At 63.1% G+C, this 67,539-nt stretch overlaps 3 protein-coding genes and 1 long non-coding RNA gene across 8 annotated transcripts; 2 read left to right on the plus strand and 2 right to left on the minus strand.

Annotated features, from left to right (window-relative positions):
- The first annotated feature begins 8,737 nt into the window (after positions 1–8,737).
- Positions 8,738–16,538, plus strand: PLD4 (phospholipase D family member 4). Its single transcript, XM_058740476.1, has 10 exons — positions 8,738–8,896; positions 10,628–10,821; positions 11,196–11,379; positions 11,521–11,641; positions 12,046–12,173; positions 12,719–12,919; positions 13,549–13,688; positions 13,832–13,997; positions 14,086–14,182; positions 14,689–16,538. The coding sequence occupies exons 1-10, from the start codon at positions 8,870–8,872 to the stop codon at positions 14,889–14,891; spliced, it is 1,461 nt and encodes a 486-aa protein (XP_058596459.1). The 5' UTR covers positions 8,738–8,869; the 3' UTR covers positions 14,892–16,538.
- A 1,296-nt stretch (positions 16,539–17,834) lies between these two features.
- On the minus strand, positions 17,835–51,849 carry AHNAK2 (AHNAK nucleoprotein 2). 5 transcript variants are annotated; one of them, XM_058740480.1, is made up of 13 exons: positions 51,743–51,848; positions 38,984–39,042; positions 38,791–38,889; positions 38,071–38,181; positions 37,118–37,268; positions 36,660–36,844; positions 34,842–36,515; positions 33,714–33,842; positions 32,886–33,209; positions 30,282–31,331; positions 27,060–29,756; positions 23,910–27,017; positions 17,835–23,867 (listed from the first exon to the last, which is right to left on the minus strand). In XM_058740480.1, exons 1-13 carry the CDS (start codon positions 51,795–51,797, stop codon positions 18,360–18,362), a joined length of 15,150 nt encoding a protein of 5,049 aa, XP_058596463.1. In that variant the 5' UTR covers positions 51,798–51,848; the 3' UTR covers positions 17,835–18,359. The 5 variants fall into 5 exon arrangements, with proteins under 5 accessions (XP_058596463.1, XP_058596461.1, XP_058596464.1 ...); XM_058740478.1 differs by having other exon boundaries at positions 32,886–33,842; XM_058740481.1 differs by having other exon boundaries at positions 23,910–26,867; positions 27,414–27,563; positions 28,614–29,756; positions 32,886–36,515; positions 51,743–51,847.
- A 4,337-nt stretch (positions 51,850–56,186) lies between these two features.
- On the minus strand, positions 56,187–57,608 carry LOC131517841 (uncharacterized). Its single transcript, XR_009264864.1, has 2 exons — positions 56,753–57,608; positions 56,187–56,528 (listed from the first exon to the last, which is right to left on the minus strand). It is a non-coding gene; the product is annotated as an uncharacterized LOC131517841 (long non-coding RNA).
- A 143-nt stretch (positions 57,609–57,751) lies between these two features.
- On the plus strand, positions 57,752–64,868 carry CLBA1 (clathrin binding box of aftiphilin containing 1). The gene is made up of 5 exons (XM_058740487.1): positions 57,752–58,515; positions 60,067–60,212; positions 61,754–61,883; positions 62,960–63,073; positions 64,065–64,868. The coding sequence occupies exons 1-5, from the start codon at positions 58,066–58,068 to the stop codon at positions 64,227–64,229; spliced, it is 1,005 nt and encodes a 334-aa protein (XP_058596470.1). The 5' UTR covers positions 57,752–58,065; the 3' UTR covers positions 64,230–64,868.
- Positions 64,869–67,539: the final 2,671 nt, after the last annotated feature.

Below are 67,539 nucleotides of genomic sequence, written 5' to 3' on the forward strand. Positions count from 1 at the left end.
TCAGATATGTGTTGCTAAATTATCAAACATTTGAGGATTTTCCATTATTCTTTTGTAATTGATTTCTAGCCTATTTCCACTGTGGTCTGAATATATATTTTGAATTATTTCGATCATTGGAAAGGTATAGAGTATGCTTTTTCGTCCAGAATATGGACAGTTGTGATCAATGTTTCATGTGCCTTTGAAAAGAATATATATATCTCCATATATTTTCCGTCTTTTACCAGTTTGATCAGCTTTATTTTCAAATATATCCATTAATGTTTTGTCTACTTATTTCACCAGTTGCTCCAAGGGCTGTGTTATAGTCTGCCTTTGTGATTGTGGATTTATCTATTTCTCCTTTCAGTGCCATCAGTATTTCTTTATGTGTTTTGAAGCTATGTTATTAGTTGCGTACAATTTAGTTGCTATATTCCTGGTTGATGAGCCCTTTTATCATCATGAAGTCTTCTTTATCCCGAGTTATTTTCCTTGCCTTAATTAAAGTCTACTTGGTATGATATTCGTATATCTTGCTTTTCTCTGGTTGGTGTTATCATAACATCCTTTTCCATCCTTTTATTTAAACTTTTGTAGATTTTGTTTTACAAAACTCAGTCTGACAATATCTATTTTTTCGTTGGAGTGTTTTTAGTAGATTCCTGGCAATTACCAACGTACTTAACTTTATTTTTATTTTTTTTTTCAACGTTTTTTATTTATTTTTGGGACAGAGAGAGACAGAGCATGAACGGGGGAGGGGCAGAGAGAGAGGGAGACACAGAATCGGAAACAGGCTCCAGGCTCCGAGCCATCAGCCCAGAGCCTGACGCGGGGCTCGAACTCACGGACCACGAGATCGTGACCTGGCTGAAGTCGGACGCTTAACCGACTGCGCCACCCAGGCGCCCCATTAACTTTAAATCTGCTATATCTAGTATTCCATTTTTCTTCCCTTTCTGTGTTAGGATTAATCAAGTATTCTTTTCCTTCTCCTTCTCCTCCTCCTCCCTCTCCCTCCCTTCTCCTCCTCCTCTTCTTCTTCCTCATTTGCTTGTTTCCCCATTTGCTTGTTAGTAATACTTTCGTTATACTCTTAGTAGGTACCCAAACAATTATAAAACCCATCTTTCACTTATTATGGTCTAATGTGAATTGTTCTTTTTACTGCTTCCTGGCAATTACAAAATAATTCACAACTCTAAAATTCATTTATAAAATTTATCTTTCACTTATTAGGACCCAGTGTGAGTTTGCAGTTTTGCTACTTCCTAGACCACATACAGACCTTCCAGCTCTTTAAATCCGTCTTCCTCTCCCATCTTTGTACTGTTACGAGCAAGCATTTTAACTCTGCAAATATTATAAACCCTACAATGAATTGTCTTATTGATTTCTGCAGTCAACATGCCCTAAAGGCACTGACATATTTGCACTCTTCTTTTCAGCTGGCATTTCCATGTTTCCACCTGGGGTCATTTTCCAATAGACCGTCACTGAGATTTTTGGTTTTGGTATATAGGTTTGCCGTGACGAAATCTCTCTACTTCTCAAGTGGGGAGTGTTTGGAAATGTTTTTATTTTGCCTTTTCCTTTCACTTGGCACATTGATATAATATTCCAAGTTGGCAGTTACCTTTTTCCGGCACTTAAAATACACCGTTCCGTCGTCTTCTGGATTTCCTTACTTGAGTGGAGAGGTCAAACGCATTACTGCTGCCTTTCTAGGTGGTGTCTTCTTTTCTGGCTGTTTTAGGTTTTCTCTTTCGTTTTAGTTTTTCGGTCGTTTGCCTACAATTAGGAGCATCTCTGTGCTCCTCTGCGTTGAGGTGCGTGGCACTTCTTGAACTGGTCTTTCACCAGTTTGGGGAAAGCCTCAGCCATCCCTCTTCAGATATAATTCGGCCCCAATTTCCCAATTCCCCTTGCTCGGACTCAGTTTATACGTGCGTTAAACCTGTGTGCATGTCCTGTGTGTCTGTCATGCTCTTTCCCGCATTTTCTGTGCATTTTTCCTCCTTGTGTTCGTCTTTTATTGTGTCTGTGTCACAGCTTGCTAGGCCTCCTGCACTTCTGTCCTGGCTGTGAACCCATACGTTGCACTTTTTACTGTGGTTATTTCATTTTTAATTCTAGAATTTCTTTGATTTAAAAAGAATGTCTCCTTTCTCCAAGTGAAAACTTCCATCTTGCCATTTGTTGTTCTGAACATATTAAATTTTTTTTTTCAACGTTTTTTATTTATTTTTGGGACAGAGAGAGACAGAGCATGAACGGGGGAGGGGCAGAGAGAGAGGGAGACACAGAATCAGAAACAGTCTCCAGGCTCCGAGCCATCGGCCCAGAGCCTGACGCGGGGCTCGAACTCACGGACTGCGAGATCGTGACCTGGCTGAAGTCGGACGCTTAACCGACTGCGCCACCCAGGCGCCCCTGTTGTTCTGAACATATTAATCACAACTGGTGCCAAACTTGTTTGATCGCTCCAATACTTGACCCCTGCTTCTCCTCTTGGCTCGATGTGCTGATGTCTGGGTGACTCTTTTTTTTTTAAGTTTAAGTTTATTTATTTAAAAAAATTTTTTTTACTGTTTTTTAATTTATTTCTGAAGGAGAGAGAGACAGAGCATGAGAGGGGAAGGGGCAGAGAGAGAGAGGGAGACACAGAATCCGAAGCAGGCTCCAGGCTCTGAGCTGTCAGCACAGAGTCCGACGCGGGGCTTGAACCCACGAGCTGTGAGATCATGACCTGAGCCAAAGTCGGATGCCCAACAGACTGAGCCACCCAGGCGCCCCTTTAAGTTTATTTATTTTAAGTAATCTCCACACCCAATGTGGGGCTCATACTCATGACCCTGAGGTTAAGAGTCACACATTCCTCTGACTGAGCCAGCTGGGTGTCCCTTGATGTCTGGTGACCCTTTTTTGTTTGTTTCTGAGAGAGAGGGAGAGAGAGAGAGAGAGAGAGAATATGAGAATATGAGAATATGAGATCCCAAGCAGGCTTTAAGCTCAACACCGAGCCAGATATGGGGCTCGATCTCATGACCATGAGATTATGACCTGAGCTGAAATCAAGTCAGATACCTAACTGACTGAGCCAGAAACCCCCAGGGACTCTGAATTTAAAGTGACAGACATTGTGAACGGGGACGAAAAGAGATCCTGTGGATGAGGTTACACGTATCAGAGAGGATCACCCCCAGAGAGGGACGGATCCCTTCAGTCCACTCAGGGACTGAGCCGTAGACAAGGCTTCCTCTACCTCCTGTCTGCCCGTCCTTCCGGGGCTCTGCTCTCCTGGAGTCCCCAGGAGTCCCACCTGTGGGGCGCATGACGTCACCAGCGCCCTCCTCCTCTGAAGCTCGCCCTGAGCTCAACTCCGCGTCCCCGGAGCGGTAATGTTCCGGAACCCCCCTGTGCTCGCGTCCCGTGCAGCACACGAGTCAGCAGGTGCCTCAGGAGGAAAACCGGCCCGGAGGGTCTGCTCCTCTTTCTCTGGAGGATCTGGACCCTCAGTCCCGGAGGCCCCGGCATTGCTGGACTGCGGTGTTTCCCCCCTGGCTTGGCGAGTCCGCCCGACGCATTCTGCCTTCCTACCCGGCTTCTCCGCCCCTCACGCTTTCTGCTTCCCCTCCGACGACCAGAACATCTAGAACCGTGAGCTGAAAGTAAAATCGAAACCGGACGCAAAGCTGAGATTTTAAGAAAGAAAGGGAAACCCCGCCTACCAGGAGTCCAGGGCGAACTGGAAGCTGGACGGTCAGGGAGCGCCGCAGGGCCTCTGGGGGCAGCCGCGGGCCCAGAACCGCCCGTCGGGGCCGGGCACGCAGGCTCGGCAGACCAGGGCTCGTGCCCAGGAAGAGCAGCGGTGACGTCAAGACCCCCGCTCCGAGCTGAGGGCCCCCAAGTCTGCACGCGCAGCGGAAGGGTCAGGAAATCTCTCCCGGGGCCCAGCGAGAGGCCAGGGAGGCGCATCGGCTCCGGGCTCGGGGCGGGAGGAAGAAAAGGCTGCGGCAAGAAACGGAAGCCCGAGAGAACGCCGAGCGGCCCGGTGCACAGAGCTGGACACGCGACTCGGCTGGCGGGCGGGGGGTGGCGGCTGGAAACCGGCCGGATGCCACCGCGGAGGCGGAGACGCGCGGCGCTCACGGAACGCGAGCGCCACAACGCGAGGGCGCGGACAGTGGGCGACGGCTGAGAACATTCCAGAAATGACCGCGGCACGCATCCTCCGGTTTCGGAGCCCCGAGCCCCACGGCGGACGGATGCGAACCACCCTCACCGGGCCGCGCCGGGCCGCAGGGCGGGAGGCCAAAGACGCAGGGACGGCCCTCGAGGCGGCGCGGAGGTGAGGGGAGCCGACGCGCCGTGGGGGGCGGCGTGCAGGCACAGCAAAACGGAACCGCGTCTCCCTCCCGGGAGCCTGCCCCCCCCGCCCCCGACGCGGGTCTCCGGGCCTCCAGAACAGAGGCGATCGATGCTGCCGCCGTGGCAGCCGCCCGGCGCCCAGCAAACCGGTAAACGCGTTCGTTCCGCACACGCGGTGTCTGCGGAGGGGTGAGGAGGGACGCCCGCACTAGCGGCACCCTCGGACCATTCCAGAAGACCACAGACAAGGAGGGCTTTTGCCACGTGTGTTCGTTTTTGAGAGACAGAGCACGGGCGGGGGAGGGGCAGAGGGAGGGGGAGCCACGGAGTCCGAAGCAGGCGCCGGGCTCCGAGCCGTCGAGCACCGAGCCCGACGCGGGGCCCGAACCCACGAACCGTGAGATCGCGACCTGAGCCGAAGTCGGACGCCCAATCGACTGAGCCCCCCAGGCGCCCCCGCTCTGTTACTCGTAGGACGCAGATCTGAAATACAGGAACACGCACCAGCCTAAGGTAGAAGGATCTTTTTAAAAAGCCAGGCCAATATTAATCAGCACAGAGCTGGCATAGCTAAATTAAAATCGGACAACATAGATTTTCAGATGGAATCCGTCATTCGGGAAAGTGCGAGCAGTGCGTGGTGACAGGTGGCCCAGTGAAGTACAGCCTTCGCTGGGGGAAGCAACAGTCCACGTGGGAATCTCCGTGGCCCCGCGCCACAGACCGGTAAGAAATGATGTGTAATATTTGAACAGTGCGTCCGCGAGCCCCGCAAGACGGATATAGACCCCAGGCCCTCCCCAGCGGAGGCCGCACGAGGTTAAGGACCCAGTGCCGCCCGGGCCTTGTTTTCTGGCCCCAGCGCTAGGAGGCTGGGAATCAGCGACAGAAGGAGCTTCACATGACACTTGGGAATCTGAAACCAAATTTCCTTTTTTTTTTTTTTTTTTTAAGATTTTATTTTTAAATAATCTCTACACCCAGTGTGGGGCTTTAACTCACAACCCAGGGATCAAGAGTTGCATGCCGTGCCGACTGACCCAGCCAGGTGCCCCTAAACCAGATTTCCAGATCATTCATGAGTGACAGAAAAATAAAATACTCAGAGGTAAATATTGGTGGTGCCACATAGGGGATGGTGGGACGCAGCAAAAGCAGAATTCTGCAGAAAACGGATCCCTTGGGGGCGCCTGGGTGGCTCAGTCGGTTGAGCGTCTGACTTCAGCTCACGGGTCGTGTGTTCGAGCCCCACATCGGGCTCTGTGCCGACGGCTTGGAGCCCGGAGCCTGCTTCAGATTCTGTGTCTCCCTGTCTCTCGGCCCCACCCCTGCTCATGCTCTGTCTCTCTCTGTCTCTCAATAATAAATAAACGTTAAAAAAATTAAAAAAAAAAAGAAAACAGATCCGTTAAACAGTTGTAGCAGCAAAGAGACATGGGGATTAAGGAGTCAAACATCCAGCTTAAGGCAGAAAAATAACCACAGAAATATATAATATATGACAGGAGGCAGAAGGATGGATACAATAAAGGGTGGAATCATAATAGAAACAAAAAATATAAAAGTGGATTTCTTGAAAAAATATTAATAAAATAGCCAGAATTCTGACAAGATCTCCCAAGGGGGAGAAAAGATAGGAGGCATAAAGGCCAGTGTGTGGAAGGAAAAGGGGGCGTCACCGTGGGCGTGGGGGACGGATGCGGCGAGGAGGATGGAGTTATCCATACCCTTCGTCCATGCGACTCATAAGAGCGAACAAAGAGACACGTTCCTAGAAAAATATCATTTGCCAAATGTGACTCTCAGAGAAACAGAAAGCCTGAACGGTCCTGTAACCACTAAAGAAACTGAATTAATGGTTGACCACCTTCCCACAAAGATGTGAAAAATCAAGACAGGTTCCCAGGCTCCCCGCAAATGAAAAGGGGTATTTTAGCCTGTTTTCACAAACTTTGAAACGTAGGGCGAAGGGGAGAAGGGGGTGCATACCTAATCCATTCCAGGACTCTGATACAATTTAAATACGAAAACCAGGCGACGCAGGACGAGAAAGAAGTGTGACGAGTGACGGTCGTGAGCACGGATGGACGAGCTGAAGCCCGTTACTGCCGCATCCAGTCCGACCGCGCGTGATCGCGGTTCGTATGGGGCCCTCCCAGGAGACCGAGGGAAATTACACCCGAGAAACTCCCTGACCCGCTCCACTAACAGGTTCAGGGAGAGAAACCCGGGTGATGTCAGTAGGTGCGTGCGGAGCTCGAGGCAGTCCTGGCGAAGGGGCGGAACTTGCCCACCAGCCCGGCCGCACGGAGCGGTGACGTTAGGATTGCTCCTTGGACATCGTGGTGAAGATGTGACAAGCCAGAGCTAATAAATAATCATAGTGACGCTGGTGGGAACCAGCATTTTCCATGTAAGAGGAAAGAGATACAAGGACACACACGGCTGGGGAGAAAACCTGGCGATGGACGGGGAGCCTCTTTCCTGGGGGAGCCGCGCGCCCCCACGTCCCCTGCAGCGCTATTCACGACAGCACACCGCAGCAACACCCTGCGCGTCCACCGGCAGACAAATGCATAAAGGAGACGTGGTGTGGGGGGCGCCTGAGGGGCTCTGTCGGCCGAGTGCCCGGCCCCTGGTTTCAGCTCAGGTCATGATCCCGCGGATCATGAGATCGAGCCCCGCGTCGGGCTCTGTGCCGACAGCACGGAGCCTGCCTGGGATTCTCTCTCTTTCTCTGCCCCTTCCCTGCTGGTTCTCTCCCTCTCTCTCTCTCAAAATAAATAAATAAACTTAAAAAAAAGATGTGGTGTGCATTCACAGAGGCAACAGAATACGACTCAGCCATGAAAAAGAAGGAAATCCCACCACCGGTGACCTTGGCTGGGCCTTGCGGGCATCCCGTGACCCTAGGGGAGTCAGGGAAAGACAAACACCGGAGGGTCGATCCCTTGGGTGGGGTCTGAGAACACCGGGCTCACAAAAACAGAGAACAGCCCTGGTTGCTGGGGGGCGGGGGTGGGGGGAGCAGCCCCCGTGGGGGGCCATGGGCCACACTTACAGTCGCCAGGCAGATGGGTCCTGGGATGTGGCGGGCAGCACGGCGAGCACGGCCGCTAAGAGAGTGGGTGTCAGCTCTCGTCCCAGGGAAGCACTGACCGCGTGCGGTGGGGGGTGACCCGACCCGCTGGTCACTTTCCAGCATCTGGAAATATCAATCGTGTTCACCCCGGAAGCTAATACAATGTCATGTGTCAGTTATATTCTCAATAAGAGGGGGAGGGGACATGACAAAACTAAGAAACGAGAGAAGAAAGAAAGAGCCTTGTGATGCCACGGCCGAGCTGGAAAGCTCCTCCCAGAAAGGTCCGCGAAGCCGACGCAGAGGGAGGGGCACCGAGGTCTGCTTGGGTCAAGCCACTGAGGAGCTGGACGTGTGGCCCCAGAGTGTCAGCCCTGGGCTGCTTGCTGGGAGCAGGGCCGAGCGTTTTCCTAGCACAGATTTCGCGTCCCTAGCGGGGGACCCGCGGCTGCAGCCCCCGCAGCCATCCCTGCCCCCTCTGGCTCTCAGGGGGGAGAAAAGGGGAGGAGGAGGGGCGTGGGAGGATGGGTTTGGGATGGTGTCAGGAGGTGGGCTGGCAGGAGGCCCCGAGAGGCTATCGGTGCCCTCAGGACGGAGCCTGCAGAGAGCCCCCGCCCCTCCCCCTCGAGGACACAGCAGGCGAGCCAGGACACCCTCGCAAGGACACCCTACCTGCTGGCGCCTCGACCTTGCACTCCCAGCCCCCAGAGCTGTGAGGAGCAGCTGTGTGCTGTTTACCAGCCCCCGGGTCCTCACTGTCTTGTTATGGCAGCCTGAACAGACTAAGACAAACCAGAACTATGACCCGTTCTCATCAAGGAATCGCTGCTCTTGTGAGGGGCGGCACTCGTGTGGCGATCCTGTAGGGAATCTATTCGTTTCAGTCTTGATACATAAGTGGAAGTGCCCTGTGGGACTTCTGGGATGTCCCTCATGCCCCTAGGACGCGGAGGTGATGGCTGAACTCCAGCAGCCTTTGTGGAGCCACGAGGCTGTGGTCACCTCTAGGGAGTGGGAGCTGAGAGCTAGAGGGACCTGGCTCCCAGTGGCCGTGGAGCCCACCCTGTCTCCCGGCCACCAGCCCCTAAACCTGGTTAGTGGGAGAGAGAAGGGGACAATCAGGCCTCCTCGGGTCTCTGTGGCCGGCAGCAAGCCTGACCGATACCCAAGCCTGTGACTAGAGAGTGCCTCCCCCGGGAGGGGCAGATTTTCTCTGGAGGTGAAAGTTCGCAGCCCCCACCCCACCCCCGGCTGGCTCACCCAGCTCCAGATGTCTGCGGGAGGTGCAGAGGGAGGTACTCAGGACAAAGAGGAAGTGGCCAGAAGGGGAAGCAGCAGCTACAGAGAGGAGGCAGGTGGGCCGGGCTGGCGGCCGCCAGAACCCGCCCGCCCTCACAGAGCTGGGGGCCCGCAGTCTGCCGCTGGAGCAGGATGCACGCCAAGGCAGGAACCCCAGGGGTAAGTGCCAGCCGCGCCATGGCCGGGCGGGAGAGCCAGGCGGAGGGCCCTGGAAGCAGGCTGCCAGCAGCCCTGGGCCCGGGGGTCTCCAGGCCTCCCCGCGTCCCCCTCCGGCCTGTGCAGCCGGGAGAAGCAGGGCCTCGGGGCGTCCCGGCCGGCGGACGGCAGGCCCTCTCCCCTGCCTGCGCCAGGCAGCCTCGTCCCACGCTCTGCGCCCTGCAGGGCAGGAAGTCCACGCCTCCAGCCATGACCTCTGACACCTGGGCTGCCTGCCGCGGGGCTGGGGGTGCTTGGAGCTGTCCCGCAGGGTCTCCCCGCCCACTGTGCTAGCGCGTCACCCTCTGCCCAGCCCTGGTCGCCAGCCCTGCAGTGGCCCAGGGCCGCCCTGCGTGGCCGGCCTCCCAGTGTTGTTCCCAGTGGCCGAGAGGAGATGATATGCTCTGGGCATCAGTGGCCGGGGTGGGGGGTGGGGCGGTGCCTGCGACAGCTCCAAGTCCCGGATGGGGGCCCTAGGGCTCTGAGCTGCCCTCTGCCTGGGACACCTGGGGGACAGGCCCTTTTCCGTGTGGTGCATCCGGGGAGGGTGTGCAGGGATGTCCCTGGTGCCGCCTTGGCCCCGTCCCCAGCCCGGACTTCACACCGACTGCCTCTCCTGAGAGTGAAGGCCTGGTCGCGGACCCGGATCCCCCAGGTTGTGGGGGGGGGGGGGCGGTAGGGGCAGCCCCTGAGCTCAGCTCGGCCAGGTGGAGGGGGCACCTCGACGCCCCGACCTCCCCTCCGGGGGAATCTGGCAGGCCGTGCTGTCGGACCTCCCTGGCTCTGCCTGAGGCCTTGTTCTGGCTTCTGGGGGTCCCCGCCGCCCCCTCACGTTCCGGCTCAGGGCAGACACGCCTCGTGCGGCCCACCGCTCCCCACACTGAGGCAGGCCAGGGTACCCCGTGGGGGGCGGCCTTAGAGCGAACCCCAGGCTGGAGTCGGAGGCCGAGCCAGGTTCCTCTGGTCCCCCCCACAGAGCCCGTGCGGCCACGTAAAGGTCTGTAAGGGGGGCCCGGCTGAAAGCAGAAGTGACTCCGGGACTCGACACACATGTGGCTGAAAGAAGGAACCGAGATTCAGACACCGACACCCCCCGAGAGGGAAACTGAGAGGGGAAAACAGCCCGAGGGCCGGGTCCCGGGTGCAGACGGACACACGCACGCACACGCACACACACGCACACGCACACACGCCTGCTCTCCAGCCTCCGCACAGAGACCACCACCTGAAGGCCAGGCCGCCCAGGGGAGGGCAGCGGGGCGCCGCCTTGGGCGGGACGGGGAGGCCTCTGTGGGGGCCCCAGCTGCCCGGGCACCGCGGGGCCATTCCAGGCGGGGCTGGAGCTCCCGGTGACGCCACAGCCCATGGGACAGAGGCCAGTGCGGTGGAACTGGGGGCCCAGGGGAGGGGGCCCTGAAGCCCGGCCGAGCCCCGGGCCAGACCAGCAGGGGCTCTGTACCTGCTCGCCTCCCTGTCCCCGGGGGGCCTGGGGGACAGCATGGGGTCACAGAGTGCGCCCCAGGCCCCCCGACCCCCAGGCACAGTGGGCTTGGGCCCTGCTCAGTGCCAACCTCGCCAACCCCTTGCCTGTTGGGCCCCACCCCGCCGCAGGCCTGGTCCTCTCGGGGGCCCCGGAGGGGCCACGTCAGCCCACGCCATCTGGGGACCCCACAGTGATGCCCTTCTCCCCTTCAGGTTCCGGGAGCGCTGGCTGTGCTGTGGCTCGGTGCCATGACCCTGGCCTACCTCCTGTGGCAAGGGCACCTGTCCCCCACCTGGGGCCAGCTGCACCCTGAGGAAGGGCCCACCAGGCCCCGGGGCCACGGCTCCAGCCCGGCCCAGGAGCCCCTGCCAAGGGGGGCCTGGCAGCAGCAGAAGGACGCCTGCCGGTGAGTGGGCTTCTCAGCTCCCCACCCTGCCCCCCGCCCCCGCCCCCTGCCCCGGGGTGGCGCCCCTGCTCCCACCTGCCCGCGCTTCCTGCGCGTAGCCCAGCCCGCACACTCACCACCTCCGGTCCAGCCCTTCCCCGGGGCCATCTTGGGCCGCCTCCAAGGGCCTCCGCACCAGTAGGCGGCCCAGACTCAAAGCCCTGCTCAGGCCCACAGCCCTCCAGCGGCTCAGGTCTGCCCGGCCCAGTCTGGTGGCACCCCCTGCACGCACCCTCGGCCCGGGCGGGGCCCCACGTTGGCAGCGGCCCCTCCGGCTCGGCCGGCGGGGACGGAGGTAGACAGAGGGGACGCTGGTCCCTGTGCCCCTCCTGCAGGCTTGTCCTTGTGGAAAGCATCCCGCAGGACCTGCCCTCCGCGGCCGGCAGCCCGTCTGCCCAGCCCCTCGCCCAGGCCTGGTCGCAGCTGCTGGACGCCGCCCAGGAGAGCATCCATGTGGCCTCTTTCTACTGGTCCCTCACAGGGCCTGACATCGGGGTCAACGACTCGTCTTCCCGGCCGGTACGACCGGGGCCCGGCCCGCCCCCTCCGGGCACGTGTCTCTGGCTCTGAGCCGTGGGTGTGCAGGGCGGGCTCCTGGGGAAAGGTCTGGGTCCCTCCGGCTTGGCAGGGGTCACCCTCACGGCCGGCCTGGCCCCGCAGGGAGAGGCCCTTCTGAGCAAGCTGCAGCAGCGGCTGGCCAGGAACGTCTCCCTGGCCGTGGCCACCAGCAGCCCATCGCTGGCCAGGAAGTCCACTGACCTGCAGGTACTGGCAGCCCAAGGTAGGCGGCCGCCCGGCCTGGGCCTCCGAGCCCCGGCGTGAGTACGGCACCCCGGGACAAGGGGAGAGGCCGGGAAAGGCCGCCCCTGCTCCCCTCGGTCGCTAGGAGGGCGGGCGGCCAGGGCCGGGGGGTCATTTTCCGCAGGGCGGAGCGCGGGGTGGGGCTGGGGCTCGGGCGGGCAGCTCAGCCAGGGAGCAAGCGGCCGTGGGCGCAATCCGTGCAAACCTGGGCTCCGGACTTGGGCTGCCCGGAGGGATCCCGGGCCGGTCAACGCCTCCATTTCCCCACCTGTAAAGTGGGGGCGCTGATGGCATCGGCTGAGGACCGATGTGAGGGTCCACACGTCGACCCGACGTACAGGGCTGAGAGCCAGCCTCGCCACAGCGCCCCCAACTCTCGGCCAGGTGCCCAGGTGCGGTACGTGCCCCTGCGGAAGCTCACCGGCGGCGTCTTGCATTCCAAATTCTGGGTCGTGGACGCACGGCACATCTACTTGGGCAGTGCCAACATGGACTGGCGCTCCCTGACACAGGTGGGTCCGGAGCCCAGCGCGGGGAGACACCCGGAGCTTGTCCGCCGCCCACACTCCCGGGGGCTCGGCCTGACGTCCCCTGCAGCTCACCATCAAGCGGGGCCCTGCGGGGAGTCGCCAGAGCCGGGTCAGTAAGGCAGGGGCCCCGGCGGCCGCTGACACACTGAGCGACACCACGGCGCCCCGGGGGAGGCCGTGCCAGTCACTTACACGGACACCTGCGGACCACGTCGAAACCCAGTGCAAGGACGGGGGTGGCAAGGACAGCTGCGTCTGTGGCCGGACCGCGACACAAAGAACGATTTTGCGCATTTCCTGGTTTTTTTGCGAGACGCGTGTGTCGCTGTGATTACTAGAACCCAGTGCGCGAGAAGAGCCGGGAGCCCTGGGCACCCCCACCTCATCGCCTCCCCCGAGCACGCTGTCCGCCGTGGCTCCTGCGGGTGACGCTGCCTGGACCCGCTGCCAGTGGGGGGGGGGGGGCTACACGCGCGCATACGCGCACCCTGGGGCCGCCTCCCGCAGCCGCTGCCCTGTCCCTGCAGGTGAAGGAGCTCGGCGTCATCATCTACAACTGCAGCCACCTGGCCCGGGACCTGGAGAAGACCTTCCAGACCTACTGGGTGCTGGGGGCGCCGAAGGCCGTCCTCCCCAGAGCCTGGCCTCGGAACCTCTCGTCCCACATCAACCGCTTCCAGCCCCTCCGGGACAGCTTTGAGGGGGTGCCCACCACTGCCTACTTCTCGGTGAGAGGGGCTGAGGAGCCGGCCAGACCCCCAGGGAGGTCTGGGGCAGGTCCTCGGGGCACCGGTCTGGGAGGCCGGGGAGGGGAGGGACCCAGCTGCAGGGGAGGGTGCCAGTCATCACCGTCCATGGGAGACAGGCAGCCTGGGAGGTGGCAGGGCACCCTGGGGTCCTGGGAGCGGGGGGGCGGGGGGGTGGGCTCCAAGCACACTGCTGGGTGGGCTCGAGGGGCCTCGGCCTGGGACCAGGGAGGGTGGGGGAGGAGGAGACCCAGCATGGAGCCCTGGAAGGCCTGCACGGGTGGGGGGCGGGGCCCTGCCTGACAGACACAGCCTCCCGGGCGCAGGAGGCTGCTTTGTTCCAGGAAGTCGGGCCGAGCTGGGCCTGGGGGTGGGGGGGTGCGGGGAGAGGCCCGCCGGCTTCCAGGCTCTCCCGTGAAGACTGGGGGCCCGCCCCGAGTCTCCCCCCCCTCTCCAGGCAGCACCTCTCGGTTTCCTCCAGGTTCCCAAACGCTGGGGCGGGGCGGGGGGTGGGGCGCACGCTAGGGTCACAGGTCCAGAAAGCAAACGGCTCGGCTCGGCTGGGCTCGGGCCGGGCCGGCTGTGCCCTCAGGGACCCCCTCCCCGAACAGGCATCGCCTCCTCCGCTCTGCCCGCACGGCCGCACCGGGGACCTGGAGGCGCTGCTGGCGGTGATGGGGGGCGCCCGGGAGTTCATCTACGCCTCGGTGATGGAGTACTTCCCCACGACGCGCTTCAGCCGCCCTGCCAGGTGGGTCCGGGTGGGAGCCCGGCGGCCCTGCAGGGTGGAGGCCCCTCCGCTGCCGTTCCCCGTCCCGCGCGGGGGCCCCTGCCCGCCCGCGGCTGGCAGGCAGGGACCCCGCCGGCCCGAGACCCCGACCCTCCCTCCCCCAGGTACTGGCCGGTGCTGGACACCGCGCTGCGGACAGCGGCCTTCAACAGGGGCGTGCGCGTGCGTCTGCTGGTCAGCTGCTGGCTGCACACAGACCCCAGGATGTTCCCCGGCCTGCGGTCCCTGCAGGCTCTCAGCGACCCCGAGGCCGGCGTCTCCGTGGACGTGGTGGGCACCCACTCCCTGCGCGGGACGGGACGCGGGGGGCGGGGCGGCCCCGCCCCTTCCTGACCCGCCCCCTCTCCGTTCCCCAAAGAAAGTCTTCATTGTGCCCGTGAGGAACCACTCCAACATCCCGTTCAGCAGGGTGAACCACAGCAAGTTCATGGTCACAGAGAAGGCGGCCTACATAGGTGAGCAGCGAGGGCGGTGGGCGGTGGGCTCGGGCCTGGGCGTCCCCGGGCCCTCGAGCCTTTCCGGGTGCCAACTGTACGGGACGCGGGGGCCACATAAACCCACAGAAGGGGCCGTGGCCCTCGAGCGTGGCCGGGCCGGGGTGCCGAAGGCGACACTGCCCTTCTGTCCAGCGGGGGCCCCTCAGGGCCGAGGGCTAGGGTGCCCGGCGGGGCTCCGAGGACCAGGCGGCCAGCCCCGCTGCGACCCGGCCCCACGGGCAGGTGGCGAGTCCCGAGCACAGGGTTGTCAGAGCCCTGAGTCCGGACCCCCGTCCCAGGAGGCTGTGGGTGGAGCCTCACACACAGAGGGGCCCTTGCCCCGCCCCGAGCCGCACCTGAGGGGACGCCAGCGGCCGTGCACACCTGTCCCCGAAGCTGTGGCTGAGCCACACACCTGGGCCAGGCGGCAGAGTCCCTGTGCGAGCCCGGTCGTCAGGGACTCTTCCCCACCCCACCCCCCACAGGCACCTCCAACTGGTCGGAAGATTACTTCAGCAGCACCTCAGGGGCAGGCCTGGTGGTCAGCCAGAGGGCCTCCCGCGCTCGGCCGGGGGTGCCCACCGTGCAGGAGCAGTTACGGCACCTGTTCGAACGGGACTGGGATTCCCCCTACGCCGTGGGCCTGGACGGACAAGCCCAGGGTCAGGACTGCGCTTGGCAGGGTTGAGGTCCAGCCACACCTGATTCCCCGGCCCCATGGCTCCCGGTGGCCTGTCCCCACCCTCACAAGCCCCGCTCAGGCCCAGGACTTCCCAACTCCTGGCAGGTGCAAACTGTTTGCCAGCCCTCAGCTCTCTGAACCATCCCCTCCTAAACCTCACCTCCTGTAGAGAGCCCTCCAGGATGCTCCCCCCTGATCTGAGAGCCATAATCCCCACCCACAAGGGGGGGTTGCTTCAGAAGCCCCCTGCACCTCCCTGCCTCTCTGTGTGAGTCCCACATGGGCTGCATCCCCTCCCGCTGGCCCCAGGTCGGAGTTCAGCACCCCCGACCCCCTGAGGGTCCACACAGCTGCCGGGTGAAGCTGCTGTCTGCCTGTGTGCCATGAGAGCCGCTGACTCTCGCTGCTGTCCGGTCCCTGCCCACAGGAACCAGGGGACGGGGCAGGGGCAGGTGCCGGGACAAGGGGACCCAGGACTGTGAGGGCGGGTCTCGGAGAGGCGAGGTGGGCGCCTGGGCCTGTGGGGTGGTCCTGGTGCGTAGGGGGTCCAGGACTCCGGGCAGCGTCCAGAGAACCTGGTTTTGAGCAGGGGGCGGGGGCAGGGTGGGGACTCGGGTACACGCGTGCTGGAGCCCCCTGTCCTGGGAGCTGCCCTGCAGAGGCAGGGTCTGAATCCCGTCGGACACCTCCCTCAGCTCCCGGCCTCCTGCCGGACCAGAGGCCTGTCTCTGGCACCCCAGCCTCCGTCACCTCCTGGCTTCTGGCCAAGGCTTTGGAGCCCACCTGGCCCGTGGAGACCCTGTGGCCGCCCTAGGCTGGCGCTTGGGGCTGGCTCAGTGGTCCAAGGGACACTGGACGCCGAGGGACCTAAGGGAGTGGATACAAGATCCTCCTCTCCCCACATCTAGGGGCTCCTCCTCCCTGCCTCACCCGGTACCCTCTGCCCCGGAGAGAGCCAGACGGGCTGGGGTGGGGCACCTTACCCATCCGCATCCTCATCGGTGAAGAGGGTCCCCCAACCCAGCCCGCCTCCCCGCCCAGCCCTGCACGCGTCCGGAGGGGGTTCCTGGGGGCCACGTGGCCCTGCAAGGCGTCCAGGGCCTCCGGGAGCTGGTCTGCGTGTGGGCCGCACTTGACCCAGCCAAGCCCCAGCGGCTGCCCAGCCTCCCACCCCGGGCTCACGTGCCGCACGGCAGCTCCCCTCCGGAGCAGACGCCATCCGAGACCCGCTCTGCTCTCCACGGCTGCCGGTGTGGGTTTGCCCTCTGCTTCCTGTGTGTCTCAGAGCGCGTGGCCTGTCCCCAGGCTCTGTCCCCCAGGCCACGCTGGGATGACGGGTCCAGTGGCCCGGTGGCCATCAGCCAGTGGAAGTGGTGGCCACACCTCGGTGGCAGGCTTGAAAGCCTGCTCCAAAGCAGACCCCACGGGAGACCCAGCTTGACGAGCCTCAAGAGACGCCCCGGGGGGCCTTGATGCGGCTGCTTCCGGGGCGGGGGGGGGGGGGGGAGGTGGACACACCCTAAAATGGTCCCCACACCCCCGCCTCCCGGACCCACACCCGCGTGTGATCCCCTCCGCTTGGGGGTGCGGAACCCCTGCCTTCGCCTGTAGCCAATAGAGTGTGCGGCGGTGACCGTGCGACACAAGCTTGTGCCGGCGTCTTTCTGGGAGTCTGTTCCTTGCGGGCGTGAAGGAGCAAACCGCGAGGCCGAGCCCGGGGCGGCAGGGCGCTGACGGTGCCCCGGGCACACGGAGCTGCCCCACTGAACGGTGCGAGCCACGAGAGCCCAGCCCCCGCTCGCAGCCTGTGGGACCCTGAGCAGAGGACCCAGCTGAGCTGTGCTTGGACCCCTGACCCACAGGGAGGGACCGGGAGGTCTTAAATGCACATTGTCTTCGGCTGCCGGTCTGTGGGAGCACGGGGACGCAGCCTGGGTGGGTCCACGCAGCATCGAGGCCCCGTCGGGAGACTCTGCGGCCCCTCCCGCCTCCGGCGCCAGGGCCCCGGGGCCTCGGGTCTTGACCCCAGCTTCAGGGGAGGCGAGACCCCCCCCCACCTCCGCCGTGGAGTCAGGCAGACCCCCACGGCGGGGTCCCCAGGAGGGCCGCACTCACCGTGTCTGCAGGACGGAGAGGAGAGGGAGGCTGCCGGCGTCTGGACCGTGGGATGGCCTCACTGGACTTTTGGGACAAAGACCCCACCGACCTCCTTCTCCGTCCTCATTCATGAACTGCCCAGAGGCCTCGTGCCCACTTGCCAGAGGATTTCACATCCCCTGCCTTGGGTGGCTCACCCAGCCCGCCACAGGGAAAGGCCCGTGTGCGTGGGGGCGAGGGGGAGCGCTCCAGCCCTGCTCCTCCCTGCCAGGGCGGCACCGCGTGGGGGATTCCCAGCCCAGCTCTTCGCTGCTGCACCCTCCCCTCAGCCCGAGAGCAGCCCTTCCCCTCGGGGGGGCGAGGTGGCGGGTCTCCGGGAGCCAGCAGGGGCAAGGAGGGAGGGGAGAGCGGGCGGGTGCCCTGGGCCCAGGACGAGCGCTGCGGGCCGCGGCGGGGGGGGGGGGGGGGGTGGAGAGCTGACACGGGGGTGGGGGACCCTGGAGCCTCACTGCTGCCCCCCCACGTGTTCCCCGTGGCTGCTGGGAAGGAGGTGAAGGAAGGCCTCCCAGACGGCCTGTCACAGCCAACTGCCCTGCTCTGTCCCTGTCCTTCCCGCCGAGCAGTGGCAGCGTGGCCACACTGAGCTCCCGGCCTGCGCCTCCTTCCTTTCGGTCTCTCACAGCCGCTGACTCGAGAAGGATCTGATGGACACGCGGGTAAGCGAAGGTCTGCTCTAAGATTCCCCCCCCCCCGCCCCCCGAACTCTCTCCTACGGCAACTCGGCCCAGACTGGTTCTGGGCGTGCGTGGGGAGCGCGAGCGGAACACAAGACCTCGCAGCCAGTGCTGTGGGTGCATCCTGTCCTTTATTGCCCATCTGGGGACAGCCAGGGAACCTCCGCGGGGGGGGGGGGGGGCCTGGTGGCAGCGTGTGCGCGAAGGGGCTCGGGGACCGCGCGGGGCCGTGCAGGCACGGACGGGTGCCCCCTCGGCTGGCTCACCCGCCCGCAGCCACCTCCCTCTGCCCCGCGTGCGTGTGTCGCGTGTCGTCCCCAAGCTCGCCTGGGTGAGGCCGGGAGTGAGCTCGTGACAGGCAAGCAGGCAGGGGGCTTCCTGGAAGGCGCCAGACTCCACCTGAGACGGGGCGGGACCAGACAGGGGCTACAGGACAGCGAAACTACTACACCCTCCGCGGCCCCGCCACCCCGGGGGTCCCCACAGGGCTCCCGCCCTGGAGGGCCACGTCCGTCCGGGCACCGCCGCCCTGCGCCTCAGTCCCGTGGGCCGCGGGACGGGAGCCCCGTGCGCGGCGGGGCCTCTGCGTCGGGATTTCGTTTGGGCACCCGTCCTCCGGGGAGGGGTCTCCCCTGCCCGGCCCTCATTCGCTGCCGGGCCTGGGCGCCGGGGGCCGGCTGGCGGCTCCGTCCCCCTCCAGCAGGATCAGCTCAGTTCTCGCCGCGGAGGCCACCATCGCCCCGGAGCCCGCGGCCTCCGCCGACCCCCCCTCTTCCTGCTCCTCGGGGGAGAAGCTTTCTCGGGCGTCAAAGAAGGCGCCTGCCTCTTCCTGGAGGTGCTGCTCGGCCGGACCCGCCTCCGCCTCCGCGCTCTTGCTTTTCTTGGTGGGAGACGAGGAGAAGCCCAACCTGGGCAATCGAAACCAGCCCGCTCTCTCCTGCGGGTGCGGCGGCCGCGCCTCGGGCTGCGTCTGGACCGGAGCGGGTCTCGGGGCTTCGGCCTGGGGGTCAGCGCTGGCCTCGGCGACAGAGGAGGAAAACCCGATGCTGGGGAGCCAAAACCGGAACAGGCCGGAGGACCTTTTACCTTCTGCTTTTGCTCTGGGGGCCCCGTCCTCCTCTGCCAGGGCAGCCGCCGCCTCCCGGCCCTCTTCCGGCGGGAACTCGAGAATTTCCGCGGGCTCCTCGTCAGAACAGCTGTCTGCACGCCCATGGCCAGAGCGCAGGTCAGAAGAGCAGGCTGGCATTCCCGGCACGTCTCCATCGGGAGAGAGAATTTCAAAGGGCTCTCCGGTGTCAGGCTGTGGGTCTCCAGAAACAGGTCCTGCTCCTGGGGCTGGCTCCGGAAGGCGCCCTCTTGGCCCAGGGTCCGTAGTCGCCGCGTGTACCTGCGACCCAGCGGTGGGCTCAGGGACCCTCCCCTTTAGTAAGGAGAACCCATAGGAAGGCGTTTGGGCCTCTGACGTAGGGACCTCTGACTCCCACACGATCCGGGCAGGAAAAGCCTCGGGCTCCGAGAGCTCTGTGTACATGGCTGTCACCGTGCTTTGTACGGTGACCTGCCTGCTCTCGGCCTCCGCGCTCTGAATGTGCACCCTGACCTTACAGATGGGGGCGGCTTCTGAGGAGACGGCCTCGGGCGCCTTCAGGACGCCGGCGTCCCGGGCGCCGGGGCTTTGCCCGAGCAGGGCAGTGTCAGGATGGCTCTGTGGGGACGGCAGCTCTCTGACACGGGGCACGAAAACGTCAGCCTCCACACTGGGGGCTGGGAAGCTGAACCTCGGAACCTTTAACTTGGGGAACTGGACAGTGAGCACAGAGTCCTCCCAGACTTGACCCACGTTGACCACGGAAACCTGGGACGGCACGTCGGTACTGGAGGCCCTCAGTCTGAGGGGGCCTTCGGGCTGGGGAGGCGGCTCCTCAGCGCCCCTGGCCGGGCCCTGCGCTGCTGCTGTCCCAGCAAGGGGGCGATGGCCTGCTTCTCCTGGAGGCCCATGGGGCTCTGCAAGTGTCCCGCACACCCGGAGGGGCAGGGAGCCTGCGCCTGGCCGGACCCTGACCTCGGGAGCGGACATGCCGGCAGCGGGGGCCTGAAGGTCTAGATTCCTCTGCGGAACATCTGTGTGAGAAGCCTCGATGCCAGTGGCTCCCACGTCGGCACCGGCCTCCAGGGGCCGCGGACACTTAGTTGTCTCCTCCTCGGACTCAGGAACAGGGACACCCTGACTCCGGACTGTGGTCGGTGCCTGTCCCTCCCCTGGCGCACTGGTGGCAGGCGCGGGCCCCTGAGCCCCCAGCCCTGCAGACCCAGGCCTCTCCTTGGAGGGGCGCCTGAAGCCGGGCAGACGCAGCGCGGGCATTCTAAACCAGCTCTCCCTGGGGCCGGCCGGGGTGACTCCCGCTGGCGCCTCCCGCGCTGGGCTCCCCTCCGTGGGGGAGGCGGCATCTGGGGTTGTCCGGGACGGCTGCAGGGGGACCTCTGTTGAGGGGGCCATCACCTCCCCACAAAGCTGGCTTTGCGAGCTGTCCCCAAGACCGTGCTCTCTGCTGCTGTCTCCAGGGGACGGGCCACGGGTGGACAGGCTCGCCTCCGGCGGGGCCTCGGTGGGTCTGAGCGCATCTTCGACGAAGCCGGCACCGGGAGCGTGAGCCTGTGCGGGGGGGAGGGTCACGTCCGCTCCTTCTGGGGGCCCAGCTGCTGCACCTGCACCCCCGCCCCCGCCACTTCCGCCGGCCCCTCCTGTGGAAGCCGTCATTGTGGGAGGTGAGACCTTCAGTAGGGCGAGGGCGGGTGCTCTGACCACCCCCTTCTCTCCCTCCTGCCCAAGACTCACATCCTCACCTGCTGCTGCTGGTGGCAGGGAAACCCCCGGTGGCAGGGCGGGTCCAGGGGCTGCTTTGGACTCCGCCCCCTTTTTTGGGGACCAGCCGAAAGAGGGAAGCTTGGCTCTTGGTGCTCTCACAGGACCGCCCCTGCCCTCAGGCTCCGCGTCTCCGGCTGGGGCTTCCCCTCCAGCCACTGCTGATGTCCCCGCGGTGCCCACATGTCCCTCTGCCACCGTGGACACAGAGACACCTGCAGACAGCAACTGACTGCCTGGCAAGGGGAACCCCGTGGCTTCCCTGGCCGAGGAGTGCGGTCCCCACTCAGGGAGGGGAGGGGACAGGGCGGGGACACCCTCTGCAGCTCCGGGCTCCGCCATGCCAGCTGCTGGCTGGGGGGATGACAGTTGGAACTTTGGTCGATGAAATTTAGGAAAAGTCACGCGGCCATAAGATTCAGGAAATACAGTGTGCACTGGGCCACTGTGGCCGTCAGGCTGGGACAGCAGAATATTCTCGCTGGATGGGGAGTCCACGGCACCGGCCACGCCGGGCAACTGAGACTCCGCCTGGGACCCAGACAGGCCTACACAGGGCAGCTCGGGGGAGGCGGGGTCATGGGGGATGGTCACCTGGTACTTTGTAAGTGTGACGTCCTCACCCGGAATGAGGCTGGAGGAATCCCCACGGGGACCACTGAGCCAGCCGGGCCGGGACTCCGGCAGGGAAGTTTCAGAAGTACTGGACGGCCCCGGGGACCCGCCATGCACAGACTCGCTCGGAGGCGAACGCATGGCAACATCTCCTCCAAAAGCTAAGAACACTTTAGGGGTTTTCCCAGGTGGAGAAAAGACTTTGGGGAGTTTAAAATGGGATTTTTTGCTTTTGCTTCGACCTCCATCTTTCCCAATTGAGAGACCTACGTCACCTTTGACTGTGACGGCATCCTCATCACGAGCACGTACGACGGGATCCATGGGGCCAGAAGAAGGACTGAGGTCAACATCTTTGGCAATTCCCTCAACAGGTGGAGAGACCAGAGAGGACTTACTACTGGGGTGACCAGAAGAAGAAATGTTGATTTTAGGAAACTTCAACTTGCTTCCTTTAGAAAACAATTCCAGGCTCCGAGAGGACATATCCACATCTGACTTAGTGCTGGGTGACTGGGCGTCCACCTCCACGCTGGGCAGGGTCACGTCCATGTCAGGGGCGCTCAACTCCCCTTCGGCGGTCTTCACGTCCACCTTGGGGCCCTTGATGTCCACCTGGGGCGCCTTAAAGTCCACTTTGGGCATCTTCACGCTGGGCATGTGCACCTTGGGCACGTGCCCTTTGACCCCGGCTCCTGCTGAGGGTTCCTGAGGCTCCCCCTCGGGCATTTCGATCTCCGGGACCTCCTCGGCTACCATGGCAGTCTTGAGTTCTAGGTCGGCAGATGGCTGCTCAAGGGTCACATCACTGGTCTTGACCTCAGCTTCCATGGAAGGCAGGGACACTTCCGCCTGGATCTTAGGCACGGAAACGTCCACCGCGGCCTCCAAGGACTTGCTTGGCGCTGAGGCACCGAAGGACGGCATCTTGAACTTGGGCATTTTGAACTTGCTGTCTCTAGCGGTCACCTCCTTGTCTCCCATGGTAAGGTCACCCTCCAACTTGGCGGTGGGTGCATCGACGTCCATCTGCACACTGGGCAGGGTCACATCCACGTCAGGGGCGCTCACCTCCCCTTTGGGGCCTTTCAGGTCCACCTTGGGTCCTTTGATGTCCAACTTGGGTGCCTTGATGTCCACCTGGGGTGCCTTAAAGTCCACTTTGGGCATCTTCATGCCTGGCATTTGCACCTTGGGCAGGTGCCCTTTGACTCCGGCTCCTGCCGAGGGTTCCTGGAGCTCCCCTTCAGGTATTTGGCCTTCTGGAAGCTTCATGCCCACCATGGCAGTCTTGACCTCTAGGTCGGCAGATGGCAGCTCAACGGTCACATCACTGGACTTGACCTCAGCTTCCATGGAGGGCAGGGACACTTCCGCCTGGATCTTGGGCAGGGACACGTCCACCGCGGCCTCCAAGGACTTGCTTGGCGCCGAGGCACCGAAGGACGGCATCTTGAACTTGGGCATTTTGAACTTGCTGTCTCTAGCGGTCACCTCCTTGTCTCCCAGGGTAACGTCACCCTCCAACTTGGCGGTGGGTGCCTGGACGTCCACCTCTGTGCTGGGCAGGGTCACATCCACATCAGGGGCGCTCACCTCCCCTTTGGGGCCCTTGATATCCACCTTGGGCCCCTTGATGTCCACCTGGAGGGCTTTGATGTCCACTTTGGGCATCTTGATGCTGGGCATGTGCACTTTGGGCAGGTGCCCTTTGAACCCGGCTCCTGTAGAGGGCTCCTGGAACGCTCCCTCGGGCACCTGAACATCAGGGAGCTTCTGACCCACCGTGGAAGTCTTGAGTTCTAGGTCAGCAGATGGCTGCTCAAGGGTCACATCACTGGTCTTGACCTCAGCTTCCATGGAAGGCAGGGACACTTCCGCCTGGATCTTAGGCACGGAAACGTCCACCGCGGCCTCCAAGGACTTGCTTGGCGCTGAGGCACCGAAGGACGGCATCTTGAACTTGGGCATTTTGAACTTGCTGTCTCTAGCGGTCACCTCCTTGTCTCCCAGGGTAAGGTCACCCTCCAACTTGGCGGTGGGTGCATGGACGTCCATCTGCACACTGGGTAGGGTCAGTTCCACGTCAGGGGCGCTCACCTCCCCTTTGGGGCCCTTCAGGTCCACCTTGGGTCCCTTGATGTCCAACTTGGATGCCTTGATGTCCACCTGGGGCGCCTTCAAGTCCACTTTGGGCATCTTCATGCCTGGCATTTGCACCTTGGGCAGGTGCCCTTTGACTCCGGCTCCTGCCGAGGGTTCCTGGAGCTCCCCTTCAGGTATTTGGCCTTCTGGAAGCTTCATGCCCACCATGGCAGTCTTGACCTCTAGGTCGGCAGATGGCAGCTCAACGGTCACATCACTGGACTTGACCTCAGCTTCCATGGAAGGCAGGGACACTTCCGCCTGGATCTTGGGCAGGGACATGGCCACCGCGGCCTCCAAGGACTTGCTTGGTGCCGAGGCACCGAAAGATGGCATCTTGAACTTGGGCATTTTGAACTTGCTGTCTCTAGCGGTCACCTCCTTGTCTCCCAGGGTAACCTCACCCTCCAACTTGGCGGTGGGTGCCTGGACGTCCACCTCTGCGCTGGGCAGGGTCACATCCACATCGGGCGCACTCACCTCCCCTTTTGGGCCCTTCAGGTCTACCTTGGGCCCCTTGATGTCCACCTGGGGGGCCTTCGTGTCGAACTTGGGCCCCTTGATGTCCACTTGGGGTGCCTTAAAGTCCACTTTGGGCATCTTGATGCTGGGCATGTGCACCTTGGGCAGGTGCCCTTTGACCCCGGCTCCTGCTGAGGGTTCCTGGAGCTCCCCTTCAGGTATTTGGCCTTCTGGAAGCTTCATGCCCACCATGGCAGTCTTGACCTCTAGGTCGGCAGATGGCAGCTCAACGGTCACATCACTGGACTTGACCTCAGCTTCCATGGAGGGCAGGGACACTTCCGCCTGGATCTTGGGCAGGGACACGTCCACCGCGGCCTCCAAGGACTTGCTTGGTGCCGAGGCACCGAAGGATGGAATCTTGAACTTGGGCATTTTGAACTTGCTGTCTCTGGCAGTCACCTCCTTGTCTCCCAGGGTAATGTCACCCTCCAACTTGGCGGTGGGTGCCTGGACATCCATGTCCACACTGGGCAGGGTCACATCCACGTCAGGGGCGCTCACCTCCCCTTTGGGTCCCTTGATGTCCATCTTGGGCCCCTTGATGTCCACCTGGGGGGCTTTGATGTCCACTTTGGGCATCTTAATGCTGGGCATGTGCACTTTGGGCAGGTGCCCTTTGAACCCGGCTCCTGTCGAGGGTTCCTGGAGCTCCCCTTCAGGTATTTGGCCTTCTGGAAGCTTCATGCCCACCATGGCAGTCTTGACCTCTGGGTCGGCAGATGGCAGCTCAACGGTCACATCACTGGACTTGACCTCAGCTTCCATGGAGGGCAGGGACACTTCCGCCTGGATCTTGGGCAGGGACACGTCCACCGCGGCCTCCAAGGACTTGCTTGGCGCTGAGGAACCGATGGACGGCATCTTGAACTTGGGCATTTTGAACTTGCTGTCTCTAGCGGTCACCTCCTTGTCTCCCAGGGTAAGGTCACCCTCCAACTTGGCGGTGGGTGCATGGACGTCCATCTGCACACTGGGTAGGGTCAGTTCCACGTCAGGGGCGCTCACCTCCCCTTTGGGGCCCTTCAGGTCCACCTTGGGTCCCTTGATGTCCAACTTGGATGCCTTGATGTCCACCTGGGGCGCCTTCAAGTCCACTTTGGGCATCTTCATGCCTGGCATTTGCACCTTGGGCAGGTGCCCTTTGACTCCGGCTCCTGCCGCTGGTTCCTGGAGCTCCCTTTCAGGTATTTGGCCTTCTGGAAGCTTTATGCCCACCATGGCAGTCTTGACCTCTAGGTCGGCAGATGGCAGCTCAACGGTCACATCACTGGACTTGACCTCAGCTTCCATGGAGGGCAGGGACACTTCCGCCTGGATCTTGGGCTTGGAAATGTCCACCGCAGCCTCCAAGGACTTGCTTGGTGCCGAGGCACTGAAGGATGGCATCTTGAACTTGGGCATTTTGAACTTGCTGTCTCTAGCGGTCACCTCCTTGTCTCCCAGGGTAACGTCACCCTCCAACTTGGCGGTGGGTGCCTGGACATCCATGTCCACACTGGGCACGGTCACATCCATGTCAGGGGTGCTCACCTCCCCTTTGGGTCCCTTGATGTCCACCTTGGGCCCCTTGATCTCCACCTGGGGGGCTTTGATGTCCACTTTGGGCATCTTGATGCTGGGCATGTGCACCTTGGGCACGTGCCCTTTGAACCCAGCTCCTGCTGAGGGCTCCTGGAACTCTCCCTCGGGCACCTGAACATCAGGGAGCATCTGACCCACCATGGAAGTCTTGAGTTCTAGGTCAGCAGATGGCTGCTCAAGGGTCACATCACTGGTCTTGACCTCAGCTTCCATGGAAGGCAGGGACACTTCCGCCTGGATCTTAGGCACGGAAACGTCCACCGCGGCCTCCAAGGACTTGCTTGGCGCTGAGGCACCGAAGGACGGCATCTTGAACTTGGGCATTTTGAACTTGCTGTCTCTAGCGGTCACCTCCTTGTCTCCCAGGGTAACGTCACCCTCCAACTTGGTGGTGGGTGCATGGACGTCCATCTGCACACTGGGCAGGGTCACATCCACGTCAGGGGCGCTCACCTCCCCTTTGGGGCCCTTCAGGTCCACCTTGGGTCCTTTGATGTCCAACTTGGGTGCCTTGATGTCCACCTGGGGTGCCTTAAAGTCCACTTTGGGCATCTTCATGCCTGGCATTTGAACCTTGGGCAGGTGCCCTTTGACTCCGGCTCCTGCCGAGGGTTCCTGGAGCTCCCCTTCAGGTATTTGGCCTTCTGGAAGCTTCATGCCCACCATGGCAGTCTTGACCTCTAGGTCGGCAGATGGCAGCTCAACGGTCACATCACTGGACTTGACCTCAGCTTCCATGGAGGGCAGGGACACTTCCGCCTGGATCTTGGGCAGGGACACATCCACCGCAGCCTCCAAGGACTTGCTTGGCACTGAGGAACCGAAAGATGGCATCTTGAACTTGGGCATTTTAAACTTGCTGTCTCTAGCGGTCACCTCCTTGTCTCCCAGGGTAACATCACCCTCCAACTTGGCGGTGGGTGCCTGGACGTCCACCTCTGCGCTGGGCAGGGTCACATCCACATCGGGCGCACTCACCTCCCCTTTTGGGCCCTTCAGGTCTACCTTGGGCCCCTTGATGTCCACCTGGGGGGCCTTCATGTCGAACTTGGGCCCCTTGATGTCCACTTGGGGTGCCTTAAAGTCCACTTTGGGCATCTTCATGCTGGGTATGTGCACCTTGGGCAGGTGCCCTGTGACTCCGGCTCCTGCAGTGGGTTCCTGGGGCTCCCCTTCAGGTATTTGGCCTTCTGGAAGCTTCATGCCCACCATGGCAGTCTTGACCTCTAGGTCGGCAGATGGCAGCTCAACGGTCACATCACTGGACTTGACCTTAGCTTCCATGGAGGGCAGGGACACTTCCGCCTGAATCTTGGGCAGGGACACGTCCACCGCGGCCTCCAAGGACTTGCTTGGTGCCGAGGCACCGAAGGACGGCATCTTGAACTTGGGCATTTTGAACTTGCTGTCTCTAGCGGTCACCTCCTTGTCTCCCAGGGTAACCTCACCCTCCAACTTGGCGGTGGGTGCATGGACGTCCATCTGCACACTAGGCAGGGTCACATCCACATCAGGGGCGCTCACCTCCCCTTTGGGGCCCTTCAGGTCTACCTTGGGCCCCTTGATGTCCACCTGGGGGGCCTTCGTGTCGAACTTGGGCCCCTTGATGTCCACTTGGGGTGCCTTAAAGTCCACTTTGGGCATCTTGATGCTGGGCATGTGCACCTTGGGCAGGTGCCCTTTGACCCCGGCTCCTGCTGAGGGTTCCTGGAGCTCCCCTTCAGGTATTTGGCCTTCTGGAAGCTTCATGCCCACCATGGCAGTCTTGACCTCTAGGTCGGCAGATGGCAGCTCAACGGTCACATCACTGGACTTGACCTCAGCTTCCATGGAGGGCAGGGACACTTCCGCCTGGATCTTGGGCAGGGACACGTCCACCGCGGCCTCCAAGGACTTGCTTGGTGCCGAGGCACCGAAGGATGGAATCTTGAACTTGGGCATTTTGAACTTGCTGTCTCTGGCAGTCACCTCCTTGTCTCCCAGGGTAATGTCACCCTCCAACTTGGCGGTGGGTGCCTGGACATCCATGTCCACACTGGGCAGGGTCACATCCACGTCAGGGGCGCTCACCTCCCCTTTGGGTCCCTTGATGTCCATCTTGGGCCCCTTGATGTCCACCTGGGGGGCTTTGATGTCCACTTTGGGCATCTTAATGCTGGGCATGTGCACTTTGGGCAGGTGCCCTTTGAACCCGGCTCCTGTCGAGGGTTCCTGGAGCTCCCCTTCAGGTATTTGGCCTTCTGGAAGCTTCATGCCCACCATGGCAGTCTTGACCTCTGGGTCGGCAGATGGCAGCTCAACGGTCACATCACTGGACTTGACCTCAGCTTCCATGGAGGGCAGGGACACTTCCGCCTGGATCTTGGGCAGGGACACGTCCACCGCGGCCTCCAAGGACTTGCTTGGCGCTGAGGCACCGAAGGACGGCATCTTGAACTTGGGCATTTTGAACTTGCTGTCTCTAGCGGTCACCTCCTTGTCTCCCAGGGTAACGTCACCCTCCAACTTGGCGGTGGGTGCCTGGACGTCCACGTCTGCACTGGGCAGGGTCACATCCAAGTCGGGCACGCTCACCTCCACTTTTGGGCCCTTCAGGTCCACCTTGGGCCCCTTGATGTCCACCTGGGGGGCTTTGATGTCCACTTTGGGCATCTTGATGCTGGGCATGTGCACTTTGGGCAGGTGCCCTTTGAACCCGGCTCCTGCTGAGGGCTCCTGGAACTCTCCCTTGGGCACCTGAACATCAGGGAGCTTCTGACCCACCGTGGAAGTCTTGAGTTCTAGGTCAGCAGATGGCTGCTCAAGGGTCACATCACTGGTCTTGACCTCAGCTTCCATGGAAGACAGGGACACTTCCGCCTGGATCTTAGGCACGGAAACGTCCACCGCGGCCTCCAAGGACTTGCTTGGCACTGAGGAACCGAAGGATGGCATCTTGAACTTGGGCATTTTGAACTTGCTGTCTCTAGCGGTCACCTCCTTGTCTCCCAGGGTAACGTCACCCTCCAACTTGGTGGTGGGTGCCTGGACGTCCACCTCTGTGCTGGGCAGGGTCACATCCACATCGGGTGCACTCACCTCCCCTTTTGGGCCCTTCAGGTCTACCTTGGGCCCCTTGATGTCCACCTGGGGGGCCTTCATGTCGAACTTGGGCCCCTTGATGTCCACCTGGGGTGCCTTAAAGTCCACTTTGGGCATCTTCATGCTGGGTATGTGCACCTTGGGCAGGTGCCCTGTGACTCCGGCTCCTGCAGTGGGTTCCTGGGTCTCCCCTTCAGGTATTTGGCCTTCTGGAAGCTTCATGCCCACCATGGCAGTCTTGACCTCTAGGTCGGCAGATGGCAGCTCAACGGTCACATCACTGGTCTTGACCTCAGCTTCCATGGAGGGCAGGGACACTTCCGCCTGGATCTTAGGCATGGAAATGTCCACCGCGGCCTCCAAGGACTTGCTTGGCGCTGAGGCACTGAAGGACGGCATCTTGAACTTGGGCATTTTGAACTTGCTGTCTCTAGCGGTCACCTCCTTGTCTCCCAGGGTAACGTCACCCTCCAACTTGGCGGTGGGTGCCTGGACGTCCACCTCTGTGCTGGGCAGGGTCACATCCACATCGGGTGCACTCACCTCCCCTTTTGGGCCCTTCAGGTCTACCTTGGGCCCCTTGATGTCCACCTGGGGGGCCTTCATGTGGAACTTGGGCCCCTTGATGTCCACCTGGGGTGCCTTAAAGTCCACTTTGGGCATCTTCATGCTGGGTATGTGCACCTTGGGCAGGTGCCCTGTGACTCCGGCTCCTGCAGTGGGTTCCTGGGTCTCCCCTTCAGGTATTTGGCCTTCTGGAAGCTTCATGCCCACCATGGCAGTCTTGACCTCTAGGTCGGCAGATGGCAGCTCAACGGTCACATCACTGGTCTTGACCTCAGCTTCCATGGAGGGCAGGGACACTTCCGCCTGGATCTTAGGCATGGAAATGTCCACCGCGGCCTCCAAGGACTTGCTTGGCGCTGTGGCACTGAAGGACGGCATCTTGAACTTGGGCATTTTGAACTTGCTGTCTCTAGCGGTCACCTCCTTGTCTCCCAGGGTAACGTCACCCTCCAACTTGGCGGTGGGTGCCTGGACGTCCACCTCTGTGCTGGGCAGGGTCACATCCACATCGGGCGCACTCACCTCCCCTTTTGGGCCCTTCAGGTCTACCTTGGGCCCCTTGATGTCCACCTGGGGGGCCTTCATGTCGAACTTGGGCCCCTTGATGTCCACCTGGGGTGCCTTAAAGTCCACTTTGGGCATCTTCATGCTGGGTATGTGCACCTTGGGCAGGTGCCCTGTGACTCCGGCTCCTGCAGTGGGTTCCTGGGGCTCCCCTTCAGGTATTTGGCCTTCTGGACGCTTCATGCCCACCATGACAGTCTTGACCTCTAGGTCGGCAGATGGCAGCTCAACGGTCACATCACTGGTCTTGACCTCAGCTTCCATGGAGGGCAGGGACACTTCCGCCTGAATCTTGGGCAGGGACACGTCCACCGCGGCCTCCAAGGACTTGCTTGGCGCTGAGGCACCGAAGGACGGCATCTTGAACTTGGGCATTTTGAACTTGCTGTCTCTAGTGGTCACCTCCTTGTCTCCCAGGGTAAGGTCACCCTCCAACTTGGCGGTGGGTGTCTGGACGTCCATCTGCACACTGGGTAGGGTCACTTCCACATCAGGGGCGCTCACCTCCCCTTTGGGGCCCTTCAGGTCCACCTTGGGTCCCTTGATGTCCAACTTGGATGCCTTGATGTCCACCTGGGGCGCCTTCAAGTCCACTTTGGGCATCTTCGTGCCTGGCATTTGCACCTTGGGCAGGTGCCCTTTGACTCCGGCTCCTGCCGCTGGTTCCTGGAGCTCCCCTTCAGGTATTTGGCCTTCTGGAAGCTTCATGCCCACCATGGCAGTCTTAACCTCTAGGTCGGCAGATGGCAGCTCAACGGTCACATCACTGGACTTGATCTCAGCTTCCATGGAGGGCAGGGACACTTCCGCCTGGATCTTGGGCTTGGAAATGTCCACCGCAGCCTCCAAGGACTTGCTTGGTGCCGAGGCACTGAAGGATGGCATCTTGAACTTGGGCATTTTGAACTTGCTGTCTCTAGCGGTCACCTCCTTGTCTCCCAGGGTAACGTCACCCTCCAACTTGGCGGTGGGTGCCTGGACGTCCACATCTGCACTGGGCAGGGTCACATCCAAGTCGGTCACGCTCACCTCCACTTTTGGGCTCTTCAGGTCCACCTTGGGCCCCTTGATGTCCACCTGGGGGGCTTTGATGTCCACTTTGGGCATCTTGATGCTGGGCATGTGCACTTTGGGCAGGTGCCCTTTGAACCCGGCTCCTGCTGAGGGCTCCTGGAACTCTCCCTCGGGCACCTGAACATCAGGGAGCTTCTGACCCACCGTGGAAGTCTTGAGTTCTAGGTCAGCAGATGGCTGCTCAAGGGTCACATCACTGGTCTTGACCTCAGCTTCCATGGAAGACAGGGACACTTCCGCCTGGATCTTAGGCACGGAAACGTCCACCGCGGCCTCCAAGGACTTGCTTGGCACTGAGGAACCGAAGGACGGCATCTTGAACTTGGGCATTTTGAACTTGCTGTCTCTAGCGGTCACCTCCTTGTCTCCCAGGGTAACGTCACCCTCCAACTTGGCGGTGGGTGCCTGGACGTCCACCTCTGTGCTGGGCAGGGTCACATCCACATCGGGTGCACTCACCTCCCCTTTTGGGCCCTTCAGGTCTACCTTGGGCCCCTTGATGTCCACCTGGGGGGCCTTCATGTCGAACTTGGGCCCCTTGATGTCCACCTGGGGTGCCTTAAAGTCCACTTTGGGCATCTTCATGCTGGGTATGTGCACCTTGGGCAGGTGCCCTGTGACTCCGGCTCCTGCAGTGGGTTCCTGGGGCTCCCCTTCAGGTATTTGGCCTTCTGGACGCTTCATGCCCACCATGGCAGTCTTGACCTCTAGGTCGGCAGATGGCAGCTCAACGGTCACATCACTGGTCTTGACCTCAGCTTCCATGGAGGGCAGGGACACTTCCACCTGAATCTTGGGCCGGGACACGTCCACCGCGGCCTCCAAGGACTTGCTTGGCGCTGAGGCACCGAAGGACGGCATCTTGAACTTGGGCATTTTGAACTTGCTGTCTCTAGTGGTCACCTCCTTGTCTCCTAGGGCAAGGTCACCCTCCAACTTGGCGGTGGGTGTCTGGACGTCCATCTGCACACTGGGTAGGGTCACTTCCACATCAGGGGCGGTCACCTCCCCTTTGGGGCCCTTCAGGTCCACCTTGGGTCCCTTGATGTCCAACTTGGATGCCTTGATGTCCACCTGGGGCACCTTCAAGTCCACTTTGGGCATCTTCATGCCTGGCATTTGAACCTTGGGCAGGTGCCCTTTGACTCCGGCTCTTGCCGCTGGTTCCTGGAGCTCTCCTTCAGGTATTTGGCCTTCTGGAAGCTTCATGCCCACCATGGCAGTCTTGACCTCTAGGTCGGCAGATGGCAGCTCAACGGTCACATCACTGGACTTGACCTCAGCTTCCATGGAGGGCAGGGACACTTCCGCCTGGATCTTGGGCAGGGAAACGTCCACCGCGGCCTCCAAGGACTTGCTTGGTGCCGAGGCACCGAAGGATGGAATCTTGAACTTGGGCATTTTGAACTTGCTGTCTCTGGCAGTCACCTCCTTGTCTCCCAGGGTAATGTCACCCTCCAACTTGGCGGTGGGTGCCTGGACATCCATGTCCACACTGGGCAGGGTCACATCCACGTCAGGGGCGCTCACCTCCCCTTTGGGTCCCTTGATGTCCATCTTGGGCCCCTTGATCTCCACCTGGGGGGCTTTGATGTCCACTTTGGGCATCTTGATGCTGGGCATGTGCACTTTGGGCAGGTGCCCTTTGAACCCGGCTCCTGTCGAGGGTTCCTGGAGCTCCCCTTCAGGTATTTGGCCTTCTGGAAGCTTCATGCCCACCATGGCAGTCTTGACCTCTGGGTCGGCAGATGGCAGCTCAACGGTCACATCACTGGACTTGACCTCAGCTTCCATGGAGGGCAGGGACACTTCCGCCTGGATCTTAGGCACGGAAACGTCCACCGCGGCCTCCAAGGACTTGCTTGGCGCTGAGGCACCGAAGGACGGCATCTTGAACTTGGGCATTTTGAACTTGCTGTCTCTAGCGGTCACCTCCTTGTCTCCCATGGTAAGGTCACCCTCCAACTTGGCGGTGGGTGCATGGACGTCCATCTGCACACTGGGTAGGGTCAGTTCCACGTCAGGGGCGCTCACCTCCCCTTTGGGGCCCTTCAGGTCCACCTTGGGTCCCTTGATGTCCAACTTGGATGCCTTGATGTCCACCTGGGGCGCCTTCAAGTCCACTTTGGGCATCTTCATGCCTGGCATTTGCACCTTGGGCAGGTGCCCTTTGACTCCGGCTCCTGCCGCTGGTTCCTGGAGCTCCCCTTCAGGTATTTGGCCTTCTGGAAGCTTCATGCCCACCATGGCAGTCTTGACCTCTAGGTCGGCAGATGGCAGCTCAACGGTCACATCACTGGACTTGATCTCAGCTTCCATGGAGGGCAGGGACACTTCCGCCTGGATCTTGGGCTTGGAAATGTCCACCGCAGCCTCCAAGGACTTGCTTGGTGCCGAGGCACCGAAGGATGGCATCTTGAACTTGGGCATTTTGAACTTGCTGTCTCTAGCGGTCACCTCCTTGTCTCCCAGGGTAACGTCACCCTCCAACTTGGCGGTGGGTGCCTGGACGTCCACGTCTGCACTGGGCAGGGTCACATCCAAGTCGGGCACGCTCACCTCCACTTTTGGGCCCTTCAGGTCCACCTTGGGCCCCTTGATGTCCACCTGGGGGGCTTTGATGTCCACTTTGGGCATCTTGATGCTGGGCATGTGCACTTTGGGCAGGTGCCCTTTGAACCCGGCTCCTGCTGAGGGCTCCTGGAACTCTCCCTTGGGCACCTGAACATCAGGGAGCTTCTGACCCACCGTGGAAGTCTTGAGTTCTAGGTCAGCAGATGGCTGCTCAAGGGTCACATCACTGGTCTTGACCTCAGCTTCCATGGAAGACAGGGACACTTCCGCCTGGATCTTAGGCACGGAAACGTCCACCGCGGCCTCCAAGGACTTGCTTGGGGCCGAGGCACCGAAGGATGGCATCTTGAACTTGGGCAATTTGAACTTGCCGTCTCTAGCAGTCGCCTCCTTGTCTCCCAGGGTAAGGTCACCCTCCAACTTGGCGGTGGGTGCATGGACGTCCATCTGCACACTGGGCAGGGTCACATCCACGTCAGGGGCGCTCACCTCCCCTTTGGGGCCCTTCAGGTCCACCTTGGGTCCTTTGATGTCCAACTTGCGTGCCTTGATGTCCACCTGGGGTGCCTTAAAGTCCACTTTGGGCATCTTCATGCCTGGCATGTGCACCTTGGGCAGGTGCCCTTTGACTCCGGCTCCTGCCGAGGGTTCCTGGGGCTCCCCTTCAGGTATTTGGCCTTCTGGAAGCTTCATGCCCACCATGGCAGTCTTAACCTCTAGGTCGGCAGATGGCAGCTCAACGGTCACATCACTGGTCTTGACCTCAGCTTCCATGGAGGGCAGGGACACTTCCGCCTGGATCTTGGGCAGGGACACGTCCACCGTGGCCTCCAAGGACTTGCTTGGCTCCGGGGCACCGAAAGATGGCATCTTAAACTTGGGCATTTTGAACTTGCTGTCTCTAGTGGTCACCTCCTTGTCTCCCAGTGTAATGTCACCGTCCAACTTGGCGGTGGGTGCCTGGACGTCCATGTCTGTGCTGGGCAGGGTCACATCCACTTCGGGCCTGCTTACCTCCCCTTTGGGCCCCTTGATGTCCACCTGGGGCGCTTTGATGTCGACCATGGGCATCTTCATGCTGGGCATCTGTACCTTGGGCAGCTGTCCCTTGATCCTAGACCCTTCTGCTTTACTCTTCAGCCCAGACACAGACACGTGTCCTTCGGGGAGGGACATATTCACTTCTGCCCCACGAGGGTCGATATCAGCAGTAGGCAGCTGCATGGCGCCCTCTGGGGCTCGGATCTCCCCTCTCAGGTAGGGCAGTTTGGCCTCTGTGCCAACCTTGGACACGGGCACGTCCACGTCCACGTCCACGGATGTTCCCAAATCTTTGCTTGGGGCTGAGGTGCCAAAGGATGGCATCTTGAACTTGGGCATTTTGAACTTGCTGTCTCTGCCGGTCACCTCCTTGTCTCCCAGGGTAACGTCGCCCTCCAGCTTGGCATCTGTTGCCTGAAGGTCACTCTCCACACTGGGCAGGGTCACATCCACGTCGGGAGCCCTCACCTCCCCTTTGGGGCCCTTCAGGTCCACCTTGGGCCCCTTGATGTCCACCTGGGGCGCCTTAAAGTCCACTTTGGGCATCTTCATGCTGGGCATGTGCACCTTGGGCAGGTGCCCTTTGACCCCGGCTCCTGCTGAGGGTTCCTGGAGCTCCCCTTCAGGTATTGGGCCTTCTGGAACCTTCTCCCCCACCGTGGATGTCTTGAGTTCTAGGTCGGCAGATGGCAGCTCAACAGTGACATCACTGGACTTGACCTCAGCTTCCATGGAGGGCAGGGACACTTCCGCCTGGATCTTGGGCAGGGACACGTCCACCGTGGCCTCCAAGGACTTGCTTGGCGCTGAGGCACCGAAAGATGGCATCTTGAACTTGGGCATTTTGAACTTGCTGTCTCTGGCGGCCACCTCCCTGTCTCCCAGAGTAAAATCGGCTCGAGTTGTCCGAACACCCTCTGTTTCTCCCTCTGTGGCTCCTGAGTCTCGCTCAGGTGTGTCTAATTTTGTTTTGTCGCGTTCTGACTGTTTGACTCTGGCACCTGTCTGTGCGGTCAGAATGGTGAGCGTGCTCTCCATTTCTCTGTCTTGTTCCTGGCCTGATTTTATGTCCTTTCCTGGAGACCACCCGAATGAGGGTGTTTTGAATTTGAACCTAGTTTTCCTCTCCTGTCTGCCCTGTGCGTGTGTGTCCCCGTCTTCGGCGTGTGCCTCTCCGTGCCCTGCCTCAGCTCCCTCTGCTCCTCCTTCCTCCCGTTCTGTCAGGGGCCCTGCAGGCTTTCCGGCCAACTGTGGCCCCGGTCCGTGGTCCGGCTGCTCTTTGATGCCCGTGGCCTCTGCTGTAGGACCTCCGTGTCTGGGTCCCTGCCGTCGTGCTGCTGTGTCTGCTTCTCCGTCTGGCATTGTTTCTTTGCAGAATTCAAAGTTGGGCGTTTTGACATGTGGTATTTGGATTTGGAACTCCAGTTGGCGGCCCTGTGTGTCCACTTTGCCTTGCAGAGCCGATGTGGCAATCCCAGTTTCTGTGCCCTGGACCGCTTCTCTGTGGCCATCTCCACCTGGCTTTGGGCCTGAGTCCATCCCGGGTTTCCCATCTGACACAGAGTCGACCTGGTCCTTCGCTTCCTTTGTCTTTCTTCGGCGCCTGGGTGCCACGCTGGCCCCGTCCCCCAAGGCTCCCTCGCTGGGGCGGCCCTGCTCCACGGGTTGCTGGGCAGTGAGAGCTGATGTCCCCTCTGGTCCCTCCACCGTCCTGTCTGTGCCGGCCTTGGCGCCCTCTTGGCTGTCATCCCAGGATGCTGCCTCCTCTACGACCCCGGACTGGACCTCTGTGCTCGGCCTCGCCCCCGGTGTTGGACCCTTCCCTGAGCCCACTCTGAATCGCAGGTTCAGGAACCTTCTCCTCCGCTGGCCATCCGGTCCTGCCTTCTGCTCCTGCTCCTCTGTTGGGAGCTGGGCCTCTGTGTCTGTGCTCGTGGGGGACATGTCAGGTGGGTGTCCTCGCTCACGGGCCTCTGAAGAGCTGTGTGACCTCCGTGGCCCTGACCTGGGCTTGGTCTTTATTGACTGGAATTTGGGCCAGGAGAGCCTCTCGTTTTGGGACGGCCTGCCCCTGCCCTCCCTGGGCTTGGAGATCAGTCTCTCCTTGTCTCCACTTCCTTCCACAGTCTTCGTGGGGGTCTCTGTGCACCCATCGGCGACATCTTTGTCCTGAAATACAAGGACAGGGAGTGTGGCAGCAGTAGCATGGGGATTCTAGGGCCCTGGGCTCACGGGACAGATGCGGGAGGGGAGGGCGCCCCCCCACTCAGCCTCGGCCCCGGGAGCGGGGCGGTCGGCGGGGCCCAGCCTCACCTGCGTCTCACTGTCCTTGCGGCCGGGCTGAGCGCCACTGGAGACCCCTTCCTCATCCCCTGCGGCAGGACGTTTCCGTCTGACTTGGAATTGAACCTTGTAAGGCTCTGAGTACTGAAGAATTTTGAGAGCGTCTTCATATTTAATGTTGTCAAAGAATATGGTTGCACTGAGCAGCTGATCACCTAGACAAACACAGAGTGGGCCCTTGGCCTCAGTTTCCCCGCTCTCGCCATTCCTTCCAGAGATACAGGAGTGTGTGAGAGGGGTCCCTGACGGGGAGCCCGGCCCACCCTGCACGGAGCCCTGCGTGGGAAGGAGGCCACCCAGCCGCACAGAGAGCAAGCCCGGCTCAGCCCGAAAGGGCCTGGCGGGGTCCTCGGGGGCGTCCCGAGCCCCGGGGCCCTCCCGTCCTGGTGGGACCCGTGGGGACTGCAGGGGTGGGGCGGCCAAGGCACCTTCTCTTAGGCTGAAGAGCTTGGCAGCGGAGGAGTCTTTCAGCACCTGCTTGACGAAAATCCCTTGGTCCCCGCCCCCTGTGACGCTGTAGCCGCTGGCTCCGGCCTCCACCTCTGTCCTCAGCGTCACCTCTGTCGCCTCCTGCACGGACTGGATCAGAAGCACACCGGGGCTGTGGCAACCGTCGGGCGGTGCCGCTGTGGCCATCGGTGCTCGGAGCCCCTCTGCCCTGCACACGGGGATCCCAGAGTCCCGCCCCTCATCCAGGTGATGCGGGGAAGAGGAGGAGCCCCCAGCCAGAGCCCAGGCTGTGTGTCCGAGCTCCGAGCTCCGGAGGAAGCCAGCTGCAAGCCACCTGCAGTGGGAGCGGCCTCCTCGTACCCCCACCCCCACCCGCCAGGACTGGGGGGCAGCCCCGTAGGCCCAACGGGGCCGAGGAGGCTGGCCTTCCGGCTCAGTGGCCAAAGTCTCATTCCTTCTGCACACACTCCGGCAGCGATGACGTGCAGTGTGGCTGATACTCTCTGAGGAGCCCCCGGGGCGCACGGCACACAGTGCGGCCAGCCTGACCTCAGACGCGGCGGATGCTTCCGGTCCCAGCCGGCTTCAGAGGTGCTGACCCACCGACGGCAGAGCAGGCCGCCTCGGAAGGCAGCGCGCCCTCCTCACAGGGAGTCCCCAGAACCCAGCCTCGCCCCTGGCTTGTGAAGCAGCTGCACCCATTACACAGCCGGGGACACCGAGGCCCACGCGCCTGGCTCTACCGGCCCGGTGTCCCTGTCCCCCCCCCATAGGTTTCAGGGGAACCCCGGACCAGCCTCTGGAGCCCCTGCCCGCAGACCAGGCCTGACAAAAGCGACAGGCAAATCCCTCTCCTTGCTCCGACCCGCCACCCCCACCCCCCCAGAGTGGGCCCCCCCCCACCCCGACCCTCGGGCGCGGCCACACCCACCTGCCGACGACTCATCCTGGAAAATGTTCGAGCGTCTCCCGAATCTCGCTTCCACCAGGACCTCCGACCCCCCGAGCCCGAGGAAGCCCGCCTTCTCCGTGTGTCCTCCCCCTGCAGGCACAGATGCCAGGGGTCACCCACCTGCCTCAGCCCCGAGCACGCGGGGGGCCCGGAGCGGTGCCGCGTGCCAGGGAGCCGAGCGCGTGGGGCGGCGGGGAGGCGGCCCTTGGCCCTGGTGCTTCCCGACCGGGCCCAGCCCCCAGGCCCCAGCGCCCGCACCCAGGGCAAACCCCAGGGCAACTGGGGTTTTGTGTGGAGGGGGAGGAGGAAATAAAAGAAAACAAGGATTTAGCAAGAAGGCGCCCCCCGGGCCTCCCCCGGCCCCCCAGGCCCCCTCCCCGGCCTCCCCCCGGGCCTCCTCCCCGAGACGGCGTGTGTGCATGTCCAGAGTGCGGGCTCTCTTCCCCCGCAAGCACACACGCACACATGCGCCATCTCAACTGCGTCCCGGCCGCCTGAAGGGAGGGGTCCCGAGGGACAGAAGGTCAGGATGTGGGAACGGCTGGAACTGTGGCCCAGGGGGCGGCAGGGCAGGGCAGGGCGGTGTGGCTGCACAAATGGTGCCAGTTGCCCCCACGGGGCGACGAAGGAGACGCGGCCCCCTGTGGCCCCACGCCCGCACTTTCCCTCAGCCTGTGGGTCTCCGTCCGGCAGGCTTACCGGGAGTCCAAAGCCGGCACCCTCAGCAGTGCATTCGTAGACCGGCGAGGACCCCTGTGGCCTCGGCCGGACGATCTCGTCCACCGGCCCTTCGGTCACCTGGCAGGAGAGGACAATCAGGGGGGCTCTGCCGAGGCCCGCCAAAGGACGGGGGCTGTGTCGGGAGGGCATGCATCCCCCGGGCCTTGCTTACAGAGGGGTCCTCTTCCGTTTCTGCATCTGGGTCCTCAGACTGCAGCTGCCGGCCAGACACTGCGGAGAGAGAGGCTGAGTCAGTGCGGCCTCGGGGGTGCGGAGACCAGATGGCGGGCCCGGGGGGAGGGGCCCCGGAGAGTCTACGCACCGTGTTCGTGCACACGTGGCCCCATCCCGGACGCCGGGCCTGAGGGCACGCGCAGGCCGGATGGCAGAGAGCCTGCACGAGGGGAGCTCAGACGAGGCACACTTCACGGATTCGGTCCAAGAAAGTCAGGAAACAAACACGCAGGAAAGAACGCGCCCAGCCCCGAGGGAGGCCGGGGTGCAGGGCTGCCGCGGTACGGAACCCATGGTGTCCAGCAGTCAGCCGAGGGGCACGCGACACGCAAAGAAACAGGAAAGTATGATCCGTACTGAGGAACAAGCAAGTCCTGGAAATTCTCTGAATGTCTAAGCAGCCACAAGAAATGGAAAGTACGATGGCTTAGTGAAGAGACGTCGTCGCAAAGACGTACAAGCGACAACGAAGCCACACAGAGATTCTGGAGTTGAAAAGTGTACCACTGGGACTCAACATCAGAACTGAGATGCCAGAAGAAAGAATCGAAAAACTCGAAAGTGAAGAGAAATTGGCCACTTTGGTCTTTTCAGCCCCCTGGCTGCGGGAGGCTCGGCCGCAATCGTGAGCCACCCAGCCATTATCCGCACCAGGAAGCTCGTGACCACCCGACGACTTCGGCGCAAGCAGCTGGTCAATGATGCTTCTCACCCCGGAAAGGCCGCCGTACCTAAGACAGAAATTCGGGAAAAAGGAGCCAAATGGACAAGACCATGCCAGACTCATGTCTGTGTTGGATTCAGAGCCCACTTTGATGGTGGCGCAGTTTATGATCCCTTGGGTCGTGCAGGAACAGCGAACCCAAACGTGGACTCGTAAGACACGGCCCGTACACGAAGGAAAACGGGGAAAGGGACGCGAGAACAGAGCTAAGGACGTCAGGGGGTCTGCAAACGCCAGGTGGGCGCCAGCAACAAGGAGGAGGAGAGAGTCTGCAGGGACCATTGGTGATTCCTGAAAATCGCGGAGAAGTTTCCCGAGAGGATGAGTAAACTAAGAACTTGAAGAAGGAGAAGAAGAAGAAGAAGAAGAAGAAGAAGAAGAAGAAGAAATTGTCCAACTTGGAGAACAGAGGAAAAAAGGTTCAAGACAACGAAAGCGCATGTGAGGTCGCGGGGCCACGTTCAGCCCAGCGGCACACAAGCAGTCGAAGGAAAGGAGAGAGAGAAAGAGGTGGGGGAAATGTGGTTTCCAACGGTACGTGGCGGTCGCAGCGTGCCAGACACAGAGACGCCCGGCCCTGAACGCATCCGGGCCACAGGGTCGAAGAGGAGGAGGAAGGTGTGAAAGTGGCCAGAGAAGCGAGACCCGCCTGTGACGGGCTCGGCCGCACAGTTCACACCCAAGGCCCTGGGAGCCGGGAGGACGCGGCCCGAGGCACCCAAGCTGCTCAGGGGAAAAGCTTGTGAAGCAAGAATCCCGCGTCCAGCAAACCACCCTTCAAAAATCAAGGCAGGCGCGCCCGGGCGGCTCAGTCGGTGGGGCGTCCGACTTCGGCTCAGGTCGTGATCTCGCGGTTCGTGGGTTCGAGCCCCGCATCGGGCTCGGTGCTGACAGCTCGGAGCCTGGAGCCGCTTCGGATTCTGTGTCTCCCTCTCTCTCTGCCCCTCCCCCATGCGCTCTCTCTCTCAAAATAAGTAAATAAACATTTAAAATGAATGAACAAGTTAAACCAATTAAAATTAAAACCAACAGAACAAAACAAAGATCCCAGAACCAGACTCCTAGACACGAAGCTGTGGGAAACAGATAGGTGTTTTCAGTCCCTCGTGCTGGGTCTGTTGGCGATCCGTGCAGAAAAATGTCAACCCTTACGTCAGCCACAGGAAGTATTAACGTCACGGGGATTGTCGTTCCAAAGTGGAAGGCTTAACAGTGAAGCTTCCAGGAGATAAACAGAAATGACTTTGCGGTAGGAAAGCAACTCTTAACCAGCGTACAGAAAGCGTGCTCCCTGAAGGAAATGGCCAAGTGGTCTACGTGAAAGTGAAGAGCCTCTGTTCGTCAAAAGACACCACTGAGGGAGTGAGCAGTCAGGCCACGGGTTGGGCAGAGATTTGCAACACGCTTACCAAACCACAGCCTCCTACCCAAAATGTACAAAGAATCCGTGCAACACAAAAGGAAAAGACAGACAACCCAGTGGAAGAACGGGCGAGAAGAACTTGGAAAGGCAAGTTCTCACAACAGACGACGCCGAGCCGTGAATTAACTTATGGAAAGGCACGCAGCGTGCTGGGTCCTCAGGACAGCGGCCGGTGGGAGCTCCGAGATACCGCTCCACTGCCACAGTGGAACGGTGGGAACGGTGGGAACGGCGGGAACGGGCAAGGGGGACCCCCCAGAGAGCTGTCCCGCACGTGGGCGACGGGAACGCCACCCTGATGTGGGCGTTGGGTGCACCGGCACAGTCACTTTGGAAAACCTCCAGCGGTAGCTACTGAAGTCTGACCACCCTGCTCTACGGCCCAGCAGCTCCGTACCCAAGGGCATGCCCCCAAAAATGCACTCCCCAAAGGACAGGTACAGAAATGCCCATCCTGGCACCATGGTAGTACCAGAAACCAGAAAGTCTCAAATGTCCACCGGCAGTGCAGCGAGGAGAAACCGTGGCTATTTGTCCGATGGAATGCTCTCTGGCGACGACGTGACGGATGAAGGAGTGCAGACGGAAGTCTAGTCTATGCCGTTCACCGTCAGGCACAAGCCCATTCACTGACAAGCTTTCTGGGGAGGGCAGAGCCTGGGGGGAGGGCCTCTGGCGCCCGGACAGCTGCTTCTCCACGGGGGCGCTGGGGACACGCGTGTGGCCACTTGGGGAAAATGCATCAAGCCACACGCTTAGGATTTGTACTCTTCCCCGATAAGGAATCTTTAAGGGGCGCCTGGGTGGCTCAGTTGGTCGAGTGCCCAACTTCGGCCCAGGTTCGTGGGTTCGGGCCCCACGTCTGGCTCTGTGCTGACAGCTCAGAACCCGCTTCCGATCTTGCGTCCCCTCCTCTCTCTGCCCCTTCCCCACGTGCCCCCTTCCCCACTCTCTCTCAAAAATAACCATTAACAATTTTTTTAAAAAGAGAGAATCTTTAAAATTCTACATAAAGTTGAAATGAGGAAATCATCAACTTTATGCCCGTGAACGTGCACATTCAGACGTACTGGGTTATCTGCAGACAAGCCCCCTGCGGACACTGCAGAGCGGACCAGACGGTTCTGTGATGAGTTAGCGATCAGCTCAGAACCTTCCCACACACACAGCTGAGCCCGGCGCCCCCCGAATCGTACTAAACATCCCGAGAGGAAACGCACTGATCTCACACCAGCTCTGGTGACACGGCTGGGGCCGAGGGGACGCACAGGTGCCCACCCACCCCAGCCAGCAGCGCGTCGGGAGAGGAAGGGTCTGGTCGGGGGTGCGGCCCGGGCCATCAGGCGAGGTTGGGGGGGGGGGGGGGAGGCTGCTCAGGGGGAGCTCCGCCAGGTGTCACCGGCCCGCCCAGAAACCCGCAGCCGCCCGTCCTCGCCCACAGCCTCCGCAGCCCAGCCGTTTCCCTGAGTCACACAACAAAACAGGAGCTGGCGACCGCCCTCTCCCCGGGCGTGTCCCTGGAGAGGCAGCGGGGCGGAGTCCCACAGGCCTGGGAAGGGCCACCCCCCACCTGCCAGCTGGGCGCCCTGTGCCTGGGGGTGGGGTGGGTGGGATGGGGGCGCGCGGCGGTGGGAGCCTCCCGCGGTGCAGCAGGGATCCCCGGCCCTGAGAAGCTGCACCCCCAAATCTACTCCAGGAGTGTCCCGTGGGCGTCCAGGGCCCGGGTGAGGAAAGGTGTTGACAGCACGGAGGCCGGGGCACACCCCTCGCTGGGAACCAGCCTCACCACAGCCCCTCGGGCTCCACACCCCTGCAGGGTGAGGAGCGGCTCTAAGAGGTGGCTCGCTCGGCCCCAGGCCGCACCCCACGGAGGTGCCAGGAGGTGCCGGGCTCGGGCTCTAGGCCCTCCTGCACCCCCCTAGGCACAGCCACTGGATGGCCCGCTCGGGCCCAGGGACGCACAAACAGGAAGGAGGAAATCCCGCCTGTCTGATGCCAGCAGACTGCCAGCCTTGGGCCCGCACCCCGGGGAGGGAGGAGGCCCCAGTGCCCCCAGAGCCTCGTCCCACCGGCCCCCATGCCCGTGGGCCCCCCTCAGCGGTGACTGCAGGGGAAGGTGTCCTGTCCTTCTGCCTGCCCCGCCCCCTGCCCCCTGCGGCCCCACAGACAGGCTCTGTGGACAGTCCAGCCCCGGCGGTCGTCTCGAACAATGGCTACTAAAAATATAGTCACCCCCACTTTGCAGGGGCGACAGGCTGAGCCAGCCCAGCAGTTCTGGCTGCTGGCACCTGGTGTCCCCCCAGAGGCCCTCCCCCGGCCCCCTCCTGGCTCGGGGCCCTGCGGCATCCATCCAGCCCCAAACCCTGACCCTTCCATGGCCTCAGATGTGACTGTGACATCCAACTGGGGCCGGTGCTTGTACCCAGGGTCGGGGAGGAGGGGCTCAGGACTTGGGGTGAGGGGTGAGGGGAGTACGCACCTGGGTCAGCAGAAAAGTTTCACTCCCTAGAATGTTGGAATATTCTAGGGCGGGGCTCAAGGAAGTGGGTCTGGGGAGAGGGCAGAGCCAAGGTGAGGCGAGCTGACAGGGGGAGCAGGTGCAGGGGGATGTAGACAGTGGGGTGTCTGCCCAGGATGACACCCCCGCGCTCGCCTTGCCCGTAGGGCTCTGGACCATGCTGGGGGCTCCCCCGTCAGCCCCTGGCCGTGGGGGTGCTCGGAGGGTCCAGAGTAGGGCCAGCCATGGGTGGGGCAACTTTGCTTAAACAAAACCCAAGTCTGCACGGAGACTGGCTGCCCTCCAGGCGGGCCAGGGATGGTGGGGGTGTTTGCGTGCCGCCAGGGCAGCGGTGGGACTGGGGATCTGGGACAGGCAGGGAGGAGAGCTGCAAACGGGGACCTGGACCGTGGCCCGAGAAGCCATCGTGGGTGGGTGGGTGCGTGCGTGCGCCTATGAGACCGTGGGTGTTGACGTGTGTGCCTGGCTCGGGAACCCTCCCTCGAGCACGGGCACACAGTCCCGGGCAAGGCCCCCCAGCCACGCAGGGAGCCGTGGGGGCGCCTGAGTCAGCCCCCCCCTCAGGGGACCCTGCCCTTGGGCTTGGAGCCCAGGGCCGACACGGGCACACGGCACGCTGGGGCCTCACCCCATCCTGGAACTTCACGAGGAAAGTGCTGGGCTCGGCTGACTGGTCATGAGACCTTCAGACTTCCCGAAGCAACACCCGCAGGCAGCCAGGGCCTGCCCCCCTTCCCGACTTGCTCAGGGTAACCGTGCTGCTTGGGGAGGCCAGCTCGGCTCCCGCCTCTGCCCCCACGGCTCTTGCCTGGTTGCCCTGGCCTGGGGGCGAGGGTCCTGGCCCACCGGCTCCGCTGCTGCTACAGCCGCAAGCTGGACACTTCCACACCGCCCTGTCCCGCCCCCAGATGCCCAGCCCCGTCTGCCGAGCCCCAGGACGCCCTCAGTCCTGCCTGCAGAGGCCTGGGCCCCAGACCTTTGGAGCCGCACCCCAGACTGGGCTCTCTCCCCGGCCCGGGCACTTCTCACGTTTGCTTCCTCTGCCGACTCACGGGCCCAGTGTGGCCACCCCGCCGTCATCTCTGGCCACCGCCTCATCTCTGGTCCCAAGCGCTCAGAGCCCGGCACACAGTAGGTGCATAATAAGGGCTAGTGCAGGAAGGAGACGGGGAGCAGGGCAGATCTCTTGGGAAGGGGCACGTCCCACCCAGTCTGAGGACGCCCCTGAGCTGTGGGACTAGGCGGGCAGTGGTGGGCCCAGCGTCTCTCCTTCTGCACCTGGAGAAACTGAGGCATGGGGGGCGGGCACACCAGCCCACCAGCTCCAAAGGGCCCGGCAGCCAACAGGAAAGGCCCCCACAGTCCTGCCCATCCCAGATGGGACTGGTGGGCCCGAGCCTATTTCTGTCTCTGAGCTGACTGGCCAGGACCCCCCAGACATCCCGCCCACCCCTGCAGGCCCCCACTGCCCACGCGGCACCTGCAGGGGAGCTGGCCTTGCCTGAGGAGCCCTCCCCAGCCTCACGGTCCAGCCTGGGGACCTGCCTGTCCTGGGATGGCAGTGGCTATGCTTGGCCACAGCCTTGGCTGCCGTGAACTGACATGTCTGTCCTAAGGAGGGCTGGGGCTGAGGCAGGGCAGAGGGCCAGGGACATAACAGCCGTGCTCCCCAGCCCGAGACCCCACCCAGCCCCCTCAGGCCGACCGACTGGGCAGTGAAGAGGGCAGGGGCCCAAGGGCTGGACCTGGGCAGGGGGCAGGGGCAGGGGGCGGGGGCAGGTACAGAGCCCGGCCGCTGTGGCTTACCCAGCTCAGAAGTCCTCCCAGCTTGCCCAGGAGTGAAGGTCCCAGCTGGTGCTCCCTGCAGCTGCCCTCCCGGGTCCCTCCCCTCCACAGCCCTCCTCCGCTGCCAGGCCCTGGCCTCCTCCTCCTCAGGCCTGCCTGGAGCCCCACCAGAGGGATGGGCGGCCCCCTCACAGGCCCGGAGCTGGGCCAGGTCCCTCCCCCTGGGCTTCAAGGAGCTGGGGAGCCCGCCCCTCCCCCAGAGCCCCCCCCCCCCCCCGCCCCCGCCCCAGCCCAAGCAGCTGACTGGGAGAGGAAACGCCTGCCCGCCCAGGGATGTCTGAGTCACTACCACCCGCCCGTGCAGTCCAGTCCAGTCCTGCTGTGTAGACAGGTACGCAGATGCAGATGTCAGATAGGACGCTCCGGGCAAGCTTTTCTTGGGCCCCGCGCCTCAGTTTCCCTGCAGGAAGCTGGCCAGGCTAGGGGGTGCAGGGCAGGGGAGGCACAGCCCAAGGCGTACATAGGCCCTTCCAACAAAGTCCTGCCCCATCTGGGCTGAGGCCCCGGCCCAGGGCACAGCCAGCTCCTTCCACAGCAGACACCAGCAAGGCCAGAGCAGGGAAGGACCCAGCCCACCCAGGGCCCCGGGCGAGCGAGTGACCTTGTGGGGGGGGGGGGGCACTGCTCACCCGCCGAGTCCCCCTGGGGCAGCCTGACCCCGGCCACCCTTCCAGCCCTGCTGCCACCTCTCCAGGTGGGTGCCCTGGGGGCCCAGGAACCTGCATCTGTCACCCCCTCCCCAGTCACTTGGCTAGAAGTGGTGGCTGAAGACCCCAGTCATCTGCTCCCCAAAGCTCCGGCTGCCTGGTCTGCCACATCTGGTCACCTCACCCTGCCGGCCCCAGGACTCAGCTCCCACGCTGGGCACCGAGGGGCGGGTGGGAAGACGCAGACCCCAGGCCCGACCGGGCTGCAGGAGCCCCGGCAGGCCCGGGCAGGACCGCACCCGCCGTGCCATCGACAGATCTCTTGCTGGGTCCCAGAGCCGCCCCGCCCTGCGCCCCACGGCCCCGCGGGGTGGGGCCCGGCTGGCTGCTGGCATCTGCACCCCACGAGCAGGTCGGAGCAGGCCTGCACAGCTGAGGGACCCACACGGGGTTCCAGGGCAGTGAGGGGTCAGGCCCGGCCCTGGGGAGGAGGCAGTGGGGCAGCCGAGCACACACCCCTGCCTGACACCACAGGCCAGGATCAGCAAGGTTGAGGGCTCTGGGGACAGCCGAGGGCAGCAGGCCCCACAGCAGAACAGGAGAAACCAGGGGTGGCCTGGGGTGTGGTGCCGGGAAGGGGGATCCCAGGGAGGAAGGGGACTCTGGCCAGCCTGGGCCCGGGGCGTCGGGCACTCTTGAGCCCAGGGGTGGGCCACCAGTCCGGGAAGGAACGACGGCACCCAGGCCTCTCCCAGCCTCCCCTGTCCCTAAAACTCTAACGGTCACAGATGACTCTATGTCCAGTGAGACAGGAAAGCTGGTGGCCCAGACGATCCTCACCTGGGAGCTCTTTGTTTCCTGCCTGACACCCAGCAGATGTCACCTCCCCCAGGGCAGGGCTGAGCCTCCCCGGAGGAGAAGCAGGGTCACCCCCGCCCCTCCTCTCCTGAGCCCGGGTGCCCCAAACCCACAGAGCCACGTCCTCAGCCTCCCGATCCGCTGGCCGCGGGCCCTGGGCCCTGCCCTCCCCTCCCCGACACCCCCCCCACCAGGCCCCCAGGGGTGCACGTGCTGCTTACTCTGCCCGGAGTGCTTTCCCAGCTCGGACCCTGGACTCTCTCCCACGTGTGGCCCGTGGCCAGCGCTGTGTGCGGGCGGCACCCCTGCCCGTGGTTCCACACAGGTGCCAGCCAGATGGGAGAACTGGACATACAGGGCTCTGGGTCCAGACCACTGTGGACTTGCAGGGGCAAGACCTTTCATTCCTCGTCCCCGGAATAGTGTCCAGTCCCATGGGGGTCCCACCCGGCTCTCTGGCCGGTAAGGGCCACGGTGCAGGCCCTGCCCGCCTGCCGGCCCCCCGCGGCCAGGCGGGTGCTAGGGCAGCTGAAGGGGGTCTGATGAGCTGCGGCAGCACGGGTCCTGAGGGCCAGGCTGCCCAGCACACGTGTGCTGATGCCCACCGCACAGGTGGTTAAAGCCACCTGCACCCTGGGCTCCCACTCGGAGCCGCCGTGGGAGCTCAGCTGCTGTCCAGGGCCGGGCAGGGCGACGGGGGAGGAGGCCAGGCCCAGGCACAGCGTTCCTAGCGGGGCGTGTCACAGAAGACCCCCAAGGTGCTGGTGCCACCCAGGAGTAAGGCCTGCCAGGGAGGGAGCCCGGGGGGGAGGCCAACCTCTTCCACACCCGGGAGGGGCCCACGCCGATCCAGGGAACAAGGGCGTCAACAGAACGTAGGACGTAGGACGTAGGACGCAGGAGGGGCAGAGCACCAGAGCCTGGCGCAGGTCGCCCAAGGCTGACCCCACTCAGAGCGGCAGCCGGCAGGGGGCTTGAGCCCCAAACAGAGGGGGCATGACTTGGCCAAATGGGGTCTCCTGCCCACTAGCCTCCTGGCTCGGGAGGCCCCTCAAGCAGCAGGGGGTGCTGACAGGGAGGTGAGGCCCAGACGAGGACCCCACAAAGTCCCATCCCCGGCTGCTCCTTTCTGACACCCACACCCGGCGATGTGTCCAGGCACGCGGCACCCAGGCACGGGGGGGGGGGGGGGGGGGGGGGGAGGGGAGGGGGAGGGGGCGGGCGGCGGTGCAGCTCACAGACCCCCGTCAGGATTCCCACCCCAGACCCAGCAGGGCCCGGGAGCCCGCCAGCCAGCCTCTACCCCTGGCTCTCTGCCCACAGGTCCATCAGTCCCCTGGCGGTGATGTGGGTGCCGCGTCCCTCCAGAAAGCTATCTGGAGACGGGGCCCGATGCCATCCCAGGGCAGGGGTGTCCCCCCTCCTGCCTGGCCCCATCTCGTCCCACGGGGACGGCCCTCCTGCCTGCTTGCTTTCCTCTCCCAGACACCTCTGCTCCCCACCCCCAGGCAGCCCGCCCCAGGCTGAACCTGAAACCCAGAAGCCTTCAGCAAAGGGCAGTCAAGGGGGAAGGGACACAGAGAGGGTTGGAATCTGCAGGGGAGTGGGGGGTGGGCCCGGCAAGCCAGGGGGGCTACCTGGAAGAGGCAGCTCCTAGCCCAGCCAGGGATGGAAGAGACCAGCCAGAGGGAGGGAAGGCCATGAGAGCGTTCCTGCCACAGGCTCACTGCCCGACCACAGTGAGCCCCAGTGGAGTGGGGACGCAGGGGAGGCAGGGGGCCTTGGGGCATGGGACCCTCCTAGCACAGCTGGGCCCTCCCCCACCCACTTCCCTGAGACCTTGGGGCAGGAGCAGGCTGTGTGGCCTCAGTTTTCCGCAGGGAGAAGAGCTAGGGTGCCGTCAGGAACACATCTGCCACCACCAGTGGTGGCTTAGAAAATCCGCCTGTTAAAGCTCAGGGAGGGTCGGTACCCCAGCCTAGGACGACCTCTGCTGCCTCCTCCTTGGTGCCCGCCCCTGCCAGGGACACTTTAGGCTGGAGGGGGGCACTGGAGAGCACTGCCTGGGGGGTAGGGCAGAGCCAGCACCTGCCAGACATCACTGCACTGAGAGTGTGGTGTGGCCTCTCTGGCCCCCGTAGAGGCAGAGAGGCTCCGGGGGGGTGTGGGGCTCGGCCTCGTTGCTCCCAGACTCAGTGTCCCTGTCTGCAAAATGGGAGCGCAGCCCTGTGCCGGTGCGGACAACCCAGGGCAAAGCCATGAGTGCGGACAGCATAGACACGCTAGCCACCGGCGCTGGCACTCGGCCTCCCTGGCCACACAGCCCTCTGCCCAGCCTCTGCTGCGGACAGCTGTGGCCACTCCCGTTCACAGATACAAGGCACTGCCCGCGGCTCCTGGGAGCCCCAAGCCCAGGGCCGTGCAGAGGCCACCACAGGGACGCCCCACATTGCAACGCTCTTGGGAAGGACCCCTGCATTACCACGGCCCCCCACCAAGAAGAGACCACCCAGACCATCCCCCTCATGGTGTGTCACTATAAGCAAGGCCTCCCTGGACCTGGTGGGGGCTTCTCAGGGTGGGCATGGTGGGGGGGGCGGGCCCAGGCCAGGAGTAGGGCGCTCCCTGTCAGTCTAGTTGCCCGGGACCCAGCTCTACCTTGGGAAGAAACTGGCCGTCCCCGGGATAGGAAGGGATGTGACAGCTGGTGCCCATCACAGGGCGAAGCTGTTGATGCCCCGTGTGGGGGCAGTGCAGCCAGGTGGAGCCCCCTCCCCACACGGGAATAGGGGAAGGGGCCTGGAAGGAGCTGGGGGCGAGCTGCCTCGGACTGGCAGGACTGGCCGAGGCGCCCCGAGCCTGGGCGGATCCCTGAGCGGCGTGTTCCTGGCACAGCCACAAGGGGGCAGCCTCCGGTTGCAGGCTGGACGTGGTTGGCTTCCTTCCCCAGGCTGAGGGTTAGACGTGCGCGCAGGCTCTGGGAGGGGTCTTCAGAGGACCTAGCGTGACTGGCCAGAAAGGGCAGGTTTGGACTGGGCAGAAAGACGAGGGCAGAGCAAGACCTGTCCACCTCTGGCCAGCTGGGAAGGAATTGCAGCTGGAAAGACGTGGACCAGCCCCCAGGGGGCCTTATCAGGGATGCTCGTTCCCTAGCTTCTGTGAAGGGTGGGGGAGGGCCTGGCCATCTGCACAGCAGACAGAACCCCCAGGGGCTCCAATCCAGTAGGTCTCCTACTAATGCCCCACGAGAACCACTGGCCTCATTCCCTAAGAGCAGAGGGGTTTGTAGGCGGGATGTGAGGGGTGGCCAGGGAACCACCAGGTCAAAGCAGAGAATGGAGATCTTGGCTGGGGAGGGGTGCCCGAACAGGCCTTTTCAAGGCAGGAGGGCGGATGAGATGGCCTTAGACCCTGCATCTTGGGAGCCTCTGGGTAGCCTGTGAGCTGGGGTGGGGGGGGGGGGGGGGAAGGGCCGGCGGGGGTCGGGGGGTGGCAGAGGCCAGTGTGGAATGCTGGAGGCAGGGCAATGGCCCCTCCTTCCCTGTGATGCAGCAGATCCCCAGGATGTGGGCTGGGGCCACAGTCAGGACGAGGGGGCCGGGGGCCATCATTGTCCCCCAGACAAGGGGGGCCCAAACAGGAGGTCAGCCGTGTTCATCAGAAGGGCCCATGGGGGCTCCTGCTGCAGCTGGAGGGGTGTGCCTAGGCCAAGGGACCCCCAGAGCCCCTCTGTCTCAGCACACCACTGTCATCATCGACCTCTGTGACCCCGAGCGGTGGGGACCGGCCTGCACCATTGCAGCATGGCCCCAGCCCCCCCTAGATGGCAACTGGCCAGATGTCCTGGGTGTGGCTGCCGCACCACTGACCCAGAGCTGCAGGAACTGCCCCTGCCTCACCCCACCCTGCCCTGCAAGATGCTGAGACAGGCAACCTCTGGAACCAGACCTAGTGCGGGGACAGACAGGTAACAAAGAGCTCCTAGTTCCCATTCTGTGGCCAGAGGCGTGGGGAGTGGGAACTGCCCCATGGGCAACACCTGCCTTCCCTTGCCCAGCACTGGGCTACTCTGTGGCCTGATCTCTGACCCCACGCAGGCCCCTCACCAAGCCTCAGACCTCGGGTCTAGCCCCCTCATTGCCACCACCTAGCCGGTGACCAAGCCACACAGAGGCCACACACTGTGGACCCAGCCCAGCATGGGACTCTGGACCAAGGCCAACAGCCCTGACTCGGGGTCCAGCCAGGCTGCTCTTCCCAGAGCAGGTCAGAGGGCAAACCTGACAGCAGCTCCCCACGCCTGGTCACCCACGGCCCCCACTCACGCGTGCGGCCCTCCCCAGGCGGCCGCCTCTAGGGACAAGACGACGTCCCAGAGGGTTAGAGCAGGGGGACAGTGGCAGAACGGAAAAGACAGACAGGGATAGTGAGTGACCGAGGCGGGGAGCGACAGAGTGAGTGGTAGGGATGAGTCAGCGAGCGACCCGGAGAGACGGAGTGAGCGGCAGAGACGGAGAGAGGCAGGAGAGAGGCAGCAGGAGGGAAGCAGCCCGAGGCGCAGGACCGCGCGCGAGAGCCCGGGCCGGTCCCCGAGGCGCCCCACCCCGACCCGCCCGGCGCGCGGCCCCGCGCGGAGCCCACCCTCCCGAGGGGAGCGGGCTGCAGGCGGAGAGGAGGCGCACCGCTGCCGGGGGCTCCGGGCCAGGTGGGCAGCACCATGTGGAAACAGTCGCACATCGCGGCGGCCGGGCGGTGCGGGCCGGCGGCGGCCCGTCGCGTCCAGTCGCTGGTCTCGGCTCCGGCGCGCGGGCGGCCGGGTAGCCGGCGGGCGCCGCGCTCTGCCTCCGCTGGCTGGCGCTGCCGCGGGCCGCGAGCCTCTGACTGCGGACGGAGCCGGCGCCCCGGGACCCCGCTGCCGCCCGGACCCCGCCCCGCCCCGCCCCGCCCGCGCCTCATTCAGCCCATTGGCTGCAGCCCGCCAGGCCCCGCCCCCCGGGACCCCGCGGCCGCCCGGACCCTGCCCCGCCCCCGCCCCATCCAGCCCATTGGCTGCAGCCCGCAAGGCCTCGCCCCCTCCCGACCCGGCCACGCCCCCCGGGACCCCGCCGCCGCCCCTCCCGCGTCCAGCCGCCAGTCCCGACCCCTGCGGCGGGCCGGCCCCGCGCCCTCAGCTGGCTTTTCTGGGTCCAGACAGTGGACTCTGGGCCCCTGCCAGGGAGGGGGCTCCACACGCCGCGCCTAGGCTCCCGGACTGGACCCGCGCCCCGCAGTCTTACCTCCCAGCCCAGAGAAGGACATTTCAGCTGGGGGGCGGGGCGCCCTGGGGGCCATAGAGGCCGCGGGAGCCCAAGGAGGCGAGGGGCGTGTGTTGTGGCCTCACTGGTCCTGCCCTGGGGGCTCCCGGTCTAGAGATGTGCTCTGCCGGCTAGCACGGTGTTGGGGGTGCATGGGGAGGGGTTCCTGGCAGGCTCCCAAGGGGTCAGTCTAAGCTAGGACGTCAGGAGTGCGGGAAGTTCAGTCCAGAGCCCGGAGTAGTGTGTGCGCAGGACAGGGTAAGAGAGCCCAGGCTAGCTCACAGGGCTGAGAATCAGGTGCCGTGAGGCAGGGGGCAGCAAGACTGGTCAGAGAGCTTTGAAAAGACCACCAGGGGCTGGGACGAGGGGCGGAGGAGGGGGGGTTGTTTCTGGGGACACTGCTGCAAGTCAGAAGCTCTGCAAGACAGTGGGGGCTGGGCCAGAGCAGCAACATGAGGAAGGAGACAAGGACCCAGGATGTTCCAGAAGCCTGCAGGGGGCCTGCTGAAGACTGGAGTGGGGTCGGCTGCAGGCTGGCCCGGGCTCCAGCTTGGCGTTGTGCAGGAGGAGGCTCTCCTCGGCGAACGAGCAGGGAGTGGAGAGGCCCAGGAGAATTCCGTTCCCACCAAGTAGGGAAGGGAGCTGCAGTCCAGCCTGACGTAGACCTGGGGAAGGGCGCCTCAGAGGTGTGGGTCTTGCTGGGGCTGGGGCTGGGGGGCCTGGGCCAGCACAGACCCAGAGAAGCATAGCTGCCACCAAGGAGGACCATTCCTGCGGGCTTCCTAGGAATGGTGCTGGTGGTGCTGGGACAGACAGGTGGACGGGCACACACATACACACACACACACGTGTCGAGATGACAAACGTATTCACACTAATACACAGTCACGGATCTACTTGATATGTCCCTGTGCACAGAGACGGGCACACGCCCACACATACACCCATGTATCCGTTCGGGCCCATGTGCCCAGATGTGCACAACAGAACACAGACACGTGCACGTGCACTCTACTCCCGGACTCACCCAGCCAGTGGGGCCCAGGTGAGCCTGCCCAGCAGGATGACTCATGCACGCCAGTTCCCGCTAGCCAGGCCGCAGCTGGGCAGCCTTCCAGCAGCGGGTCACACAGGCACGCACATCGCTTCTGGGAAGAGGCTCTGGCAGCCTCCCATCCATTGAGCCCATGCCACAGTGGGGCACAGCCCTGTCCTTCAGGTGCAGACCACGGGCTGTGGGTCTCACCTTTCTTGCCCCGGTGCTTTGTCCTGGGCTGGGCAGCATTGCCCTGGAGCCAGGGACCCTGTGCTCTCCTCTCTTCCTGAGGTCCTGCCCTGCCCTTTCGCTCATGGGTGCAGGGAGGGAGTGCTGTTTGTGTCCCTAGTGTGTCCAGCATCTGTCCAGATCTGTTGGGATCTCAGCCTGTCTGCCTGTCTGCGTATGTGAGTCTGGCTGTGGGGGCCTGGGAACAAGGGAGCGGTCTTGAATAATCAGGGACCTTGGGGTACAGACCCAGCTCTGTGTTCCCCTGCTCCATTGGGTGAGTGACCTTGGTAAAGTCGTGTGGACCCTGGGTCCCTGTCCAAATGAGGCGGTCTCGTTCCATGTGACATGTCCTGATTATCCAGCACGATGCATGTGGGGCTATGGTGGCTCCTACCAGCTGTGTGGGGGAGGGGATGACGGGGCCCTGGGTGGGGAGGCCAGGGGGCTGCCCTGCCTAAGCAGAGGCCAGGAGGAGGGTCCCACATGGCCCCCGCTAGCCCCTCTGCAGGCGGGTGGTCCTTGGGACCCCTGACCGGCCAGGGCCTGGGGGAGACTGGGGCCACTTCTGCCCTTGGCCTTGGTGGGGGCTGGGTGGCTTACACTGTCACCCTCGGGCCTTGCTCACTCTGCAGCAAGGGAGTTGGCTCGGCATTGGCTCAGGGCCCCAGATTCAGGGTGGGGGTGGACAGGACACCCCTGCTCCAGAGGCTTCCCCCTCCCCTCTCCTGCCTGCTCTCAGCAGAGAGCGGACTTCACCTGTTATGCTCACCCCCTCACACTCCCCTGGGCCCCCTGTGGGCCCCACTTCACCTCTAGGAGGGCCTGGCCCCTCAGCTGTGTGCACCAGTGATGGTGAGCTGCCCCTGCAGACAGGGAGATGGCCCACACACTGGCCCTCACCCACCCAGGGCCAGCCCGACTGGGCCCCACTTCCCTGGGCCCAGTCCCTCCTCCCACCTGCCGACGCCTCAGAAGCCCCAGCCTGGCCCCAGGATCACAGGGGAGAGAGGGGAGGACGCTGCCCAGGCACAGCCTTGCCGCCCCCCCCATTCCCTGCCTGTCCCTGCCCCCCCAGCCAAAGCCTGGCTGTGAGCCTGCCGCAGAGCCCTGAGCTGCCAGGAGCTGCTGTCGTCACGCCCAGCTACCGCCCCGTCCTGATGGCCCCGTTGGGGACCGATGCCCTGCTGGGGAAGGCCCGGCAGTTGGACACAGCTCAGAAATTGCTGTCCTCCCACAAGCACGGCGTCTCGGGCTCAACTCATAGCCACCCCCGGCCCAGATGCAGCCCCCACCATCTGAGGGTCGGGGTGGCAGGGGACGTGGTGGTTCTGCAGTGCCCCACGCTCTCTCCTGCTGGCCACACGGGCTCCACCTCCTCCCTGGGACCACCACACCGGGGACACTGGGGGCCACGCCTCGGCCCTGGCCCTAGCTTGCCAGTCAGGGTTCTCAGGCTTGCCCGCAGCCTCCCGAGGCTGCGTACCTGGGAACCAGAGCCTAGGATGCAGGGCACCGGTGGGGCCGGGATGAGGAGTCGTGGCTGCCAGCCCCACAGGCTTAGCCCCTCAGCAGAGTTCGCTCCTCCTGGCTGGCTGCTCTCCGAGCCTGTCTGGTGGGCAGGGAGGCCCAGAACATCAATGATTGATGTCTCCTTGCGGCTGCCGCAGTGCCATAAACAAAAATAGCTCTGCCGTTGTCCCTGCCCTGGCCCGGCCCAGCCCAAGAGGCACGACTGGGTGGTGGGACATCTAGGACCCTGTCGGCCACCATCTGCCCACCCCCCATCCGGTCCTGATACAGGTGGGAGCAGGGGAGCTTCGGGTCTGCTGACCCCTGGCCTCTAACTGCCTCAGTCTCCCGCAAGCTGAGTGCCTGCTCCAGGCCTGGGGGCAGGTGGCCTCCTTGCGGTCCAAGAACCCCAGAGAAGCAGGACACCCAGGTGCTTCCGGGGGCAAGGGACGCCTCCCCATCTTCACCAGGCAGTGCTGCGAGGCACATGATACCGTGGGCTCCGGGCCAAGTGGAGGCTGGCCCCTTCCTCCTGAGGCTTAGCTTGGTGGTGGAGAAGCTGTCCACCACTCCTGTTCAGGGGGTTGGAGATCAGGGGCGGACGGAGGTGTCCGAGAGGAGGTGGGGGGGCCACACAGGCTCTTCCTCCTGACCACACTGCACCCAACCGCTCCGCTACCCTCCAGGGAGTCCTGCTTTTGTCTCCTGCACGCCTACTTTAAAGGCACTACGCTCCCTCTGACCAGTCTCCCCAGCAGGTGAGCCTTTGAAACTTGAACAGAAGCCTGCCCCACCCACCCAGCTGGAGGCCTGGCCCTCAGCCTGTGCCCCCACGTCTCATGCCCGGCCTGCCTGGACGCTGGCCTGAGTAGCCAGGGGCCACCTGTCAGCACCTGGGTTGCACCCCCCTCCCCCACCGCCGAGCACCCAATGGCGAGTGCCCTTTGCCACCTCCTCGGAGTCTTGGCTCCCCCAAGGCAGCACCTTTTTAGTAGCCAGGGGTCACCGGATATATTAGTCTCCCATGACTGCTGGAAAAAATAACCACACAGTGGCTTAAACCAACCTGCATTTATTCCCTAATGGTTCCAGGCCTCGGTGGGACTGCGGTCCTCCTGGGGGGTTCAGGGGAGGTCCAACTTCCTGTTCCCATTCAGCTTCGAGAGGCTGCCCACATCCCTGGGTTTATAGCCCTGCGTCATTCTGGCCTCTGCTTCTGTCTCTCCATTTCCTCAGACTCCGACCCTCCTGCTTCCTACTTGTAAGGACGTCGGCCTCAACAGCATGATCCAGGACTATCTCCCCATCTCAAAAGCCTGAATGTAATCGTGTCTGTAAAGTCCCTTGTGCCTCGTAAGGCCCCAGATTCACAGGCTCTGGGCATCAGGACGTGCACACCTGCGGGAGGCGTTATTCAGCTACGACGCCGGGGAATGCAGACCAGCCCGCCTGCACCCTGAAGCTCACTGTGCCTTCCTCAGTCTTCACTGAGGTCCACACAGGGTGCGGGAAACTGCTGAGCTTAGAAGAGCTGGTCCCAGCCCCAGCAACACTTCTCACTCAGGTCTTTGGGCCTGGGCCTCAGTTTCCCCACCTGTACATGACGGCACCACTTCTCCTACCCCTTCCCAGTTGCCTGGACTACGAGCACGGCAAGGACAATGGATGAGGGGGGTCCACGCAGTGGGTACGCAGCAGGAGTGCCTGGGATCGACATTGTCCCCGGGGTGACGTCGAGGCAGAAGAGCTGGCATCTGGTCACGTTCTCGCAGGGTCATCAGGTAGGTGTCTGTCCAGAGCTGGGCAGTCTGACTGCATCGCATGCACACTGCATTGCTGGCTCAGGGGAAGGGAGGGGACAGGAGGCTGCAGCCCAGAGGTCAGGTATGATCTCATCTGGTAATTTTCAGAATTAAAACTTCAATAGCTAGGCTGGGAAGGACCAGGGAGAGCGGGCGACTCATGCAAACAGGACAGGGCCCAAGGAGGTCACAGGGTAGAGAAACGTGAGCGGGGAGGGAGACTGGGGAGCGCGGTGAGGTTCAGGCATCTGATGATGGCGCTGGGGAGGCTGGAGTCAAGCTGACTCACCAAGGTGGGTGTCATGAGCCTGGGGTGGGGCCAGGTGGGGACCGGCCTGGCCTGCCTGGGAGGGGCTGGCGGGAGGGCCAAGCTGGCCCCTCGGTGCCCCTGCCCCGGGGCGGGAGGCAGCTGGAGGGGCAGGCTGTCCAGGCCCCACACTGGGCCTGCTGTGCCCGGTGTTGGCGTCGCTCCTCCGGCCCGCAGGCGGCGGATCCCCACGCGCCCTCACGCTGGAGGAGCTAGGCTCTGGGATTCGGGGGTCGGCCGGGCGGTGGAGACGGCACCCCCGCGGGTCCGGAATCGGGGGCACCAGAGACGCCCCCGCCGCTCCAACCGAACCGAGGACCCTCCTCGTGGGAGGCCAGGGGCCGGGCGGACACGGCGCAGGCGCAGCGGCGGCCGGGCGGGGCGGTGACGTCACGACGGCGGGCGCCCGGCGCGGGGGCTGGCGCGTTCCGTTGCCAGGCAACGGGCGGGCGAGGGGACGACGGACGGCCGCCGCGCGCGCAGGCAGAGGCAGCGGAGCGGCCGAGGTGGGCTGCAGGCCGGACCCTCGCGGGGACCCAGGGCCCCGCGCCGCCCCCGCTCTCGGGGACTGCTGTGCTCCGGGACACGCCGCTGCGCTGGACCGGCCGCCCGGGCGCGTGCAGGAGGAAGCCGGGCCGCGGCTCCGGCCCCTGCCCCCGGGCGGCTTGTGTCGGTCCCACAGCGACCCTGGCCACACAGCAGGCCTCCCGCGCTGCCGAGGAGGCCCCGGCGGCCCCCGGCCCCCGCCCGGTGCAGCGCTGGGCAGCCCCGGCACGGCGGTGTGGGTGTCTCCCCGCGGCGTCTATGCGGGCCCGGCGGCGCCGAAATGCAGGGCCAGCGGCTGCGGGGGGCAGGGCCCGGTCACGCGCCCCCTGTCTGCGGGTCTCCGCGCGCGGGCAACGAGGGAGCGGGCGAGGTGTCCCTCTACCGGGCCTCTAGAGACAGCGGGGCCAGCCCGGCGCACGGGAGGCGGAGAGGAGCCGGGGCGCAGTGCATGAGGAGCGCCCCCAGGACCTCCGGGGGCGGCGACGGCGTTTCCGCCTGCACGGTCAGCACTCCGGACCCTGGGGAGCACAGCAGCGCCTGGGGGGAGTTCGAAGGCTTTCAGGAATCTTCAGCCAAGTCTCCACACTTCTCCCAACCCTTTGAACTCCGGGACAGACGCGCGGGACGCGGGCTGCAGAGCGCGGCCTCCACTCCAAAGGAGCGGGGTTCTGGCCAGCCTCAGCGGGGCGGGCCTTGGGCGGCCGGGACCCCCGGCACCTCTGCCTCCGAGGTATTTCTGCCAGTCCCCGTGTCCGCCGCCGTGTGGCACAGCGAGCCCTCTACACGCCGCCGGCCTCCAGCTTCAGTGGGCTGGCCAGACAGGAGGCCTGTTTCTCTCTTGGCCTTCGTCCTTGGCTGGCTGGCCTCCTGACACAGGGAAGGAACGAGGCTGCAGAAGGGGACCGCGCCTGGGGGGACTCGGGAACTGGGCCGCTTTCTGTGCCCACCTGTCCGGGGTCGGGCACATCGGCCTCGCCTTGCCTCCCCTCCTGAGGCCTCTACGAGCCCTGTGCCCACCGTCCCCTCCTTAGGCCTCCAGCATCCGACTGCCCTCAACCCGGCTGTGCTTTCCTGGCCTCAGGTCGGGCACTTGGGAGAGAGTTTTTTGTCTCAGCTGTCAGTCTGCCTGTTTAGACAGCATCACCAAGGGTCATTTGCAGTCTGTGTGACGATCGGGTGCTGGGGATGGCCCGGAGAGCCCAGGCCTCATCCCCTGGGCGCCCTGCTCTGCCCTTCCCGACCTGACCACCAGGTCTACCTTTTCTGTGACTGCCTCTCATGCGGCTTTTTCTTGTTTTCCTCTTCCGCCCCTGGCTTCTCTTCCTCTACGGTCTCTTCCCAAGGGCTAACCCTGGATTCCACGAGAACAGAGGGAGTAAGATGAAGAAGGGACCAGAGGAAAGGTTCCACTGGTTCTAGGGACAAGCTGTGTGTTTCCCGAGCAGCTGGGCTCTCCCCAGCCTCTGACGGGCCCCTTTGTGCATGGGGCCCGCTCTGCTCACCACTTGTGTTGGAAACAGGACTTGTGTTCCAGCGTGATTAATAGGTCAGGGAACAATCTGAGGATAGTGTGAACTTTGCAGGAGACGCTAGGTGAATGCAGAAAACCACCCCACTGACCTCAATATATACACCGTGCGCGCGCACATCTCCAACAGCTCTCTGGGTTCCGGGCCCTGTCGGCTTGCACCCCCGCCCTCGCCCCCAGCCTCCCAGCAGGCACACCTGTCACTTCCTGCTGGACTTCAGACAGCCCTCATTTCAGGGCTTCGCGCCCTGACCTTTCCAACCTCAGATCATCTCCCAGGAAATGCCACATTACTGTCGTGCGGGTAGATTTCCCAGCCAGTTAACATGCGGGAAACACATTTTTATGAGTGCCTCTTTCTCAGGTGTCTGACAAAGCTTGAGTGTTGTGCCCTAATCTCGCTGTCCCACACCCCATGGGAACAAGCGTGTCCTGTTTTGGTAACAGTAATGGTACAATCATTACACGTTTCATTTACGCCAAAATTATGTATTTGGTATAAGGTGATGTATTTTTTCTAGTCTTTTTTTTTGTTTTTGTTAATTTATTTTTTAGAGAGGGAACACGGAAGGGGCAGAGAGAGAGAATTCCAAGCAGACTCTGCACCATCAGTGTGGAGCCCGATGTGGGACTCGAACTCACCATCCGTGAGATCATGACCTGAGCTAAAGTCAGATACTTAACCGACTGAGCCACCCGGGCACCCTGTAATGTATCTCTTCTAACGTCCATGTGTTTCTCTCTTCTTTTCAGCTCATTCTCAGCTATGAGGATGTTTTCAGGTTTGCTTTTCAGGAAGTACCAGTCCAGCAGGCAACTGAAGGTGTCTCCCCCTTAGACCGCATCTTAGAAATGAGCAGTGAGGGAAAACCTGGCTGTGGACCTGGACACATACTGTGGTAATGAACTTAAATCGCAACTAACATTTATGTTTCTGGTTGACAAAGTGGACCTTTATTGGGAGCCCGTCTCTCCTGAAGTCCCCACAACCTTGGGGCCATGGGGCCCTCACGGACAGAGGGGCATGTGGGTTGACGCTCTGGCCACGGTCCCTTCTCTCAGACCCACGTGTGGCCCCCTCCACCCCCATCAGCTCACCCGGGGCAAGGCGGGCCGGCGAGTGCCAGCTCCTGGTGCCTCCCTGCACATGCTGGGGGTGCGGAAAGGACGGGGGCCTGGGCCGTGAGCACAGGGGCCTCCTGGGTGACCTGACCGAATGGTCCTGGACCCCCAAGAAAACAGCCCAGCGCCCTGGAGGGACGTTCCTGACAGCCTGTGTGCATCTGGTGCGGAGCGGAAGGCTGGCCGCCCTGGGGACCGGCTTCCTAAAGGAGTCACCATGCGGCTGTTTGCAGACGGCCGTTGCCTAAGACGCGCTTCCACTGGGACTGACAGAGGGACGAGGGCCGCTCAGTGGGTGGTGTGTCCTGGCGGGAAAGTTTGAGGTCCACTGGGCCAAGGCCACGGCAGGAGGTGAAGGTCGGCGGGAGCTGGCTCCCCTGGCCCCTCCATGCCTCTTTGTCAGAGAGGGAGCTCTGCAGACAGGCCACTCCTGGGGTCCAAGCCGGTGGCTGCCCCGCCCCCCCCGGGAATCCCCCGCAGAGGCCTGGGGACAGAGGCCCGAAGCCCAGGGGGCCGTGACCACCATGGCCCAGAGGGCCGTACGCCCTGCGGACGTGGTGCTTCCCCGAGGTGTGGTCCGGGCCAGCAGGCAGGTAGAGGGGCCTCAGGTGGCAGCATGAGCCTCAGACACCCAGAGGGCGGGTGGTCCCGGGGGCCAGGTCTGGCGGGGCTGGGCCTGGTTGTGGGATGGAAGGCAGGGGGTACCTTGGGGTGTGCGAGCAAGAGGACTACTTGGGAATGATGTGGGCACTTGGTGTAACTGCCCCTGCTGTGGTTCTCCGTGGGCACACCTCCCCTTGCCTCGTGGGAGCTGGGCCAGCAACCGGGGACGGCACGTGGTTGAAGGGGGGGCTAGAAATCGTGCACGGCACGTGGTGGGGGGATGGCTCGTGACCGTGGACGGTGCGTGAGAGACACCCAGGGGTTCGTCCTCTGAGCGTCGCTCTGCCCCTGGTTTTCGAGTGTCTCTGTGGCACCCAGTGCCGCTCGTGGTCCCCCAGCTGCTGAGGAACAAAACCAGAGGAGCACCGGGCTCTAGGAGCTTCCACCGCTTGGAGGAGACACTGAGTCGTGACGAGAAGTCAGGCAGCGCCAGGGGTGTGTTCTCAGGGGAGAAATAAAGCAGGAGAGGAGGGAAGGCGTGCCGGGTGTCCCCGGGGTAGCAGATGTTGGCTGAATAAATGCCCGGTGACACGGCCTGGTGTTTCTGCAGGGGACACTCTGCTCTCAGGATTCTCAAAGGTCCACTGCCCCTCTTCTTCTCTGAAGACTTTCTCGTTACCTTTCAGTTAATTTAATTAATGCATTTCTTTTCCAGTTCTGAGTCCAGGAGGCTCTGGGGAGCTCTTCAGAACACAGATAGCACATCCACTTCCCGATGGCTCTGGAGCGAGTCCCGGTGCCAGGAAAACTTGTTGCTTGTTCTCGGAATGGATGCTGCCCGGAAGGTGATGCGGGTGTAGCTGTGACTCCGGGGGTGCAGCCGGGCTCCGCAGTGACCTGGCAGGCCATCCTGAGGCCACGGCCGGCGGGTAGGGGACCTTGTTGTCAGGAAACAGCAGGTGGGAGAGAAGACTCACTGGTTTCCAGCACGGTGGGGGGAGCGTGGAACGCAGGTAGGGAAGGGGCGAGATGGGTCAGTTCTTTGGCATTAGGCACCTGCCCTGCGCCAGGCTGACGGATGTCCCCGCGCGGCCCAGCCCTTGTCGCGCAGTGAGGAGGGGCTGTGGCAGAAGGCGATGACACACACAGCATGGTGGGGGGGGGGCGGCAGGCGGGTTGAGGTGGGGGGCTCCCCTTGAGGAGGGGAGGGTGGAGGAGGGGGCTGGAGCTGCGGCCTGAGCGCAGCAGGCAGAGGTGTGAGGTTAGCCACCAGGTGGGGCCCTCGCACCTGAGCTGGGAGCCAGCAAAGCTGGAACAGAGGGGTGGCAGGGGAGGGGCTGGCGACGCCTGGGCTGCAGCAGGAGGGCCGGCTGCGAGTGAGCCAAGACGCAAATCGCGGCAAGAGCAATCTTTTGGCAACAGAGTGGGCAGAGATGCCTTTCCGTTTTTACGTGTTATGAAAATGTTCAAACGCGGGAAACCTAAAAGGGGCTCGCAGGCCTCAGCGAAGACAGGGCCTTGGGACCGGAGGCTGCCCTGGCCGAGGGGCCTCGTGGGGCCGGCCAGGAGGGAAGCGAGGGGCCCCGAGGCCACCCTGGCGCTGTGTTCCTGCGAGGAAAGCGGCCAGGAAGCCGGGGAAGGGGGCGGCCTCCTGAACCGGAGGCTCCGAGGTGGGACAGCTCCAGGGCTGGGGGCTCACCCTGGAGGTGGCGAGGAAAGTCTCGACTTGAGGAGGTGGAGGGGCCCTGCAGTCCTGGAGGGACAGGGTGGCCCTGGGCCGGGTGCCAGCAGGATGGGGACCAAGTCACCATGTTGCAGTATTCCAGTGCACTGTGCCAGAGGGCTCTGAGTTACCAAAGAGAAAGAGCAAAGTGGCCTTTTAGCTTCCTTCTCGCTGGCTGACACTGGTTTGTCTCACTAGAACCTCTCTGGAGACCTGGGTCACATTCTGGAACGTTCCGACCTCCAAGAGCCTGAAGAACTAGGTGTGCGCACCGTCTGTGCGCAGCCCTGCAGGGCCCTGGTCCACACTCAGGTGAGCCGCCCCTGGACAGGCCGTGGGCCGTGCTGGCCGCGTGGGTGTGTGTTGGCACTTCCCGCCTAAGTGCCGCAGACTTAGAGAAAGTCGCATTCCCACAGTCTGGGCAGGTGCGGCCGGTGGGGGCAGGTCTCCCAGGGGAACTGGAGGGCGGCGGGTGGCTGCAGGAAAACCACAGGACAGCCAGGCTCCACTGGGCAGTGGGTTGGGGGGAGGGGGGGGGGCGCAGCCAAGCAGGCGGCGGGGGCGGGGCTAAGCCTTTCCTGGGAGTGAGGGCACCTCTGCTCTCCTCCGGTACCAGGAGCTGGGGCACCGGTGGGGTCGGCTCGGCAGGCCCCCGGCCCCAGGCGGGCAGCAGCACACGGGGGGACAGTGCGTGCTGGGGAGGGCCGGGCTGCTGCGCGGATGCTGGGAGGGCAGGATGGAGCGCGGGAGAGGGCCCTGTCGCCTGGTCGCACAGGCCATCTGCAGCAACGCCCAAGCACGCTGGTCGACCTGCTCTTTGGAAAATGCCACAGGGCAGGAGGCAGGGACCATCTTACAGCAGCAAGACATAGAAGCTTCCGCAGCGGCACCACTCACAGTAGCCCACACGTCCGCAGCAGGTGCAGGGGGAGGTTCACAGACGCTGCGGGAAACGGGCGAGAAGGGCCCGACACACAGCACAAGGGCCTTGTGACCCCTTGTAGGAAACGGGCCCACGGCTGCTTGGGGAGGGGGCCACGGGCTGGGGTCGTAGAATCACTCGGGTCGAGGAGGCCCCATGTGGCCCTGGCCCCGGCACACAGCCTGGCCGTCTTCCCGGCGTGGTGCCCCATTTGCTCTGCGGGAAGCCAGGGAGCTGTCGGCGGTGTCCCGTGCGCGTTCACGTTGACCTCATGAGGACAGGAGAGAAAGCCCCGCGGGGCGGGGCGCAGCAGGCCGGCCCCGGGGACAGCGGGTCCACTGGCCCTTCCACACCCTGACGGTGCCCCTCCTCCCATGCCAGCTCTCGGGGCCCTCCGGCGGCAGACAGGGGAGCCTGACTGCGTGGAGCCTCTTTCTGAAGACCCCCTTACGCAGCAGCGGCCAGTACATCCCAGTTCCACGGAAAAAGAAGATTTTCAGTCCACGTAACCTAAAAATGACCTTGTTTAATAGTAACGTTTGCTAAGACGGGAGTCCTTGGTATTTTTATGAGAAAGTTTACATTTTCTTACTGGCTCAGTTTGCTACTGGAAACCAGAACTATTTTGTGGGGGAGTTTCTCAAACCCCAAGTTGGTTTCCTGGGATCCCTGTGCAAACCACTCCCGCACCTACTGGCGCACGCTGGGGTCTGACCGCTTTAGGAGTATGTCCTTCTGCAGAGCTGTCCCCAACGGGAAGGAGGCGCCCTGCGCCCCCCAGGAGCTCCGCCCCAGCCTCACATGAACCCGGGTGGCACTTGGGGTCCTCTGCCTGGTGAGGGACCCCAGGTCTGGCTGCCGGCATAGCACTGCGGGGGGCGCACCGGGGTGGCCTGGCTCTCGGTGGGGGGTGTCACCAGGAGACAGCCGTCCCGGCGCCCAGGAAGCCCTGAGTGTGTTTCGGGCACACCTTGGGCAGGGCCCACGCGGCAGGAAAGCCAAGCCGTGGTCTCCCCAGAGCCCCGTGAGTGCTCACCTGGACCACTGCCATCCAGCGGCCTCTCTCTGCGTCGACCCTCCTCTCCAACCCCGAGCAAGCGAGCGTTCTCTGGTTCTGGCGGAGGCACTGAGTTTTGTAAAATTTTATTAAATAAAATGGCCTGGATAAGCCCATGTTCTCGCTGATTCATCTGCTGTGTGGGTCTGTTGCCAGAGTCCTGTCATCTCAGCCTGTGCCTGCCCGGAAGCCCCGGCCCCGTCCCTCTGCAGAGGCCTGGGGACCCCAGGCTGGCAGAGAAGACATTTCTGTCCCTCCAAGGCCACACTTGTGGCCGGGAGACCACAACAGGGGGCTGGCTGGCCTCAGATGCCAGCTCCGTCAACCCAGGTGTCAGACCCAAAGAGTGACGCTGTGGGGACACACTGACCGGCAGATGTCACCTGTCACGGGGAGGACCAGCACAGTGGGTCCTTGGCCACCCTCTGCCAGACTGCATGTGGTTTTGAGGTTCATGTTAAGGGGTAACAGTTTTGTTTCTTTTTAGTGCCATATGTCTGGGAATCTGCCCTGATTTTTTATTTTCAGCCAGAAAAAGGCACAAGTGTTCTCACACTGCTTTCACCAAAGGGCAGAACCACCTTGGGGCCTCCTGGGGCCCTGCCGTCATCTCCAGCCTCTGGTTAGAGTCAGACCTGAAGCTAAAATAGGCCATTCTGTGTCCTGCCTCCTGCCACCCAGAGTCCCTCTCAGACGCGGGCACTGAACCCCCCATGGCTGCCCCCCGCCCCACTGCCGGTAAGCCAGCGCCTCACAGACCTCAGAAAAGGGACCGCCCCTGGGCCCCAGCCAGCCCAGCGTCCGGCTCCCTGAGCCAGAGGGAGGGCTGTCCCTGTCCCTCGGTCCACGTGCAAGCGGACACCAAGTTTGGCTCTGGTTCCCTGTCCTGATGTCTGGCCAGTCTGCTCAAGCTGGGGGCCTAGCGAACCGGGAGGGTCAGTGCGGACCGGTCCCCTGACTCAGGGACACCCATCCCAAGAGGCTGGCACTGTCACCCTGACCAGAACACGCCCCGTTAGCTACACAGTCAGGGTTCAAAATAATCACAGAGCCGAGGACACACAGGAGCCTACGTTAATTAAATTCGGTGCCCCCAGGGGTGGGGCAGGACCCTGGGGTGGCTGCCCGGCCTGCTGGAGGAGTCTGGGGTCTCGAGGGCCAGCACCCAGTAGGTCTGCGGCTCTCAGCCCTCGCGGAGGGCTCGCAATGGTAAGAGTGGGTGTAAGGGGGGGACAGCCTGCAGAAAACCCCCAAGTAGGAGCCAGCCTCTCAGAAGTGGGGGCCGGAAACCGAGAGACCCCTCTGGGAGGAGTGGTGGGGCCGGGCCCTTGCCCTGGGCGAGGGTGGTCCGCCAGGGCCAGGAAGAGCAGCGGGGTGGATGGACCTGGGACGGGGGCAGAGGGAGCCTCCGGTGATCTGAGGTCATGGCGGCCCGGCTCCGAAACAGGCTGACGGCCAGCGCCTCACCAGTGCTGCCCTGTTGCCACCTCGAGGCCCGGGCGACACTCACTGAGCTGCCACGGGGCCCAGACCCAGCCGAACGGCAGGTGAGGAGGACACGCCCCGCCAGGAACCTGTCCGGCTAACTGTGAGACATTCCAGTCTCTGCTCCCCTCATCCAAACGCCCGGCACTCGGGAAAACCTCGCAAGACGATCCAAATGCAACAAAACCCTGATCCCCAGTCAACGGGAGCAGAAGCAGAGAGGGCCCAGGCGGGCAAAGCCAAAGACCGGAAAATAAGAAGAGGTGGGGATCCAGCGGAAAAGCGGGCCACACGCGGAAGACGTGGGAATGATCAAACGGAACAATGGAGATGCCGGAAGTGAAGGCCGTGACCTCGAGGGTGAGTCCTTCTGCAGGAGGGCCCAGCGAAGACGGGTCACCGGGAAACATCCGGGCAGGACGGAGACCAGAGTGGGGAGGAAGACAGAACCGAGTGTCCGGGGTCTGCGGGGCGGACCAGGAGCCGGAGCCAAAGGGGAGAGATATTCGAGGATTTAATGGCCAAGAACTTGCCCGCAGGGAGGACGCGGGCGGGCTCCTCAGGTTGAGCTGAATGACGATGGAGGTGTGGCACCCAAACGGGGCGGCGGGAGGGACAGCTTGGAGGCGACGGCCATCGTGCGCGCGCGCATCAGGGAACGAGGCCGGCGTAAGAGCCACCGGCCGGGCTGTCCCGTCAAGGTGCCAGAGAGACAGCTGTAGGCTCAAAGAACGGACATGAGAGCAGAAGCCACCCAAACGGGGAGCGGCGGCGACTGGAGCCAAGGCCCGTGCTCGACGCGGACACACAGGAGGTGACCGGCAACCCCCCCCCCCCCCCCCCCCCCCCCGCCAGCCAGCAGGACAGACCCTCTCCGACCCCGCGCTCCACTGCCGGACCCGAGCCGGGCAGAGCGGCGCCGGTCCCTTCCCGCGCGAACCGCCACCCATCGGTCCCCGCAGTTCAGGTGCACGCGGCACCCCAGTGACGGAGCTCCGCGTTGCGGTGGCTGGTGTGAGGGAATTAGTGTCTGTCTCCTCACCGCCACACGGGGTTGCGGTTCTGAGGTCTAGGATGTATTCACCGGCAAGATGTTTCAACATCTCACATCTGCTCTAAGAGTCTTTGAGGAAAAAGCAGACAACAAAGGTGGCAACCGGTCGCCACTGGCAACAGGCACAGAGGCCGCCGGCCCCCCGACTTGAGGGTGCGTCCTGTCCTCCAGGAAGGCCTTCCTCCGCTTCCTCTGAGACTCCCGTGGCCCCCCGCCCCCCCGTCGCCGAGCCCCCCAGAGTGTGCTGTCCGCACGAAGGA

The sequence above is a fragment of the Neofelis nebulosa genome, chromosome 7 (genome assembly GCF_028018385.1).
Source record: "Neofelis nebulosa isolate mNeoNeb1 chromosome 7, mNeoNeb1.pri, whole genome shotgun sequence".
Classification (NCBI taxonomy): domain Eukaryota; kingdom Metazoa; phylum Chordata; class Mammalia; order Carnivora; family Felidae; genus Neofelis; species Neofelis nebulosa.

Excerpts from the sequence above, each read along its gene's own strand:
- PLD4 (XM_058740476.1), top strand. The coding sequence starts at position 8,870 with ATGCACGCCAAGGCAGGAACCCCAGGG. Across the intron at positions 11,642-12,045 it reads GCAGGTACTGGCAGCCCAAG|GTGCCCAGGTGCGGTACGTG; the intron begins GTAGGCGGCCGC and ends ACTCTCGGCCAG. Across the intron at positions 14,183-14,688 it reads AGAGAAGGCGGCCTACATAG|GCACCTCCAACTGGTCGGAA; the intron begins GTGAGCAGCGAG and ends CACCCCCCACAG.
- AHNAK2 (XM_058740477.1), bottom strand. The coding sequence starts at position 51,797 with ATGTGCGACTGTTTCCACATGGTGCTGCCCACCTGGCCCGGAGCCCCC. Across the intron at positions 39,043-51,742 it reads GCCCGGAGCCCCCGGCAGCG|TGTCTGGCCGGCAGCTGCAG; the intron begins GTGCGCCTCCTC and ends CTCTCTCCGCAG. Across the intron at positions 38,182-38,790 it reads GTGCCGGCTTTGGACTCCCG|GGGGAGGACACACGGAGAAG; the intron begins GTAAGCCTGCCG and ends CTGTGCCTGCAG.
- CLBA1 (XM_058740487.1), top strand. The coding sequence starts at position 58,066 with ATGCAGGGCCAGCGGCTGCGGGGGGCAGGGCCCGGTCACGCGCCCCCT. Across the intron at positions 61,884-62,959 it reads GAATGGATGCTGCCCGGAAG|AACCTCTCTGGAGACCTGGG; the intron begins GTGATGCGGGTG and ends TTGTCTCACTAG. Across the intron at positions 63,074-64,064 it reads GGGCCCTGGTCCACACTCAG|CTCTCGGGGCCCTCCGGCGG; the intron begins GTGAGCCGCCCC and ends CTCCCATGCCAG.